Source organism: Quercus lobata, chromosome 7, assembly GCF_001633185.2.
Source record: "Quercus lobata isolate SW786 chromosome 7, ValleyOak3.0 Primary Assembly, whole genome shotgun sequence".
Lineage (NCBI taxonomy): Eukaryota > Viridiplantae > Streptophyta > Magnoliopsida > Fagales > Fagaceae > Quercus > Quercus lobata.
Genome location: NC_044910.1, coordinates 24,869,773 through 24,941,861, shown reverse-complemented (window position 1 = coordinate 24,941,861; position 72,089 = coordinate 24,869,773). Strand labels below are relative to the sequence as shown.

At 37.4% G+C, this 72,089-nt stretch overlaps 5 protein-coding genes and 1 pseudogene across 5 annotated transcripts; all 6 read left to right on the top strand.

The window, feature by feature from the left end:
- Positions 1-2,142: 2,142 nt before the first annotated feature.
- On the top strand, positions 2,143-3,122 carry LOC115952345 (dirigent protein 22-like). Its single transcript, XM_031069503.1, has one exon. The coding sequence runs from the start codon at positions 2,288-2,290 to the stop codon at positions 2,876-2,878; it is 591 nt and encodes a 196-aa protein (XP_030925363.1). The 5' UTR covers positions 2,143-2,287; the 3' UTR covers positions 2,879-3,122.
- Positions 3,123-18,949: 15,827 nt separating this feature from the next.
- Positions 18,950-19,839, top strand: LOC115953552 (dirigent protein 22-like). The gene has a single exon (XM_031071280.1). The coding sequence runs from the start codon at positions 18,970-18,972 to the stop codon at positions 19,567-19,569; it is 600 nt and encodes a 199-aa protein (XP_030927140.1). The 5' UTR covers positions 18,950-18,969; the 3' UTR covers positions 19,570-19,839.
- Positions 19,840-30,626: 10,787 nt separating this feature from the next.
- LOC115954219 (dirigent protein 22-like) lies at positions 30,627-31,214 on the top strand. The gene has a single exon (XM_031072131.1). The coding sequence runs from the start codon at positions 30,627-30,629 to the stop codon at positions 31,212-31,214; it is 588 nt and encodes a 195-aa protein (XP_030927991.1).
- A 4,727-nt stretch (positions 31,215-35,941) lies between these two features.
- Positions 35,942-36,702, top strand: LOC115954189 (dirigent protein 22-like). The gene has a single exon (XM_031072098.1). The coding sequence runs from the start codon at positions 36,004-36,006 to the stop codon at positions 36,589-36,591; it is 588 nt and encodes a 195-aa protein (XP_030927958.1). The 5' UTR covers positions 35,942-36,003; the 3' UTR covers positions 36,592-36,702.
- A 1,583-nt stretch (positions 36,703-38,285) lies between these two features.
- LOC115951788 lies at positions 38,286-38,861 on the top strand (annotated as a pseudogene).
- Positions 38,862-69,133: 30,272 nt separating this feature from the next.
- Positions 69,134-70,047, top strand: LOC115953425 (dirigent protein 22-like). Its single transcript, XM_031071064.1, has one exon. The coding sequence runs from the start codon at positions 69,327-69,329 to the stop codon at positions 69,912-69,914; it is 588 nt and encodes a 195-aa protein (XP_030926924.1). The 5' UTR covers positions 69,134-69,326; the 3' UTR covers positions 69,915-70,047.
- The last annotated feature ends 2,042 nt before the right edge of the window (positions 70,048-72,089 follow it).

Genomic DNA, 72,089 nt, shown 5'->3' with positions numbered 1-72,089 from the left:
AATTATGTGTGTAAATCTCCCTCCTCAATACTTGAATCTTGACTTTTGCCTCAACCTATCCTACAAAAATTTATATTTGTGAGTGATCATCATATCTACGGTGTATGATGATCTTCACTACAACTTTGACTACAAAGTACATTGTAATTTTTAATATCATGCATATCTATATGTCATGTGTGCGTTGGCATGGTGTCACTTAATAAATGGGGACTTTAATATATCAGAAGATCCCGAGAAAAAGAAAAGAAAAAAACGAAAAAACTCTTTAAAGTTTAAATCATAAACTTTTGGTAATTAACTAACTGTAAAATGTTGTGTCATTGACTAATTCTCTTTTTAATTGACCACGTATGGGTGTATTAAATAGACCGTTCTGAAGAATTTTCTGAGAGGACCACAAGTATGCCTTTTATGGTGATTTTAAATGATTCCAAACTTAGACAATGCGTAAAACATTCTTTCTCTACTTTTTATTCTTTCTTTCACACAGGCATTTTTGCCCGTGCTTAATGCTCAACCCATGATAATGATTTGTTTTTAACTTTAACTTTTTCCTTTAAGTTTCTTTTTCTGCCTAAAACATACCGTTCCTAAAATAAACCCTGTGCTACACAAGTAACAACAATAATAGAATATATATAGGGTAAAAGCACTTGCATCCGTGCTTATTTTTTTATTTATTATTTTTTTAGAGTTTAAATTTATGTCATTTACTTTAGATGATTGTGCTCTTTATCATCAGACAAAAAAATCAATTAGTTAGTGCTTGTATAGTAAAATAAGGAACCCAAAATTCATACACATAAGACCATGAAAAGTTGTGTAAAGATACATGTTTCATCATATTCTCTCTCTCTCTCTCTCTCTCTCTCTCTCTCTATATATATATATATATATATATATGAAGACAATAATTAAAAAAATAATGAGAAATGAGTATTTAAATAAGATAGACTGTATAATAGATAATCTGATGTGAGTGTCTTTGAAAAGTTGCTTTGTGAAATAGAAAATATAGGTTCTTATACTAAAATAGATATAAATTATTGCATAAGCTAATTTGAATGCTCTTAATTATAAAACTTAGTTTCAACTTACAATATTTTTGGTGCAATATGTTAGATTCTCCAATTGAATTTAAATAGTTGGTTTGATTGAATTTGATTGTTTTTAAAAAAGATAATACCATTTGTGTTTTATTGGTTAATGCAACCAAGTGCTTTAATTCAATTGGAAAACCTAATTTACTGCACTTAAGCTTTTGTATCTAAGGGAAACAACACCTCTTCCCTGAAGGTTTGAGAAATTCAACAAATTACTTATTCAGTTAATTTCCGTAGACCAAATTATAATTGTGGAGGTTTTTTCTCTGCACACTCGGCTCATTGTCCTCTTTTGGGAGCCAGGCCTGCAAGGATTTGTCCTCGTCCCCGAGTGTGGTCTTTGGAATTTTCACCTCTTTGAGGCTTGACACCCTTAGTCTCACATCAGTTAGAGAAGCGCTCCACGCATGCCTTATAAGCCTTCTCTCAAAATCTAGAATATTTTATTATTAGAGTATTAGCATCTGGTTTCTAAAAAATATTCAATTTTACCATTTCAAAAGTTACTTTATCTATTATATTATACCATTTTACAATATATTCAACATTTTAGCTTTTATTTTATCATACAACACATTAAAATAATATATCTACACAATAAAATAATATAATTCAATACTCAAATAAAACCCAAAACTAAATAAAATTTTATTTTTTAAAAATATCATCTTGCTACATAACCATCTTATTTATAAGATGGTACTTTAGCAAAGTTGTAAAATATTTTACAACTACCACACTGAGTAATGGTAAAATTTTGTAGGTTTATGGTATAAAATAGCATTTTGAGGGGTTTTACAACCTTTAGTACTAATGCTCTTAGAAGGATTAAAATACCAAATGTATAAGGGACTATCGCATGGAACCCACTCCTTATATGAGAAAAAGAAAATATTTCACCTGAAGCACCTGAGTTTTTTCCAGATCTATATCTCACTGACATGGATCCCACACATGGGACGCATGTGACTGATGAGACCCACGCATATTGCAGTAACATTGAGACACGGGTCTCATGAGTGGCGCAAGACATACGTCCGAAATGATATTTCTAATGCTTGGGGTGGACCGTAATTCCCCAAAACTCAAGGTGTCCGTACCACAATATAAAGGATGCTAGGCACAAACTAAGCTCATTTCTAAACCTTACAATCAAAGAAGCAAACCCCAAATTCCTCACCATGGCCAAGATCAAGACCAAGACCCTCCTCACCGTCCTCCTCATTCTCTTCACCATTTTTTCTATCTCAACCCTCACCACCGCCAAAAAAAACCATGGCTTCTCAAGAATCTTATCTCCGGCTAAACTCGGTCTAAAGCGTGAGAAACTGAGCCACCTCCACTTCTACTTCCACGACATAGTCAGTGGGAAAAACGCCACGGCGGTGAGAGTCGCCGAGGCTCCGATGACAAAGACATCATTCACAGGTTTCGGAGCCGTTGTGATGATCGACGACCCTTTGACTGTAAAGCCCCAGCTGAGCTCAAAACCCGTTGGTAGAGCTCAAGGAATCTATGCTTCTGCTTCGCAAACTGACTTGGGGTTGTTAATGGTGCTCAACTTTGCTTTCACTGAAGGCAAGTATAATGGCAGCACTCTTAGTGTGTTGGGGCGCAACACTGTGTTCTCCGATGTCAGGGAAATGCCTATCGTTGGTGGGAGTGGGCTTTTCCGATTCGCACGTGGGTATGCTCATGCTCATACTCACACGATTGACTTTAAAACTGGCGATGCTGTTGTGGAGTATAATGTTTATGTCTTTCATTATTGATGTGTGCTTTTTACTTTATTTTAATTTTTGTACGGCTAATACTTTAATTATTAGCTCTCTCTTTTATTTTTATTTTTATTTATTTTAAGAATTAGAAGGCTTTGGGAATTAACTAGTATTAACAAAAGGAAAGTTGAGGATTTTGTATCGTTGGTCTGAGAATGATTATTATGTTTATGTGCGGTTTAGTTTCACCATTTGATGTTTATTGAAGAGATTAATAAAGGGTAGAAAACTTGAAATCCCCTCTCCCATTTTGTTGTATAAAAAATTTTTTTTCCTATTAATTTCTTTATCTTGATTTATGTGATAGTTCCGTGATAATTATATCATTTGTGGTTTCTCAGTTCATGTGATTCGAACATTATATTCCCTTCTCCCGCTATCTCCTTATATCGGAAAACAAAAATTTTTACACCTCACAAATTATGAATAATAGCATAACATCCCACTAGTCATGACTTCCATGTGTTCTTTGGGCCCATGTTAAACGTTGTAATGTTTATTGGAGCTAAACTGTGTTAGGGAATGACTGTTTGTGGGTGTCAATCAATCCATTCGTTAAGCTCTCGGAGTCTCGGTTATGAGAACAAACAAATTCAATAAAAAATGTGGTGTAAAACTTTTATTTACAAAATATTAAAATTCATATAAAGAAAATCCCATTAAATTACATTTTTTTTTTGGGTATTATGAAGATAGAATAGAAGTCATTAAATTACCTAATATGATAAAATTTTTAAAACCCGAAGGCAAATTTGCTATTCAATGTATGTCATCTACGAGGCGGCCATAACCATGTTCCCCGTTAACAATGACTGTCAAAGACTTTTCCAGCACAATCTTAGTCAGATCCTCCTTTGCTTCTTTCCCATACTTACGGCATTCAAGTCAATGCGCACCTGAGAGTTGGTAGATAACCGTGCTTACATACAAACATGTTCAATTGCAGCAGTACTCTCTCTCTCTCTCTCTCTCTCTATGTATATATATCCATTTATTATTCACGTAGACAACATAATATTTTAAAGAATAAAAATGAGAGATTGAAAAAAAAAAAAAAAATGAAACGTAAATCTAACTTTGGATCTAAGGCTGTGTTTGTTTCGGTGGTAAAGGAAATCAGGAAAACGTTTTACACCCTTGATGGTGTTTGGGTGCGCATGAAAATTCGGTCAAACTGAAAATGAATTTCAGTTGACTGTAAAATAGAGAGCCTCACGCATCAAAACCAATTACACTTGTATTTTACCTTCAAATGATTTTTGGACTCACAGACACCCGAGAGAGAGAGAGAGAGAGAGAGAGAGAGAGAGAGAGAGAGAGAGAGAGAGAGAGAGAGAAGACATGGGTCCCGACCGAGCAAGAAGACCCATCCTTGCTGGACTCACACCCAGAGAAATAAGACCCATCCCTCAATTCGAGCAAGGAGAGGGTACTCCGCCGACCCATTCCTCATCGTCACCGACCCAGTGAACGACCCACCCTTGAGCCAATCAGACCGTTATGAGCAACCCACCCCTGAGCCGATTTGTCCACTGTGTGAGCAACCCATTCCTAGATTGGACCACCCAGTGAGTGACCCACTCCTAGATCGAGTTGCCACCTTTAGATCGACCCACCGTGTCCATGTCGCCACTACTGTCACCACCACCAAGTCACCCACGAATCGATCTCTCTCTCTCTGTCACTTAAGTCCCTCTCTCACGATTGGTCTTGGGATTTTGATTTTTTTGTTTTGATTTTTGTTTCTTTGATTGTTTATATATTTTGATTCTCTGTAACAATATTTGTTTGGGTCCTAAGAAAATGTGAGAAACTTGATAAAAATGGGTTTTCTAGAGCATTTTCAGGAACCCAACCAAACATTAGAAAATATTTTTCATAGCATTTTTTGGAATGCAACCAAACACTTGAAAATATTTTCCTTTCTTGAAAATATTTTCCCTTGCATTTATTTTACACTCAGAATTCGATTTACATCGAACCAAACGCAGCCTAAAGCACAACTATCAGACAAAGATATAAGGTTGGAAATAGATTGGCATAAATTAGAAGTACATGATGACATTTGAATCTTAAAACTTAAATTACTTTTTTGCCTACCCATAACAACCAATAACAACCTACCACTTAAAATTTGTTGTGAAAGTGTTGTGAAAATGTTGTTGTACGGCACCGAGGTCCCCAGACCTAATTGGGCCCTAGGTTCAGGCCCAATGGCACGACCCCATTACTTTAAATTTTGCTTGAAACTACCTTTACAAACTATGAGTTTTGAGCCTCGACCCCTAACCGATGCTCGGCATAAATTTCCTGAACAAATAAGGAAGTCTTGTCTAGACGTACCATAGGATGCTCGGCAGTTCAGGAAACATCACTACTGAGCATATTAACCTGAGTTGGAACCAAGTTCCAAAGCCATAATCGCTGCATTTCACTCTCACCTAAACATCCACTTACAACAGATAATATTGGACCTTCAACTGCACTAACAATAGCAGTAATCATGATCTCCCCACTAACTTAGAGCTATAAATAGGAGAAGTTGGGGAAGAAAGGGGGGTTCAGAAAAAAGAGAAGAAAACAGTTATTCAGGAAGGGAGAGAGGATATTACTTTGAGTTTCTGTGCCGAGAATGACCCAAAGTAGGAAATCCTAAAGCCTACCTTATAAATAAGTTGTGAGCCCAAGTGAGGTTAAGCTCAATAGTCTCATTTCCGGCGTGCACAGTTGTGAACATATTATTTCCCTCTGTGTTATTCTTTAAAGAACTATTGCATTGGTTCATTTGTCTATGTGACACATTATGAGCATTGAATGAGACACAAATAGATATATTATAGGGTAAGAATTAGGTGTAGTACTTAAGTACTGTTTCTTAAGTTCATTTTCTAAAATTCTGCCATGTGAATTTTTTCCATAGAATAGAAGTATATTTTTTAGTGAAGAAGCCACATGGCTAAATCTTAAGAAGGGGACCTAAGAAACAGCATCTAAGGTACTTTACTTAAGTTTTGTCCTAAATAGATAGTTTTTTTCATTTTCCATAAAAGTGATGTTAAAACTTTCCTAAAATGGATTATTTTAATACCCTAAGGGTATTCATTAGCATTTCCTATTATATATATGAACAATGAATGAGACAGTTTTGTAGGGTTCTCATCTAAGAATAGTTGAGTAATAAGTATTGTATTGAGATTGGAGTAGTGTCATTATTATGGTTCACCAAAATTAAGAAAGTTTAATTGGACATTTGGTGAATTGAAATCCAATTTGAATTCTAATTGGATTTTCTCTGAGTTTTGGCTTTATATATAGACAAGTATGTAAGCATATACAAAAATACAATTGAAAACAATTATAATTATATATCCACATACGAATTCAAATTATACTTTTTTTTTTTTTTTTGTTTTTGTTTGTTGAGATAATGGATAAATTTTTTATTATTATTCAGAAGTAAGTAATCCGTATACAAAGTAAGAAACCTAGGCACACATCCCAGGCTAGCTAGTAGCCATACAACGAAAGAAAAAGACTAGGCTGCCTCTCGACTAAACTAGAAAAAAAAAATGCCGAGAAAAACAAGCCTAGATCGTAGAACCTGCTGCCTCATATTCATATGTTTTCTTGAGTGGCCGAAAGCTTCTGATATGTCTCTAACAGCGCTAAAGCTCCATCCAAAATGATCTTTGGTTGTGTCTGAATTTTCTCAAAATAAGATTTGTTTCTTGCATTTCAAATTGCCCAAGATGTAGTGGCCCACTGTTCCAGCTCCTTATTTGATAGTTTCTCCACCATCTGGCCAAACAGCTGGAAAAAAAATCTTGCACCCCATTACTGTATTTCTGCACTCTTCCTCTAGTTAAGGATGTTGGGGGCCGTTTTTCGTTCATAGCCACGTGTTGTCCTTTGGAAGGGTGACCTTGCTAGACCCGAATTTGTCTAGGGAGTTGAGTTAGGAACTCTACGTTGGGCTGCATAGTCTAATGGCTTTTAGTGTAATTTTAGGCCTAAAAAATGGGTAAAGCCCAAAGTCTTAAGGATTATGATGATGGTTAAAATAAAGTAAATAATATATTTTGTAAAAACTTTGATTAATGGTTATAATAATAGTTGAAATAAAGTAATATTTATTTAGTGTAATTGAATTGCTTAAGTTATGAGTTAAAGTTCTTAATAATTTATATTGAGTGATGTCCATTATTAGGGAATAATTAATTGTCATATGTCCAACAATGGGATGAGTTCAAAATAGTTCACATTTAACATAATAAGATATGTCTAGCAAGGGTTTATGTTCAAATATTATAAGTCTAGCAAAGGTTTATGTTCAAATAATGTATATGTCTAGCAGAGGTTTATGTTCAAATAATATATGTCTAGCAGAGGTTTATGTTTAAATAATATATGTCCAGCAATGATAGATCAATTTATTAGTATATGTGTTTATAAGTGAAACACTAGTGAAATCATGTGTATTAAATAGTAATGTAATATTAAAGTAATTTGTTTTTAAAGGTGAAGTAATCATGTAATCATGTATTCAATAATGTAAATTTAAAGATACGAAAACATAATCACTTATCTTTGTATGGTTTGTAGCTCCAGCTGTATAACATTAGTGAACTGATAATATTCCAGCAGAATGACTCCAGCTGTAGAGAGGCAATATGCCATGATAAATCCTTCCATAATGACTACAAGATTGAAGGAGAAAAATGGGTGCAACTGGAGGGAGAGAGAGTATGTCCAGCAAAGTGCAGAGGCTGATTAAGTTTGTCCCCTTTATCATGCACTTAAATGAATTTCCCTTGATAATGCTATGTACAACAAACAAGAACTAGCTATGTACAACAAACATTAGCGTAAATATTATTCTTTATTGCCAAACATGGTCAGGGTTTGGTCAAGATAATCTCTCAAAATCTAGAAAATTATGTTATTATTATTATTAGGGTAAATTCCACTAACATACCTTGACATTTGGGCTAATACCAACCAAGACTAAGACTTTTCAAATGTAGCCAATTTGGTTCCTAAAGCCAACTTAGTTCCTAAATAGTTAGTTATTTTTTCTCAATTGTTTTAGTGACTAAATTAGCTTTAAAGGCCAAACTGGTTAGTTTTGAAAAGTCTTGGACCTAGTTGGCATTAGCCCAACTCTTAGGAGTGTGAATAGAATTTACCCTTATTATTATTATTATTAAAAGGATTAATGTGTTTATTTCTTTCAAGAGAAGGGACTATGAGTCTGTTTGTGAACAGTTTATTAACTGAAACTGAAAACTTTTTACTGAAAGTACTGTAGATAAAGTTAAAAGGTAATTGAAATAGTATAGTGAGACCCACGAATAGTACAAAAATAAGCTGAATAGTAATAAAAATAAGCTAAGTAGTAAAAAAAGTTGGCTTTTAAAGCCAATGCCAAACGCAACCTATATATCATTCCTCACATTTGGGGTGAGTTGTAATTCTCGAAACTCAAGGTATCCAAAATATGTGGTTGGTACAGGCTATACCCTTACCCCTAGCTTTTTTGCTCTCTTACCCTTGTGCATGTAGTGGCAGTGTGAGTCTTGCAGGTCTACCCTTGCAAGAGTATTGCGACCTCCATGGGTGAAGTCAGTGACAAAATACGATGGCTGACGAATTAGAGGTACTTTGGAAGAAGCTATCATTCACGGAAGAGGAAGACGAGAGGTTGGTACTGGGAAGTAACAACACAAAAGCAGCAAAAGAGCTTGGCAAAAATTGCCTAATTATGAAGGTCCTATCACGTAGAAGCATTGCGCTTAATGCTATTAGAAATAACTTAAGAATGGTCTAGAAACCAGACAAAGGACTACAGATCGTGGAAATCGAAGATGAAATGTTCATAGTGGAGTTCGGCGATGAAAGAGATAAAAAGAAAGTTCTGGATATGAGTCCATGGAGTTACGAAAAACAACTTATCCTTCTCCAAGATTTTGAAGGGGATTAAGCACCAAAGGAAATCTCCTTAAAATGGTCTCCTTTCTTGATACAGACCCACAACCTACCCCTTAAGAGTAGAATGAGAGAAACGGGATGGGCAATAAGAGGCACGCTTGTAGAAGTTTTGGAGGTAGATGTGGCTGACACCGTGGTACAAGGGGGAAAGTATATGAGGGTGAAGGTACATGTGGATGTCACAAAAAGGTTGGTTAGGGGGAAGAAAGTAGCCATTAAGGGAGACATGGGACGATGGGTGCATTTTAAATACGAACACCTTCCAAACTTTTGCTACAACTATGGCCTCTTGAGCCACGATCTGAGAGATTGCTTGAAACTATTTGGGAATGGTAAGTAACCAGACTCAAATGGGCTTTAGTTTGGAGCATGGCTTAGGGGGGAGTTTATGCAAAAGACAGGGAAAGAGTCAAGCCAAAACGAAACCAGGACCATGTCGGAGATGAGAGAAAATCCAGATAAGAGTTTGGGTGATTAGTAGGTGGTTTTTTTACGGTCACCGGCGAGTAGAGATAAACCTGGTGGAAAAATAGAGTCAATCACAGCCTACATAGAGAAAAGCACCAAGGAAGTAGAGACAAAGGAGACAAAGGTAGTGGTGCAAGATGTAGAGACCTTTCACACAAAAGGAATTGTCAACAATCTAGGTAAGCCCTCAGAAAAATCCTTCCCATCTTAGGAAAGGATAATTTGGAAGATATCGAGCCCTAAAAAGAAGGGAGGGAAACAATGTAGTGGGAGACAGCAACACAACAAGTTGACAAGCCAAAATTTGAATTTAAGGTGGGGTTCAGCCTGTGTGAAGGAATGGATAAGGAAAGCAAAGGAAAGGAAAGTACACCAATAGGCCCAATGGTAATGAATTTCTCACATAAGATGGGCTGGATGGTTGAGAGTTTGGGCCCAAAGAGTGAGCATTGGAAGAGGATGGCAAGGGCAGCCCACATAAAAAATGGAACGGAAAACTTATGCCCATTGATGATAAAGAGAGAAAGCCCGATCCCTATACAAGAGCTCAATTCAAATACCTTAGAATTGAAATGGAGTAAGAAGTTAGAACAAGTCTATATAGTCTAGTGAAAGAAGAACATCACGGATGTCTGTGTGGTAGTGTCTGCAGAGCAGCGCCGTTGAGCTCGATGAGTGTATTGGCATGGAACTGCCAGGGTCTCGGATCACCCTCAGCGGTTTGGATGCTCATCGAGGAGGTGAAAGTGAAGAAACCGATCCTTGTCTTCCTCACGGAGACGAAAGCCAGCATAAATAAAATGAAGGGTGTTTAGTGTAAGCTAAACCTAACTCAGGGGATTACGGTCCTTAGTGATGGATAGAGCGGAAGCTTAGCAATGGTATGGAAAGTGATAGGCCAAGAATGTATTGACCCCTTGTGATAAATTAACCAATTGATTTAGTCAAGTTAATTAATTAATTCACTTAACATGCAAAACGCATGGTAGCACAAACAAATCACCAATTAACTAAATGCAGCGGAAATTAAATTGACATGGTGATTTGTTTACGAATGGGGAAAACCTACATGGCAAAAACCCCACCGGGTGATTTTAAGGTCACTACTCTCGAAAATCCACTATTGTCAAAACAAGTGATTACAAGTAAAAGAATCCCAGTACCTTATACCAACCTACAGTTGAACCCTTACCCCCAATACCCAATTGGACTTGTTCTGTAGTGAAAATCTCTCATTTTCAATGCATGACTCCCAGTACGTGACTAACTAATAGATGCACGAATCTTAGTACGCGACTTAATCACCAACTTGAGAAAGATGTTGGCTGCAAAGTTCTTCAGTTCATCACACGATAAAGATCACGAACCTCCTTGGTCACAAAACCCTACGGTGTACAAACACAGTAGCTTCTTCAAGAGAAAGATGAACTAGGGTAAATTTTGTCTCTGGTCATAATTTACATGAACAAAACTTTACTTCACACTTACGCAACCTTTGATGGGCCTTAAAATAATCCTTATATATGTTTAGGGTTGTGATAAAAGAAAGCCCATACACATAGATTGGATGAAAATCATCTCTGAAAAACTGAATTTCATAAACTTCGATAGATAGCTTATCTATCGAGCTAGCTGTCGAGCATCGGGTTTCAACAGCTTTTGAACCTCGATAGATTCTAGCTGTCGAACTTTAAAATCCAGCACATCTTCACTTGTTTCTTGGATAGACTTGCATGGCTTTAACACTTGAACTAGAAACCTTTTTTTTTGAAGTATTAAACACATCCTAGATCTACCCAATTACTAGTAAATTGCGTTTTGTCAAAGAATTAGCTAGTTACATAAAATATTGGCATATGTTCCTAACATGATTCACATATGTCTTTATAGATAGAAGGTACGGATGTTAGATTGAAGAGTTATTCAAACTCCCACATTGATGTGGTGGTTTTCGGCAAAATGGGAACAACGCCGTGGAGAGCTACAGGTTTCTACGGTTAGTCGGATTCGGGTAAGAGACATATCTCTTGGAGCCTGATTGAATCTCTGAAAAACAGTGTGATATGCTGTGGGTGATTTGGGGATTTCAACGAAATAACCCACTTGGATGAGAAATTGGGGTGGCTTGAAAAAGATACAGACTAGATGCAATCTTTCAGAAAGTGTCTGGATAGTTGCAAGCTCACGGACTTAGGTTTTGTGGGGCCAAGATTCACGTGGTGTAATGAAAGATTGGGGGATCAGTGCACGTTGATAAGATTGGACAGAATGGTTGCCAATGAAGGGTGGAGGGAATTGTTTCCGGAAGCTAAAGTGCACCATGTCTCGATGTTTGCTTCGGACCACTGTCTCCTATCTTTGTACCTACCACAACGAGCACCCTCAAGACAGTTGAAACGAAGATTCTTCTTTGAGGCCATGTGGACTTGAGATGAGAGATGCAAGGAGGTAATTGAAAGGGCATGGGACCCAATCAGGGAAAGCCCTGAGTTCCAAATACAAGATAGACTTAAGAGCTGCCAATTTCATCTCCAAAAGTGGAATTGGGAGGTGTATGGGAATGTGAACAAGATTCTGAAGAATAAGCAAGTACGCCTTCAACAACTTGAGGCCATGAATCTGCTTCACAAGACCGTGGAATAGATCAAAGAGCTTAGGAAGGAAATCAACGAAGTTTTGTGTAGGGAGGAGTTAATGTGGAACCAGTGATCCAGGGCTCTATGGATGAAGTGTGGTGATCGAAACACTAAATTCTTTCATGCGATAGCAACACAAAGGCAGCGAACCAATAAGATTGAAGGACTTTGGGATAATGATGGTGTGTGGTGTGAGGACTAAAAGAAAGTGGAGGAAATCATTCTTGACTACTTCTCCTCAATTTATAGCTCTGAACATTCTGAATCTCACGAACCCAGTTTGGACGTAGTGAGTACAAGGATTCTCCAAAAATGAATGCACTACTTCTTGAAGACTTCAAAGCCAAAGAGGTCAGAACGGCGTTGTGGTAGATGCACCCTACAAAATCCCTGGGCCCAGATGGTATATGTCCTATTTTTTTCCAAAAATATTGGAGTATAGTAGGTCCTAATGTCATTAATTGTGTATTGCATTCACTGAACTTTGGTGTTATGCCTAATAGTATAAATGAGATGTACATTTGCCTAATTCCAAAAGTGAAGTGCTCATAGAAAATTACAAAATTCAGACCTATCAGCCTGTGCAACGTAATATACAAGATCATATCTAAAGTCCTCGCTAATAGACTAAAGAAGATTCTACCCGAAGTGATAAGTGAAGCCCAAAGTGCTTTTGTGCCAGGGAGACAAATCACAGACAACGTGCTCATCGCCTTTTAGACAATGCACTGTATCAACAAGAAAAGAAAAGGGAAGAAAGGAATGATGGCCATAAAACTCGACATGAGTAAGGCATACGATAAGGTGGAGTGGCCATACTTAGAAGCGATGATGAGGAGAATGGGATTCTAGGAAAGGTGGATTGCTCTTACTATGATGTGCATGAAGACTGTGTCATACTCGGTTCTCATTAATGGTATACCAAAAGGCTGCATTAATCCTACTAGGGAGCTTCATTAGGGAGACCCTATCTCCCCCTACCTTTTACTGCTGTGTGCCAAGGGTTTGTTAGCTATGATTAGAAGGGAGTCCAAATGTGTAGAGGGGCTCCTCAGATTTCTCATTTGCTATTCGCCGACGACAGCATCATTTTATGTAAAGCTTCCATGGAGGAAAGTAATTGAGCGATCAATGTTCTGACATATTATGAAATGGATTTAGGCTAGAAATTGAATAAGGAGAAAACCTCACTTTTCTTTAGAAAAAATACGAAGAGAGAAGTGCAAGAGGGGGTGAAAAACCTTTTTGGGGCGCAAATCATACAACAACATGAAAAATATTTGGGGCTGCCTTCGATGATAGAGAAAGGAAAAAAGAAAGCCTTCAATCGATTGAAGGACCAAGTGGGAAGAAGGATAGCCAGGTGGAAGGGCAAACTTTTATCAAGTGCAGGCAGAGAAATCCTCATCAAAGCGGTGGCCCAAGCCACCCCCACGTACACAATAAGCTGTTTCAAGCTCCTAGATTCCCTATGTCGAGAGCTAAACACCATGGTGAGTAGTTTTGGTGGGGGCAAAAAGGAAGTGAGAGGAAAATGACTTGGGTTCCATGGGAAAGAATGTGTATGAGGAAAGTGGATGGCAGGATGGGTTTCAAGGACTTAAAGGCATTCAATTTAGCTCTCTTTGCTAAACAGGGCTGGCGGCTGCTCCAAAACACCTCCTCCCTTCTCCACAAAGTATACAAGGCCAGGTATTTTAAGAATTCTAGCTTCATTGAGGCTCAATTGGGAAAAACCCTTCCTACACATGGTGAAGTATCTTGGCTGCAAGATGTATCATTGAGAAAGGCATGAGATGGATCATCGGGAATGGAAGGAAGGTCAATATTTGGAAGGACAAATGGCTTCCAACTCCTGTATCTTTCAAAGTGTGCAGCCTTAGAAGACAAGGTTTAGATGCTGAGATGGTGGCTAATCTGCTGGACTGTGAAAAGGGTACTTAGGATACTAATAAGGTGAAAAACACCTTTCTCCCCCATGAAGCTAATGCGGTGTTGGGCATTCCAATCAACCTAGGTCTACCTGAAGATTCCTTAATTTGGGCATGGACCAAGAATGGGAGATTCATGGTTAGAAGCGCTCATGGTGTAGTTCTTCAAGCTCTCAAAAAAGTCAAACAGGCTAGGGATAGTGGAGATTGCTCGGATAACTAAAAAATGTCCAACATTTGGAAGTCAATTTGGAAGCTTCAATGCCTAAGCAAAATTAAACACTTCTTGTGGAGGGCCTGCACGAACATTCTGCCTACGAATCATTGTTTGGTTAGAAGGAAAGTGGCGACAATGGATGGATGTGTATTTTGTGGCGAAAGGGAAATGTTAAGTCACACTCTATGGAATTGCAAGGCAGCTTCTGAGGTGTGGAAGGAATCGGGTATTAAGCCCCTTACTAGGATCTCACCATAGAGAGACTTCATCGATATTATGTGGTTGATGAGGGAGTTTTCCATGGATATTGATTGGGAATTTTTTGTAACTACAGCCTAGGGAATATGGAAAAACAGAAACCTCGTCAAGCATGAAGGTAGGTGCAAATTGGCCAAAACAATAGCCAGGGATGTAGCCAACTACGTGGAGGAGTTTTGTCAAAGTAATGTCCCTAATGACACCAATCCCAAACCAGAGGGGCAGAACAGAGCATTGTATCTGTCACGCCCCAAACCCAAAAGGGTCCAAAGCATGAGAAATACATCCCAAAGGTACTTGTAGATTTTTTCCTTTTTGGACAACCAAACTATAGGAGATCTTCATTTTCCTTTCATTTCCATATGATAAGAATATATAACCATAAATCTCCACATTACAAGTCAGAGCTCTATAACATATTTACAAACAATAACTAAAAATCAGGTGCTTCCACATAATACATGAATATATATTACAAAACTCTTGGATTACACAAAATCACAATCTTATCAAGGATAAGGAATCTTAATATCGAGTCTAGGCCTACCACGCCTAAGGCTAACAAACCTCAAGTGACCAACCTCCAATAGAATTAATTAAGGTCTCATTGAACATAGTAAGATCGAGTCACCAACCATTAGTAATGTAAGTCTCCCAATTCAGCATAAAACTCCAATCACTACCGATAAGGCAAGCTCCATTCCCATGATATAGCTAATTAATCTGTAAGACTGTGAAAGATTGGGATGAGCTAAAACCCAGTAAGTAGCATAATTAATGGGGGTGGGGGAAATGCAAGTTTCATCTTCAATAATAATAATATGAAATGACAAGAATGATTGAATAATGAAACACAAAGTTTCTCAAAGTAAATACCTTGAAACTGTCGTATACTATAATCTGTGAGCACCAACAAAATAATTTCCAAAGCCATAATATCTAACATAGGGTAAATTATCATAAATATACCACACTACCACATAGACCGGTCAGGGGATCCACCCATTCACAACTGGCATGATATTGTCCTCTCTGGTATGCAGACTCTTGGCCCCATGGACAACAACCTCACCCATACCCTCAAGGTTTTTCTCTCCCTCCATTGGCAGTAGAGAGAGCGCGTCAAATAGGACCTCTCTTGCATGTGGTCTCTTGGCCCTATGGGCAGCAGCCTCACCCACACACAATCAAGGAACCTCTTCCCCCTTTGGGCAGTAGGGAAGAACGCGTCATCCAAAGTGAAAGAGCACTAACCTGGATTTGATTTCATTGTCACAAAGATTACGGAAACCAAATCGTGTGATCACCGGGAAATCACATATGGCATGGTGTTAAAACCACATAAACTCACAGGTTACATTACCTTGAAACACATAGCTCATATCCAAGTAGTTTCAGAAAACCTTAAATAATCTAACTTCTACAAAGTTTGTAAGGTTTTCAACTTCATTCTTCTAAAAAAATTTCTATCAATTTCCTAAATAATACAAGACAAGATAAGCATCTTTAAATTTTTCGATATACCATAAAATCAATGATTTTCTTATCAAAAATTAAATAAAAGATGCTCATTTTTCCATATCAACAATTTATGCATTTCCCCAAATGCAATACCAAATATGATGCATTTTCATATATAAATATAGTAGGGTCACAACACAACACCTTTTAGAAAAACATAGTTCCACTATTAATTTTCCAAAATGTGTTTGACCCAAAAATAATGTTTATGCAACATGATTATTTTCCAAAAATTCCATTAAAAAGCTACTTACCTCGCAACCGCAAAAGCCTAATTCTCCAAACTCCAAAGGAGATTAGCTAGAACCTCAACAATATCAAGCAAATCTAACACAATAAGCATAAAGCTTAAAATTGTATCTAACTACAATTTAGGAATTGCCAAATATGCACTTAATTAGGCAAGCCTAGCATTTAACCTCATCAATAACATATTCCTCTTCTAAAGTTTCTCAACAAATTAATTCACAAGGCATAGACTCCAATTTATAAATTTAACCCATTCAATATCATCTCCAACTCCAAATAAACCCAATGGCAATGGAAAAATTAAATTTACCAACCATCATATGTTATAACTTAAAACTCCTAAATTTTCCACCATAAATAAATTTTAGGTAGAAATCATTAGCACAAACCATATACCCACTCATCAAATAATTCCACCAATACAAAACCCATACATAAAAACACATAAATATCACTTCCTATGCTCATAAATCATATGAGTATCATTATTAAAACTTAGATAAAAATAACCTCAAGCAAAAGTGCAAAACCCACAAAAAAATGAGAAATTTTTACTCAAAAAAAGGATGTGAAGGTGTTTATGGGTTCCCAAGAATTTTCCCGTGATCTTGCCAGAAAAATGATGGTGGAAATGGTGATGGTGGTGGTGTGGAAGTGCCGGTGGAGAGGATGAGAGTAGAGAGTGTTCTACTGAAAATGAAAAAGAAGAAAAAGAAAGAAAAGAGAAGCAGGGAGTGAGCTGGCCAAAGAAGATAAGGTAGAGTGATTATGAGGTGGGTAGTGGAGTTAGGTGGCGCTTGGCACATGGGAAACCAAAAAATCTAACCTTGACTTTTTTTTTTTAGACTGACGGGACATTAACCAAAATAGGATAACTGATGTGTGCAATGTGTAAGAAAATACCTTTCCCATTAGGGGCTCTAGAGGTGGAAGCAAGAGTGGCAGAATAAGGAATTATCTTCGCAAGGGACCTGCGCCTTGGGGAAGTGATTGTAGAAGGTGATGCTTCAATTGTAATGTCAGCCCTCGCAAAACATGACTGTTAGGACATATGTGATTCAATGTTAGGAACATATGTCAATATTGAATTGGCTAATCTTTTGATAAAATGTAATTTACTTGTAATTCGGTAGATCTAGGATGTATTTAATGCTTCAAGGAATAAAGTTTCAAGTTCAAGTGTTAAAACCATGCAAGTCTGTCTAAGAAACAAGTGAAGAAGTGCTGAATTTTAAAACTCGATAGCTAGTATCTATCGAGGTTTAAAAAGGCTCTTGAAGCTCGATGCTCGACAGCTTCTCGACAGATAGGGTATTTATTGAGATGTATGAAAATCAGTTTTTCAGAGCTGATTTCACTTCAATCCGTGAATACATGTTTGGGCTTTCTTTTCTCACAACCCTAAACATATATAAGGATTGTTTTAAGGGCCGTCAAAGGTTGCGCAAGTGTGAAGCAAAGTTGTGTTCATACAAATTGTGACAGGAAACAGAATTTGCCCTAGTTCATCTTTCTCTTGAAGAAGCTGTTGTGTTTGTATACTGTAGGGTTTTGTAACCAAAGAGTTTCGTAATATTCATCGTGTTGATGAACTGAAGAACTTTGCAGCCAAAATCTTTCTCAAGTTGGTGTGTAAGCCGTGTACTGGGATCTGTGCATCGAATTGGTTAGTCACGTACTAGGAGCCGTGCATTAAAATGAGAGATTGTCACTATAGAATAAGTCCAATTAGGTATTGGAGTAAGGGTTCAACTGTAGGTTGGTATAAGGTACTGAGATTCCTTTACTTGTAACTACTTGTTGTGGTAATAGTGAATTCTCGGGAGTGGTGACTTTAAAATCACCCAGTGGGGTTTTTGCCGTGTAGGTTTTTCCCATTTGTAAACAAATCACCGTGTCAATTTATTTTCCGCTGCACTTTAACTTAGTTGGTGATTTGTTTGTGCTACCACGCGTATTGTATGCTAATTGAATTAATTAATTAACTTGGCTAATTAATTTGTTAATTCATCACAAGGGGTCAATACATTCTTGGCATATCAATGACCATCCCTCAAGCTCAAACCAAAAAATTGTGGAAGGTGCTAGAACGAGGCTGAAGGCTTTTAAGATGTGGAAGACAAACCATGTGCGTAGGCATTGTAATATTGCAGCCCATTTACTTGCTAGGCATGCTTGTAATATTTTCGACTCTGTTATATGGGTTGAGGCTATTCCACCCATGATTGCTGACCAAATCTGTATGGATGTTTTATCCATGGGTTTATGTCCCATCTAATGAAATTGGTTGTGTTGATTATCAAAAAAAAAAAAAGAAAAAAAAGAAAAAAAAAGGAAAAAGAAAAAAGAAGAAGACACTCAAGGTATCTAATGCAGATTGGTTAAAAAAGAATAAAATATTTTAATATTTTATGTTGTTTTCTTTTTTTTAGTTGAATTAGGATTTTAATAGTTTTTCTTTTTCTAGTTAAATTGTTTTTCCTTGAGAGTAAAAATAAGTTTATTATTTTTTTTCCTAAAAGGAGTAGGACAAATTCTATTCCTATAAATACTCTTTATAAAGAGGTTGATTATTATTGTTATGTGTTGATTAATAAAAGCTTGTTAGAGAGATTTTTTCTATTATTTTGCCTACTAGTTTAGTGTTCTTGTGGAACTTAGGTTTGATGAAAGAGTTGTAGTAATTGTGTGTTACAAATTCTGCTTCTACGCGCCTACGCTGCATCAGTATCTGTCTAATTTAGAACACAATATAAAGGTAGCTGCTAGGCACAAACTAGTGCTCATTTCTAAACCTTTCAATTAAAGTAGCACTCCATGGCCAAGACCAAGACCAAGACCAAGACCAAGACCCTCACCTTCCTTCTCATTCTGTTCACCATTTTCTCTATCTCAACCCTCACCACCGCCAAAAAAAACCATGGCTTCTCAAGAATCTTATCTCCAGCTAAACTCGGGCTAAAGCGTGAGAAACTAAGCCACCTCCACTTCTACTTCCACGACATAGTCAGTGGGAAAAACGCCACGGCGGTGAGAGTCGCCGAGGCTCCGATGACAAAGACATCACTCACAGGTTTCGGGGCCGTTGTGATGATCGACGACCCTTTGACTGTAAAGCCCCAGCTGAGCTCAAAACCCGTTGGCAGAGCTCAAGGAATCTATGCTTCTGCTTCGCAAACTGACGTGGGGTTTTTAATGGCGCTCAACTTTGCTTTCACTGAAGGCAAGTATAATGGCAGTACTCTCAGTGTATTGGGTCGCAATACTGTGCTCTCCGATGTCAGGGAAATGCCTATCGTTGGTGGGAGTGGGCTTTTCCGATTCGCACGTGGGTATGCTCATGCTCATACTCACACGATTGACCTTAAAACTAGTGATGCTGTTGTGGAATATAATGTTTATGTCTTCCATTATTGATGTATGTGTTTTACTCTTGTTTTTTAATTTAATAGCTATAGTGCTTTGATTATTAGCCTTTTTGTTTTAAAATTTTCGTTTAGAATTAGAAGGCTTTGGGAATTAAAGCCGTTGGGTTAGTCGTTTAAGGATGACGTTGATTTGTGTGAGTTTATTTACTTTTTTTTTTTTCTTTTTCTTTTCATTCAATAAAATATTAACTAGTACTACGAAAGAAAAGTTGAGGATTTTGTATCATTATTTTGAGAATGATTATTATGTTTATGTGTGGTTTAGTTTTACCATTTGATATTTATTGAGGAGATTAATAAAGTGTTAAAAACTTGAAATCCCCTTTCCTATTTTGTTGTATAAAAAAATAAAATATAATTTCTCTTAGTAATTTCTTTATCTCAGTTCATGTGATAATAATTGTAAGGTTGAATTTATTCAACCATCTAATTGGCTTTATTCCGTATCAAATTTGCTTGTAATTCAGCATTTAGTAACCCTGTATTTAGGTGGGTTTGATGTAAGGGTAGTGAGTGAGATAGAGTGAAAGTTGCTTAAGAGTGTGCAAGAAAACAGAGATTCACGGCTGGGACTTGCGGCTACAAGCCGCCAGACGCAGCACACGTGCCAAGCATGCTGGAAGATGAACAGTCATGCTAGCTGGAGCACTACAGGACAAAACAGGACAACTGGCCATACGGTTATCTCGCGACTGGATCTCGCGACTTAGTCAAGCCGCTAGGTCAAACTGCGAGCCACCCCTGTTTTGTAAAACCTGACGTTTCACATTTCTCTCCCACTCCAATATAAATACCCCTTTTACCCACGATTGTGAGAGAGTTTCCAGAGAGATTTTTGAGAGAGAAACCCTAAAGAAAAACAAGATTGATTCACCCACAATCTATACCTTAGAGTCTCTTCAAATTCCTCAACTCTCTTCCTCTCCATTGTCAAATCCTTGAGAGGCGTTATACCAAACCTGGTTCTCACCATCATCATCACTGTGAGACAGTTGTTTGGATTTTTGGGAAGCAGTTAGGAAGGAACCAATTTTCATTGGTTGATGCTACGGTTTAGTAGCGGAATCCGGGAAGCTAGAAAAGAAAAAGGTTCGGCGCAACCTTGTTGGAGCAAGAAGCTTAGAGGGTTTAGGTGCACTGGGTAGATTAGGCTTGGAGGGTCTATTGCTGTCCATGTATCCCAACTGTATTTTCTAGTGGATTGTTTACCGCTTGGAGGGCGGCGGAGAGGTTTTACGCCAAGGGCTTCGGTTTCCTCTTCGATAACACATCGCGTGTTGTCTTTGTGTTTGCATCTTCCTTCCTTTCTATCTTTGCCTTTTTATTATCTGCTGTGGATTATTTTTTGTTTTGGCTTAGATAGTTTTTACCAATTCCATATTATAGCATATGTTAAGTTTCCGTACACTAGTTGTTTGACATATTGCTTGAATTGGTTTAGTTGTAATTTGGGGGTCTAAACGTTCAAAGGTGTTTATACACGTTTTTGAACTTTCTATAACATATGAATAAAATTTAAGTACAATACTTTATATACAGTTCTTTAGATTTTCTCTTAGGTTCTCTCTTTAAGTTTAAGGCATGTGTTCAATAAAGTTAACTCAACAAGCACCATTTGAACTTTAAAGTTGTTACTCAACCAACGTTGTGCAGTAATAACTCAAACAAGCTTTTACTACTACCACACCTAAAAAGAAGAGAAAGCGCAGTAAACTCATTCAAAAGAAGGAAAGATCAAGAAAGTAAATAGACCCATCAATATCATTCACGTGAGCCATGAGCCATGAGCTCAACCTCCAAAGTGGATTGAGATTAGATGCAATATCTAGGGTATTGTACTTGATGCAATTACTATGAATGATTGAGATTAATAGTTGCAAAAAGTAACTTTCAACCTCAATTATTGATTCAATAAAGTTAAGAAAAAAAATTAAAAGAAATAAAACGTAAAAGTTAAAAAGATGAAAAGTTAAAAAAAATAATGAATGATTTGGGTGAATTGCACCCAGTGCAATACCTAGGGTTCTCCGGATCCTAATCCCTTTAAGGTAACTCAACTTGCTAGAAACACCAGATGGCTTCAAATGCTTTCACCTTCATTTTCCCAAGAAACAAACAAGTTCCAAATTAAAATTTTGGCTAAAACTCAACAAATTTTGGACAAAATCCCTTCATAACCACACCTTGCATTCATTTTGGCCACCATGTGAGGAGGCAGATTGGTTTTCACCCACATAAAAACCCCATAATAGAAGCTTTAAGAGAGAACTAGCCTATAAGAGAGATGAAGAAGACAGCGGGGCATGCCCCTTATTTCTTTCGATCTGTTGCTGGGTAAGCCATAAAAAGAGGAGAGGATTTGGGAAAAAAAAAAAGAAAGAAAAAGGCCAAAGAAATATGAAAAAGAACATAAAAGAAACCTGATGTCTCTGGAGGAGGAGACTTTAGTAGAAGAAATCTGAATGAGGAGACTTAGTGGAGGAAGTCAACTAGGGAAAGATTTGATATTTGAAACTAAAATCATCAATTGCGGGCCAGTGAGGAAAAACAGAAAAACTAAAACAAGGAGAGGACGCCGTTATCTTTTAACGCCCGTTTGTTTAGTTAACTTTATTGGACACGTGGCTTAAATTTAAAGAGGGAACCTAAGAAATTGTATCTAAAGTACTGTATCTAAGTTTTGTCCTTATATTATTTGTGGTTTTTCATGCATGTGATTCGAACCTTACATTATCTTCTCTCACTATCTTCTTATATCAGAAAACAAAAATGTCTACATCTCACAAATTATGAATAATAGCATAACATCCCACAAGTCATGACCTCCCTTTGTTCTTTGGGCCCATGTTAAATGTTGTAATGTTTATTGGAGGCAAACTGTGTTAGGGAATGACTGTTTGTGGGTGTTAATCAATCCATTAGTTAAGTACTTGGTTATGAGAACAAACAAATTCAATAAAAAGCGTTGTGTAAAACTTTTATTTACAAAATATTAAAAATTTAAAATTCATATAAAGAAAATCTTATTAAATTACTTTTTTTTTTGGTATTATGAAGACAGAACTCATTAAATCACCTAATGATAAAACTTGGTGAATCTGCTGGCTCTTGATAGAGCAACATCTTGTAATAGACTGAATTTTGTTTTCGGTTAGTTTTTAATATATTTTCCCTTTAACCAAAAATAATATGATAAAACTTTTAAAACCCAAAGGCAAATTTGCTTTTACATTAATTGTATGTCACCTACGTGGCGGCCATAGCCATGTTCCCCATAAACCAGTGTCAAAGACTTTTCCAGCACAATCTTTGACAGCTCCTCTGCTTCTTTCCCATACGGCATTGAACTATTGAAGTCAATGCGCACCTGAGAGTTAGTCTTCATATGTATATTTGTGAAATCGCCTTCAAAAATAAGTTGCTCCTAACTCCAATAGCGACTCCAGAATTTTTTTAGGGGGTCAGTAGGAAAAAAAGGAAAAGGGTTATCCAAGTGGGTGGTTCTAAGAATTTTTTTAGGGCTAAGTAAGAAGATGAATCTTGAGTAGCAGTTAATCTTGTTGTTTACATAGTTTTCTTATTAAAAAATTGTCTAAAGTACTGATTAAGAAAAGTATAAAAGATAAATAGAGGCGGCTTGATGTATTTGGGGGCGTTAGGTGAAAACTGATTTGAGACTTTTTATATATTTAAATATAACTCTTTTTTTTTACCTTCGCATTTTAGAATTTTTAATGCAAATTTTTTCTTCTCCTCTCACTAGGAGTTTTCCTTCTCACCTAGGGTGAGCCATTTTTTCTTCACCACGTTCTCACGTGGTTTTCTTCTTCTACATCCCACTATTTTCTCAATTTTCTTAAACCAATAGGGTAGAAAACCTAGGATGGACACTGATGTTATTGATCGGTTGCAACATATTAATTTAAGGTCAGAGGAAGGTGAAGTCATCTCAGTATGGTCAGAACGTAGAGACAAAACCCTACAAGAATGCTCTCTTAGTTAAGGGGGAGTGCATATTGAAAGGGGGAGATCAGTGGGGTCAAAAGGAGGAAGCTAACCTATAGCCACACATCTTTTGGATAGTCTAACATATGTTTTTATAGTTTAAGGTTTTTTTTTTTTAAATTTTTTATACAGTGCTTTATTTAAAACTTTTAGTATTTTAGTTGAAAATTTAGTTTTTCTTTAGTACTTTGTGTTCCTTGGTTTTTATAACCATTTCTTGATGCTTATAGTTATCTATTGCATCTTGCTTTAGTTTCTTTAATGCATCATGCGGTTCATTGGACATGCAATTGATTTTTGCATTGCTCTTAATTGCATTGCATATTCGGATGATCATTTACTCGTTAAATGTTCATTGTGGTCATTTCTTAATGATTGTTTCTATATGATCAAGCTATGCTATATGTTCTCATATCTTGTGATTATCTTGATCACATTTTGCTTATTCTCTATACATGCCTTGTGTTTTACTTGTCTCGTACTTAATGAAGTTTATTTGTTATGTGCAAGTGTTTTAGGATACAGGTTTATATGGTTCAAGTACTTCACAGCTTTTAGATTTAGGTGTGAGTGAGTTTTACCTCTGTTCCCAAACTCACGTTTAAGTCTAGAGTCTATTAAGGATTTTGTCATGAAATAGCTAAAGGGGGAGATTGTAAAGTTGTGATTTCCAACTAGCCTTTGTTGGCTTTAATTTCGTGCCAAATTTGATTATAATTTCTTCAATCATTTCCTTGTATTTATGTGGATTTAATTGTAAGGGATGTTTGAGAGATTGGTGAAGAATCAAGTGTCAAAAGAAGATCAGTGCAGTTCTCGACTAGCTTGCGAGAAGCTCGCGAGAAGAGTAACCCGTAAAAGGCCACGTGTGAAGCACATGACTAGAAGCTGAAGAGTCATGCCAAGCTGTCAAATTCGTGAGTACTTCGCAAGAAAGGCCATCTTGCAAGGTACTCGCGAAACATTATATTTGGCAAAAAGATAAAGTGCTTTACCAAATTCTTTACCCACACTATAAATACCCTTATTACCCACGAAATGTAAGGAGTGCTTTTTAGAGAGAAAATCCTAGCAAAAACACTTGAGAGTTAGAGATTGTTATACTCACAATCATTTACAAATTTTCTCTTGGTTTTCCTTTACTCCTACCTCTCCATCTCTATATCTTTGAGAAGTTCTTAGCCTAAACACTTACCACACCCAATCTGAGTGTTGAGTCAAGTTTTGGTGCCCTTGGGAAGCATGGGAAGGAGCCATTTAGTGGCGGATGCAATTGGGCTGAATTGTGGGATCTAGAAAGTTAGTGAAGACAAGATTCCGAGAAATTCGTTGGTAGTAGGAGCTTAGAGGGCTCAAGTACATAGGGTAGACTAGGCTTGGAAGGTTTTTTGTTATTTGTGTACTTCAACTTTATTCATTAGTGGATCGATTTCGATTTGGAGGGTTGCGGAGAGGTTTTTCATCGAGTTCTTCGGTTTCCTCTTTGATAACACGTTTTGGTGTTATCTCGTATTTGCATCTCTCTTCCCTACTTTTTAAGCTTGTTATTTATTGTTCATTGTGGTTGGATATGGCTTAGAGTAGTGTTACCGGTTTATTACACATATTTACTTTTGTTCCGCACTTTTGTTTAGTTAGAATAAAAGCAATCTAGCCGTATCTTTAAAATTGAGGCCTAAATAAGCTCTAGTATTTTCACACTAATTTGAGCTTTCAACCATGTTTTTTACGTCATCTATAATTTCCTCAAGCTGCCAATTTGGGTACACATTTGGTTTCACAATTGCCTCCACACAAGCTTTTGCATCTCCTTTAATCACCACTAGTAAGAACTTCTTTTGCATCAAAATTACTCTGACAGTCTCTTGAGAGAATTTTTAGTTTTAACTTCTGCTACACCGGGATCTATTCTGTCAAAATCAGTTTAGTTATAGCTGGTACAGTTTCTCCATTACTTTTCCTTATTATCACAGCCATATATAGCAGCCATTTTTACCCTTAAGTAGCATCACAATTACATTTATACTGATCTGGTTGAGGCTTCGTCCAACTACTATCCAAGCCTGATTGTCTTTAACTTTTGGCACAAGCTCTTGGATTCTCAGTGCAACCAAATGAATCTCAAAAAATTTAACCATTCAATATAGGACTTCGTGTATGTTCACAAACTCATGTTGGCAACTTGACATACACATTTATTTCCCATTTTCCAAATAAAATATCGTTTTCAGTATAACTTAGTTATTATAAGGTTGTATATAAGAAAAACAGGGACCCTCTCTGATTTCGTATCTCTCTCTTTACCTTTTTCTGATATTTATATAGAAATTAGTTTTTTAATTTTTTTTAAAGATATGATAGGGAATTCAACCTATGAACAGATATTTGGCCCTTTATATCATTATCATCATTATCATCTTCTTCTTTTTGTGACGAACACATATTTGGCACTCTCTGCTCAATCTCTAATGGCAATCGCACGATCCTGAACTAAGACCACTTCTTTCATTAAATTAGTGGGTAGGTCACCTTTGACTTTAGAAATTTAATATGTTTTGGTTTTGCTCACATCTTATCTAATCCTGTATTAAATTATTAATTGCCCCCTTATTTTATGTAATTTGGTTTGCAATTCTGATTGGTGTCGATGAAATTTTGGCTTTCAATTACCAATTAATTTGTTTAGTGTCTCGTTGGTTGTCCATTGCTTATTAAATTGGTAAATTTACTCGGTTAGCAGCGTATGTTAGCAGTTCTTGAACTGCTACATTAATTTTGTCCACGTCTCAATGCTTCTCTATTTTAAGATTATGTTTGAAGGTATAGAGTTTTCAGGGCAAAATTTGCCAAATAGTATGTTTTTAGAAAAAATTTAGGAAAATAGTACACAAAATAAATTATTTAGTTAGTTAGACTGTTTTTGGAAGTCGAGTTTGGCAAACTCGAGTTTGGGTTGGAAGTCGAGTTTGTCAAACTTGACTTCCAAGCAAGACCAAGTAGGATGCATCAATATTGCTTGGAAGTCGAGTTTGTCAAACTCGACTTCCAGCCCAAACTCGAGTTTGCTAAACTCGACTTCCAAAAATAGTCTAATTATCTAATGAGAGCAATAAATTACACAACTTAGAAGATGCTTTATAACATATTTTGGAGGCCACTATGGCTTTAATTTGAGATTTTTCTATTGAGATTTTTGTTAATCATGTCTAAATTAACAGATTTAAAATTGAATAATTATATAAAATTTTTTGACAATACTATTTATATTTTCTTTCAAAGAAAATTATTAGGTACTTCCGGAGTACCATAAATACATACTCTCCCCTTTCATATATATGGTGGGTCCCACCATAAATTTAATTTGTGGGACCCACCATTCATGTTAGAGGAGGGAGTACGCATTTATGGTACTCCGGGAGTACACAATTGTACAACATCGAGGTGCTCGGATCCAATTGGGCCTTGGATTCAGGCCCAGTAGCACGGCCCACACCTCCAATCTCTTTCTACTCTACCCTCACTAACTACAAGCCCAAGTTTCATCACTTAACCATTGCTCAACAAAAAGTTCCCGAATAATAAAGAAAGACTAAAATCCGAACACACCACAACATGCTCAGCAGTTTCCAAGAAACATCACTACTGAGCACTATTACTTGAGTTGGAACCAAGTTCCAAGGCCACATTTGCCACATTCCACCCCCACCTAACCACCCACTTACGACTGATAATATTGGACCTCCAATTGCACTAACTATGGTTGTAATCATAATCTCCCCACTAATCCAGAGCTATAAATATAAGAAGATGGAATGGAAAAAGGGTTGTTGAGAGGTTCACAAAAAATAGAGAGTAGAGAGAAACAATGATTCAGGAAGAGAGAGAAAAAACTACATTGAGTTTCTGTACCGAGAACAACCCAAAGTAGGAAATCCTAAACCCACCTTATAAGTAAGTTATGAGCCCAAGTGAGGTCAAACCCAACATCCTCATTTCCGGCGCGCACAACAATAATTTCTCTTCTTTCAATCAGGTTCATTTAACATGGTCGACCATTCTAATAAAAAAAAAGGTTGACCATTGTTATGTTCTTCTCACAGACAATCACTATTTATTTCCCCTCGATAAGTAAGATTTAAAATATAGAATTTTTATTTCTAAGTGGGATGCAAAGTGAAAACAAGATTTAAATTGACCATCTATTTTTTGATTCGAAGATAAACTATACTTATCTTTAAAGTTTAGGGCCAAATTTATTAGGTATAGTTTCTTAAATGTCATTTGAATTAGGTGATCCACGAGACCTGACTTTTATGAGGCATTCAGTTGAACAGGTGGCATGCCTCGACAACTCAGCATGGGTTTGAAGATTTATTAGTTGGTTCTATTGCTTACAAAAACATGAATTTTAGGGAGTGGGTCATTCATATCATGTTTGAGTTTGACACCATGGAAGAGAGAGAGAGATTTTAATCCGAAGATTGTAGAATTGTCAAAGGCATGCCCAAGAAATATGAAGTAACATGTTTCTTTCATTTATGAAATTATACCTAATGAGACAAGGCTTGAAACCCGAATTTGTGACCCCCAAACTCTGACAAAATATTCCATGTGGAAATGCAATTTCCTTTGAGAAGGTCACCAAAAAAGGGTTTGATAAATTCCTTCATCAAATTTTGGCTTCTCCCCAAATCTTGTCTCCAAATACTTTACCCAAACACACATTTAACTTTTTTAATTAAATTCAACCATGTGTCTGCATTGCCTAATAAGTCACATGATTGAATTTGATTGTTGTAAAGCAATGTAGTCGATATTGTACCAATACTGGCCGTACCGACCAGTATGTATCATACCGTATACCGGTATTGAAATGGCAACATTTCGTACTGGTTTAAATACCAGCCGTATCGGCCATGTACTGGCTATACCGGCCAATTTCGGGCAATGTCGGCCGGTACAGAAAAAAAACTTTTTTTATTTTTTAGTTTTGTAATTTTTGAATTTTTGTAAGGGCATAATGGTAACTTATTTGCATTAACTTATTAGTATTATTTGTTTTCTTAGAATGCAATGAACAATTAAGCTTTCTATTTTTTATATTGTGTTTATTTTCTTCTTTTAATTGATGTTAAAGACTAAAACCATGAATAATTTGTTCTGAATTGAGGTAATATTTTATAATAAACTTTTATATTTATTATAATACACACACATTCGTACATATATATATATATATATATATATAAAAATAAATATATATATATATATATATTTATAAATATAAAAAATAACGGTAAACCCGAAACGGTACACCGGTATTGATCGGTACTGAAATATATTATTTCACTGGTCAAATTGGTACAACTTTCAGTATGAGATTGACTCCCTTGTTGTAAAGGCATTGGACAATTTAAACACATGATTGACTTTAATTGTTATTAAGGCATTGGCCAATTTAGCCAAGTGGTTGAATTTAAAAACATGATTAACTTTAATTGTCATTAAGTACAATATTGGGTTTAGACATATATGCTCTTCTCGAAAAGAAAACTTCATCATAGCATGTATTTCATATTACATATGCTTGATTAATTGAGAATAGAAACGAGTGAGTAGTGAAAGAGCACGTAGAATTGCATTCTCTCTTTGGGCAGAACTAGATGGTTTTTCTTAGTGGGGACAAAATAATATTTTACAATTAAAAAAAAAGATATTTGTATTGTTTCCAGTTCCTTAATATGCTTATACTTTATTCTAGTTATTAGATGGTGTTACATTAAAAGTTTAACTCTCTTCAATATTAGAATTTAAAATATTTATTTAACATTCTTTCCCCTTTGAGCTAAAGAAATTCATAATTTTTAGGAGACCAAAGACAAACAATTTTTTTTTTTTTTTATTTTTTTTATAAATTTCTTAAGAGATAAATACATTTTTTTTTTCTTTTCAAAATTTGGGACCATGCCCCCCTCCCACCAAGTAATGTAGCTCTGCTAGCTTCTGGTAAGCACCACCGTCGGGCAATGCTGATTCAGCTTGTTGGAGACTTGCAATTGGTCATGGACTCTCTGATAATAATGGGGGCAACAAACAACATCAAATATAGGTCTGTTCTTGGTTCTGGCTTCCGCTTACAATATGCATGTTTGTTTGAATGCTGATTTGATGATTAAGGAATATATAATAGGTCCTTTAATTTATTCTGAGTTTTTATTAATAGTGTTAAACCATTGATGGAGTTTGATGAGGCCACAATTAAACTGAACTTAGACAGATTTTTGTACCTTTATCATCATTTTTGCTAGGAAGTATGGACACCTCATTTAAGGTGCCGTATGTATGTCATACCTATGTTATACTGTGCCGTACTGGCCATTTCATGTTATAATTTTTTAAAAATTATTCATGTAATCATGTTATACCCATATCTATGTCTGTGATTTCTAGTCATCATCTCCCTCTTTTTTATGATGAACTGGTCCTTTTATCTTTTGAAAATCGAAGAACCATCTGCTCTCTAATAATCGGCTTTTGCACGATCCTGAGGGCCACTGACTCTTTCATTAAATTAGTGGGTTGGGGTCACCAATTTGACTTGGAATTTAATACTATACTATTCTATTAAGTTAATTGCGTTTTATTGACCCCCTCATCTTATGTGGTTTGGTTAGTGATTCCTTTCGATCAGTTCTGCGTTGGTTGGGCAAATTTACCACCAATTGAGATAGTACTAAATGCATTATTCTAGAATGAAACACGTTAGCCGTTGAATTAATGGGAATCCGTGCATTTCAATGATTGTGTATTACATATTTTATTGTTGCCAAAAAAAACTTATTTACTCGGTCAGTTGTGTGTGTTGGTATTTAGTTGTCGGAACTGCTATATTAATATTTTCACCCTTCACAAACAAAAAAAAAATAAAAATTTTCACCCTTCTCTATTCTATAAACAAATGATTCAAACCCATAATGATAAACTTTACAGAGATTGAACATTAGCTTCTTCTCCAAAACACTACGTACTTTTCTCCCAACCATGGCCAAAACCCTCTCAAAACCCACATCCATTTTATTCATGCTCTTCACCATTTTCTTCTTCTCAACCTATGTCATCGCAGATGAAGCACCCGTTTTCTCTAAAAATTTACCTCCTTCATCACTTGGACTTAAGCAACAGAAGCTAAGCCACCTCCACTTCTACTTCCATGACATTGTCAGTGGCCCCAAACCTACTGCTGTGCGAGTTGCACAAGCTGCCACAACAAACAAATCCCCAACGGGGTTCGGAGCTGTGGCGGTGATCGATGACCCGCTGACTCTCCTACCAGAAAATACCTCCAAAGTTGTTGGACAAGCACAAGGAATTTATACCTTGGCGTCGCAGAGTGAAGCAGCGTTGCTAATGGTGTTGAACTTTGCATTCACAGAGGGAGAGTATAATGGTAGCACTCTTAGTGTGTTAGGGAGAAACACTGTATTCTCGACCGTCAGGGAGATGCGGATCGTAGGTGGGAGTGGTGTTTTCCGGTTTGCTCGTGGGTATGCTCAGGCCAAGACTTACACGTTTGATACCAAATCTGGGGATGCTGTTGTGGAGTACAATGTCTATGTCTTACATTATTGATATGAGCCAGAACGTGTTTATTGAGCCATTCACATGTTACTTGGCTATTCATGTTTTTGTTTTTGTTTTCTTTCTTTTTTTTTTTGGTAGAAAGGTTTTCTTTCTTTTTTGAAAGTGAAAAATAAAATACCGCTGGCTGAATGTGTTATAAGATAATTGGGAACGTCTGATTTTGTGAGAGATGCTTTAACAATCCAACCAGAACATTACAAACCCAAAATTTGGAAGATGCTTTAATTTATAACATATATATTCCGGAGGCTACAATTTTTTTAATTTGAAATTTGTCTATTGAATTTTTTGTAACTCAAGTCTAAATTATCATATTTAAAACAGAATAATGATCTATAGAAAATTTTGAGATATCTACTTTTATTTTCTTTCAATCAGGTTCAACCTTTCTGATTCTAAATTTAGGTTCATTTAACATGGTTGACCATTGGCCCATTGCTCTGTTCCTCTGTTCCTCTCACAGACTATCAATATCTATTACAATAGTTTAAATTCCTACCCTTTCACTCGATAAGTAAGATCGAAATATACAATTTCTAACTTTAAATGAACTTAAATAATATGAATAATGAAAAAATTATTATTATTTTCTTTTTGTTAGGTTCTAAGACTTTAGGATCTAAATGTATTAGAACTTCAATGTGTAATGCTGGCAAATCATGATCAAAACATTTAGTCTAAATTTAGTTTGCTCAAAGTGTGGTTATGTGTAAAGTTGGAATTGAGTAATTGCAGGAAATTACTATTCAATTTCTATAAGGCTCGATCAATCGAAAATTAGACTCGATCAATTAAAGATCGTGCAGATTGTTTTTCTGCAGAATTTTCCAACTCAGCCCAAGCTCATATGACGTGTAGGGTTTTATGTTTTGCTTCAAGTATAAAAAGAGAAACCTTAGCCACATTTTAGAGGTTGTTGATATGCCGTGTGTGTGAATCTCTTGTGAGATTTAGAGGTGTTTACCTTCATACACACTTAGGGTTATCAAGATCAAGATTGATGTCAAGAGCTTGGTGATCTCTTCAGTTGCTGTTTCAAGAGCTTAAAGAAAACACAAGTAGGAGTAATTGTGGTTGCTGTGGATCAAGAAAAGAAGTAGTTTGTGGATTTGGAGCTGTCATGTGGTCGTGGTAGTAAGTTTTCTACACAAAATAGCAATAGGATGTTAGTGGTCTAAGTCGCTATTGTAAAACTTCAATTCTTTCATAGTGGATTTGTTTTACTTTGAGGATAGATAGGTTAAATCCTCCCTAGGTTTTTTACCTATTTGGTTTTCTTGGGTTTCATATCGTTGTGTTCTTTATATTTTTGCATTATTTACATGATATGATTTACTTGTGTTAACCTAGATTTGAATAATTTATCTAAGTAATCACTTGGCTAAATAACTAGGTTAAACAACTTGTGTTTTAAGGGGTCTAAAAACGTACACTTTTGATTATTTAAATTCCTCCACAATGCTCACAGTAGGTATGCTCGATGATCGCACTACTAATTTACTAATATGAGTATAGCTTAAAGTAGCACAAGAGATGCACGACGAGTACGTGTCCACTATATGAAAGTGAGAGATGTCAATAATTAGACCCATCTTGGCCCAATTAGGTTTCACAAATTGCCCCATTATGTTTACCATTTGTGAGCACAACCCAACCATCTACATTGATCCTTTAATTATTTTGTAACATTAAGGAAAATTAAAGTGATTACAGGAAAACCTCTTTACATGCCCTTGTGCACTGCTTTGTCTTTTGCTTTCTCCCTAACCTCTTTGTGAGAATGAGTGGAGAAAGAGCAGCTAGAATTACAACCCTAGAATTGCATTGTCTCTATCAATTCCATCTTCTCTAATGATGTCTAGGTTGTAGATTATGTATGCCTTGATCTAGTAACAAGCACCATGCATGTAGCCGACAGTTTTTGCTTAGGGATGACAAATTTTAATATATAGGGTAAACTAGTCACTAACCTGTGCGATACATGAGAATGCTATTGAAAAATAGATTTAATCTTTCTTCTAAAAAAGCACCATGCATGCCTCTTGATCTCACTCCTAAATTAGATCCTACTCCTGATATATCAAAGCAACTTACATTTCATGATCGGGTTCACTATCCTCTTAGAATTTAGAGTTTATGTAAATGAAAGTTGTGAGATTTATTATTCTGTTGACAGTCATTAATAAAATAATTAATCCCACAGTAGTCCAGTTCAATCTGTCTTATATACTTAAGACACATCAACATATCAACTAGAAGTTTTCATTTCTATGATTAAGACAAACCATCTTAGTTGATACGTTATAATCTTCACAGATGAAATGCCCAATTTCATCACCGACTACGAACTAAGGTTTTGAATTTACAAAGAACTTGAAATTTATATATTCCATGATTAAATTACATAAATCACATACTATGCATCTCAAAGACTATATGATAATGTCCAAATATTCATATTACCATTATTTTGGAGATGATAATGTCTAAATAATGTCCAAATATTCTGTGACTAAATCACATAAATCACAAGTTCTTTGTAAACTCGAAAACTTAGTTCGTAGTTAGTGATGAAATTGGACATTTCATCTGTGAAGATTATAATGTGTCAACTAAGATGATTTTTCTTAATCATGGAAGTGAAGCTTTCTAGTTGATATGTTGATGTGTCTTAAGTGTATAAGACATATTGAATTAGACCGCTGTGAGATTAATTATTTTATTAATGACTGTCAATAGAATAATAAATCTCACGACTTTCATTTACATAAACACTTAATCCTGAGAGGATAGTGAACCTGATCATAGCCGATCATGAAATGTAGGTTGTTTTGATATATCAAGAGTGAGATCCAAATCAACGGTCAAAACCTCAGTATGTTGGGCAGCCACACGTAGTGCTAAAGGAACACATATTCTCAAGATGGAATTCATAGTCACTTTGTAGAGATATAAAATATTCCATTGAAATAAGTTTAATGAGTTTGGTTATTCAAAGTATTAGGCCTAACCACTTTAGTAAAGAGTTACTAAAGTTTATATTTTATGTAATTTGATTTCATAAATATATATGAATAACTTAAAAGATTAAATCAGATACTCAATGATTAAGAGGTAATAATTTTCAAAATGACAGTTATATATTATGACTTTGTATTATTACGAATATTTTTATGAAGGGGTTAGTTGTTTAGATAATATGGTCTTGGGATTTAATTTTATTAATAAAGCCTAGAGTGCAATTATATTTAAATAGTGATATTAAATATAATTAATGGTAACTTTGAACTTGTTAAGAGTTGACAGATAAGCCTGGAGCCTATTGGAGCTAGAGCTTTGTTTGTCTCTTTGGTCCTATCTCAAGCCACACACTTAAGCCCAATTGGGCTGGCCCAAAAGGCTAGCTCAGTTAGATAATCTATTGTTTATTTAATAAGAGTTATTAAATAAAGTAACTGCTTTTGACAGTTAAAAACGTACGTACGATTAAAAGAGAAAAATACAGTTTTCTCTAAACACATTATCTCTTGAACAAGTGCGTACATAACTGATTGAGAGACCACACATCTTGGGCATATGTAGAATTGGGGTGAAGACTGAAGGTCTTCCCAAGTTTGATCTTCTTTTGTTTTGAATTTCACTGCATCAAGGTACACCTTTCTATTCTTTATTTCTAAAACTTAGAAATTCCATGTTATCTCACATGAATGAAATAGATCCTTGTATTGCTTCCGCTGTGAGTTTTGTATGAGATGCAAAACTGTGTTTTCCAACAATTGGTATTAGAGCAATCTTCAATATCATGCTTGTATAACATGCGACTGAGTTTTAGAATTAAAGAAACTATTTTCTTGGTGTTTCAAAATTCTTCAATAGTTTTTTCTGCATAATGTTTTTGTTCGATAAACTTCAAACCCATGTGCCGTGATTAATATATGAGACATATTAATTGTTGTTTAGGCCACGGTTATAATTTTTATTTATTTATTTTTGTCTTGTGCCATGTGTTTATTTTTTTTTGGGTGTTTGTATTTGTGTAGAACACCATCAACATCAACATATGTAGCAAACGGGTTTATTGAGAGTTTATAAACTAGATCTGAAAGGTATCGTTTTTCAAAGATTACAACTACGTGTAAGTTGTAACCATGTGATTCTCCCCTTTGGCATCAGTTTTAAAGTTTTCTAGTCATCATCTCCTTCTTCTTTTTTATGATGAATTGGTCCTTTTATCTTTTGAATATCGAAGAACCATCTGCTCTCTAATAGTCGGCATTTGCACGATCCTGAGGGCCACTGACTCTTTCATTAAATTAGTGGGTAGGGGTCACCAATTTGACTTGGAAATTTAATACTATACTATTAAGTTAATTGCGTTTTATTGACCCCCTCATTAATTTTATGTGGTTTGGTTAGTGATTCCTTTTGATCAGTTCTGCGTTGGTTGGGCAAATTCACCACCAACTGAGATAGTACAAAATGTTTTATTCTAGAATAAAACACGCTAGCCGTTGAATTAATGGGAATCCGTGCATATACATGCGTATTACACATTTTATTGTTGCCAAAAAACACTTATTTACTCGGTCAGTTGTGCATGTTAGGATTTAGTTGTTGGAACTGCTATATTAATATTTTCACGCTTCTCTATTATATAAGCAAATGATCCAAACCCATAATGATAAACAAATAATTCAAACCTATAATGATAAACTTCACAGAGATTGAACTTTCGCTTCTTCTCCAAAACACTACGTACTTTCTCCCAAGCCCAACCATGGCCAAAACCCTCTCGAAACCCACATCCATTTTATTCATGCTCTTCACCATTTTCTTCTTCTCAACCTATGTCACCGCAGATGAAGCACCTGTTTTCTCTAAAAATTTACCTCCTTCATCACTTGGACTTAATCAACAGAAGCTAAGCCACCTCCACTTCTACTTCCATGACATTGTCAGTGGCCCCAAACCTACTGCTGTGCGAGTTGCACAAGCTGCCACAACAAACAAATCCGCAACGGGGTTCGGAGCTGTGGCGGTGATCGATGACCCGCTGACTCTCCTCCCAGAAAATACCTCAAAAGTTGTTGGACAAGCACAAGGAATTTATACCTTGGCGTCGCAGAGTGAAGCAGCATTGCTAATGGTGTTGAACTTAGCTTTCACAGAGGGAGAGTATAATGGTAGCACTCTTAGTGTGTTAGGGAGAAACACTGTATTCTCGACCGTCAGGGAGATGCCGATCGTTGGTGGGAGTGGTGTTTTCCGGTTTGCTCGTGGGTATGCTCAGGCCAAGACTTACACGTTTGATAACAAATCTGGGGATGCTGTTGTGGAGTACAATGTCTATGTCTTACATTATTGATTTGAGCCTGAACATGTTTGTTGAGCCATTCACATGCTACTTGGCTATTCATAATTTTTTTTTTGTTTTTGTTTTTTTCTTTCTTTCTTTTTTTATGTGAAGAATAAAATACCGGTGGCTGAATGTATTATCAGATAATTGGGAACGTTTTATTTTGTGAAAGAGGCTTTAATAATCCAACCAGAACATTACAGAACCAAAATTTGGAAGATGCGTTAATTTATAACAAATATATTTGGGAGGCCACAATGGTTTTAATTTGAGGTTTGTCTATTGAATTTTTTCTTACTCACGTCTAAATTATCATATTTAAAGCAGAATAATGATCGATAGAAAATTTTGAGATTTCTATTTTTTATTTTCTGTCAATCAGATACAACCATTTTGATTCTAAATTTAGGTTCATTCAACATGTTTGACCATGGCCCATTGCTCTGTTCTTCTCACAGACTATCAATATCTATTACAATAGTTTAAATTCCTCCACTTTCACTCGATAAGTAAGATCGAAATATACCATTTCTAACTTTAAATGAACACAAATAAGATGAATAGTGAAAAAATTATTTTCTTTTGATTATTTAAATTCCTTCACGACGCTCATAGTAGGTATGCTCGATGGTTGCACTACTAAGTTACCAATATGAGTATAATTTAGAGAAGCACGAAAGATGGATGACGAGTACGTGTCCACTATATGAAAGTGGGAGAGATGAGTAATTAGACCCATCTTGGCCCAATTAGGTTTCACAAATTGCCCATTAGGTTTACCATTTGTGAGCATAGCCCGACCATCCACATTGATCCTTTAATTATTTTGTAACATTAAGAAAAATTAAAGTGATTACAGGAAAAACTCTTTACATGCCCCTGTGCGCTTCTTCCTCTTTTGCTTTCTCCCCAACCTTTTTGTGAGAGTGAGTGGAGAAAGAGCAGCTAGAACTGCATCGTCCCTCTCAATTTCCATCTTCTCTAATGTCTAGGCTGTAGATTATGTATGCTTTGATCTAGTAAGAATCCCCATGCATGTAGCCGACAATTTTTGCTTAGGGTGGACAAATTTTAATATATAGGGTAAATAAGATTGTATTTAAAAAAACAGGGACCCTCTTTGATTTCGTATCTCTCTCTTTGCCTTTTTCTGACGTTTATATAGAAATTGGTTCTTTTTAATTTTTTTTAAAGATACGATAGGGAATTCAAGGCAAGAACATATATTTGGCCCTTTATATCATCATCATCATTATTATATTCTTTTTGTGATGAACACATATTTGGACGAGGAACTATCTGCTTGATTTCTAATGGCAATCGCACAGTCTTGAGCTTAAGGCCACTTCTTTCATTAAATTAGTGGGTAGGTCACCTTTGACCTTAGAAATTTCATATGTTTTGGTTTTGCTCACATTTTATCTAATCCTGTATTGACTTATAAATCGCACGTTCCTGAGTTTATGTGGTCAGATTAGCGATTCTGATTGGTGTCGATGAATTTTTGGTTTTCAATTACCAATTAATTTGTTTAGTTTCTCGTTGGTAAATTTACTCTGTTAGTTGCGTATGTTAGCAGTTCTTGAACTGCTACATTAATTTTGTCAAAGCTCCTCTATTATAAGATTATGTTTGAAGGTACAAATTCTACAGACACAAACCCTTGTTTCCTCTCCAAAGTACTGCGAACTTTTCTCCCCTCCATGGCCAAAACCATCTCAAAGCCCAATTCCACTTTACTCATATATTTCACTATTTTCTTCTTCTCAACCTATGTCACTACAGAAACACCAGTTTTCTCTCGAAATCCATCACCTTCATCACTAGGACTTAGAAGCTAATCCACTTCCACTTCTACTTCCATGACATTCTTAGTGGCACCAAACCTAGTGCTGTACGAGTTGCCCAGGCTGCCACAACCGACACGTCCTCAACGTCGTTTGGAGCTGTGTTTGTGATTGATGACCCTTAGTTATCTTGCCCGAAAATACCTCGAAGTTGTAGGAAGAGCACAAGGAATTTATGCCTTAGCGGCGCAGAGTGAAGCAGCGTTGTTAATGGTGTTGAACTTGGTTTTCACGGAGGGAAAGTATAATGGTAGCACTCTTAGTATGTTAGGGAGAGACGCTATCTTGTTCACCGTGAGGGAGATGCCAATCGTTGGTGGGAGCGGTTTTTTACGGTTTGCACGTGGGTATGCTCAGGCCAGGACTTAAATGTTTGATACCAAAACTAAGGACGTTGTTGTGGAGTTTGATGCCTATGTCTTACATTATTGAGCCATACACATGTTACTTGGCCATTCACGGTTTTTTTTTTTTTTTTGTTTTTTGTTTTTTGTTTTTGGAAATAAAATACCAGTGGCTGAATGTATTGTCAGATAATTGGGGACTTTTAATTTTGTGACAGATATATAATACGCTAGGTTATCCATGAGTCTGTTTAGGGTCAAACTGCCCATCAACCTGATCAACTCAAGTCTAAAATCGCGGCATTTGTGGCCAACTATGGCCATACGGGTCTTTGACCACCAAAACTTCACGATTCTATAGATTGGTCGAAACCATCAAGTCATGGTGGAGACTTAATTTCCAGTGGAAATTTGATGGATCTCATTGTATTTTTTAAGATCTCTCCAGATCTGGTCGTGATCTTGTCTGTTCAAACTGAGATCTCACCGAATCTGATCGTAATCTCACTACATCTAGCAGAGAAACCAATGTATCAACGGAAAACAAAAAAAATCTAACATCAGTAGTCTATTAGATTGGTTTGAATTTGATTTTCTTGCGAAGACTCGCTGTCGATTGTCACATTCACCAAATAGGTCAATTTCTAGTTTGGGTCCCAAATCCTTCGGGTGGGTCAGGTTTGTCGAGTAAGTTGACAGCCCTAATAACACATTTTTGTCTAATTTTACATTATCCAATGAGAACAATACGTAACACAATCTAGAAGATGCTTTATAGCATATTTTGGAGGCCACTATGGTTTTAATTTAAGATGTTTCTATTGAGATTTTTGTTAATCATGTCTAAATTAATAGATTTAAAATTGAGTATTTATATAGAAAATTTTGACAATACTATTTATATTTTCTTTCAACCAGGCCACTATGTTCTTTCTCACAAATTATCAATATTGATTTCGTCTCATTAAGTAAGATTTAAAATATAGAATTTTTATTTCTAAATGGGACGTAAAGTGGAAACATGATTTAAATTGACCATCTATTTTTGATTCCATGATAAACTATACTTATCTTTAAAATTTAGGCCGAATTAATTAGGTGTAATTTTTAAATGTCATTCGAATTAGGTTCCATGAAACCAAACTTTTATGAGGCATTTGGTTGAACAGGTGGCATGCCTCGACAACTCAGCATGGGTTTGAAGATGTATTAGATGGTTTTATTGCTTACAAAAAACATGAATTTTGGGGAGTGGATTGATTAGATCATGTTTGAGTTTGACACCGTGAAATAAAATTCTAAGGCAATCAAGGTAAATAAAAAAGCAGAGACCAGAAAATGGTATAAAAATTAAAAATAGAGAGAGAGAGAGAGAGAGAGAGAGAGAGAGAGAGAGATTACTTAATTTGAAGATTGTAAAATCGTCGAAGGTTGAAGGAAGTCTAAAAGAAGAGCAAAAACTAAGAAGAGTCAGCATGCCCAAGAAATATGAAGTTGCATGTTTCTTTCATTTATGAAATTATACCTAATAAGACACGGTTTGGAACCTGAATTTGTGACCCTTAGATTCTAACAAAAAATTCCATGTGGAAATGCAATTTCGTTTGAGAAGGTCACAAAAAAAGGGTTCGATAAATTCCTTCATCAAATTTTGGCTTCTCCCCAAATCATGTCTCCAAATACTTTACCCAAACACACATTTTAGGTTTTAAAATTAAATTCAACCAAATACACATTTAGGTTTTTCAATTAAATTGAACCATGTGTATGCATTGTCCAATAAGTCACATGATTGAATTTGATTGTTGTAAAGGCATTGGACAATTTAAACACCTGATTGACTTTAATTGTCATTAAGGTACTGGCCAATTTAGCCAAATAGTTGAATTTAATTGGAGAATCTATATACAACACCTAATAAATAGTACCTAAAATTTACTTAAAATTTTAAGATGATAAAAATAAATGAGTTGTACCTAAATAGGTGTTGTATCATGGGAGGAATTTGCTTGGGGAGGTTCCGATAGTCCTTGATAAGAGGGGTATGGTATAAATTGTTACTGCAAGGCTCATTTACCCATTCAAAGAAAACTTTTGCATCAATTTCAATTTCTACAACTAGCAAATTTAGATTAATGCACATTATAAGTCCATCACTTACCCATCCCGCATACTGTTTGTAGATGAAATAAATTCCTTAAATTTCTCATAGTTGCGATATGAATTTGCTGACTGGAATCTAAAGTCACAATATTAGTTGTTAACTACATAGTGATAACTTACTGAGATATGTGTAGACAGTTTATAAAATGCAAGTAGAAATCCTTGATATATTGATCATAATAAGTGCATGAGTGTTGAAAGTTACAACAAATATAGTTGCAAAAAGAGTGAAATGGTCCTAAAGCTTTACCAGGTTAATTTTGTTTATGTGTTTGAAGGTCACCATTTGATGTGCTTGATAGCTTTCTTAAATGATTATATTGGTTGTTCATAAGTTTTGTGCCTATTAATACAGTGAGTGAATGAATCATTGCTTCCTACTGTTTGAGTCCCATTAATCACTCTTAGTTGCCTTATTATGGCTTATGTGCCTTTGGGTAATGTCCAAAGGTGAGGGTTTTATGGCTACTACTTTGGCATGCTATTTGTAATTGAAAGCTCAGATTTGTGCTAAAACACGAGTTTGTTTAGACCCCCAATTAAAAATTATGGCTAGATTGCTTTTACTCTAACTTAGACTAAGTGCGGAACAAGAGTAAATAAGTGTAATGAACTGATAAAGCTACCCTAAGTCATATTCATCCATCATCAACAATAAAATGAAAGCTTATAGAGTAGGGAAGAGAGATGCAAACACAAGATAACATTGAAATGTATTATTGAAGAGGAAACTAAAGAACTTGGCGAAAAACCTTTTAGCAACCCTCCAAGTCAAAAATGATCCACTAGAGAATATAGTTGGAGTGCACGAATAACCAAAGATCCTCCAAGCCTAGTCTATCCCATGTACTTGAGCCCTCCAAGCTCCTACTACCAACGGACGTCTCAGAGTCTTGTCTTCTCTAGCTTTCCGGCTCCCGTAATTTAGCTTGATTGCATCCGCCAATGAATGACTCCTTCCAATGCTTCCCAGCAGCACCAAAATCTCACTTAACACTAAGAATGGGTATGGTTAGTGTTTAAGCTAATAACCTCTCAAAGATCTAGAGATGGAGAGGTAGGATTTGAGGAAAACCACAAGGAAATGTACAGATGATTGTGGGTATAACAATTACTCTCAAGTGTATTTGCTAGGGTTTTCTCTTTGAAAAGCACTCCTTACAATTTATGGGTAATGAGGGTATATATAGTGTGGGTAAAGAATTGGTAAAGCAAACACAACTTTTTGCCAAACAGAAACTTTCGCGGGTCCTTCACGAGTTGGCCCTTCTCGCGAGATAGTCGCGAAATTGACAGCTTGGCACAACTTTTCATCTTCCAGTCATGTGCTCCACACGTGGCATTTCAGCAGGTTGCTTCTCGCGAGTTAGTTGTGAAATCCATTGATTCAACTTTTGAAGCTTGATTCTTTACCAATTTCTCACACTCATTCTTTACAAATAAACCTACATATATACAGGGAAAATGATTGAATAAATTACAATAAAATTTGGTACGAAATTAAAGCCAACACAATATAGTTGGAAATCACGAATTTACAATCTCCCTCTTTGGCTATTCCATGACAAAACCCCTAAATAGACTTTAGACTTAAACATGAGTTTAAGAGCATAGACAAAACTCACTCACACCTAAATCTAAAAGCTGTGAAGCACTTGCACCATATACACTTGTATCTTGAAACACTTGCACATAACAAATAAACTTCATTAAGCATGAGACAAGTAGAACACAAGGCATGTATAAAGAACAAGTAAAATGCAATCAAGATACCAACTAAGATATATAACATTAAATATAACTTGATCAAGCATAAACAGTTGTTGGAAAATGTCCACAATGAACATTTAACGAGTAAATGATCATCCGGACACGCAATGCAATTATGAGCAATGTTGAAATCAATTGCATGTCCAACATACCACATGATGCATTAAAGAAACTAAGGCAATAAGCAATAGATAACTATAAGCATCAAGAAACGGCTATAAAAACCAAGATACATAAAGTACTAAAGAAAACTATGTTTTAAACTAAAGTACTTGAAAGCTTTAAATAAAAGAACTGTAAATATCCAAAAGCTATAAAAGCATATACATAAAGATAAGACCACCAAAATGAGCCAATGGTGTTACTACTCCCCTTCGGGCTGTACTCCCCTTCAAACTAATCTACTCCCCCTTTTTGACCGGAATGGCCAAAAGTCCTAAAATGCATTAGACTCCAAATCTGACTCCATCATATCTTGAATATAAGAAGAGAGGGCAATGATTTGGCCTTGAAGATATGTGAACTGCCTCGTGGAGTTGTCGATGTGAGAAGCCAACATGGTATGCATCTCTTCAACTATTCCAAGTAGAAGATCAAGGCGATCGAGGCTCTTGCTGGTGCTTGGGAAGATGGCTATGGAATATCCTCCGGTACTGAAGTGAAGCGATCAATTTCTTCATCGGTGTTGCCTCATTCTTCTACATCTTCATCTCTTGGAATTTGAGACACATCGGTGCTTGATCCAGGAATGTGAGCTTTGCTTTGGATGATGGTCTGCTTACTAATAGTGTCTTCCCTTTGCATCACCAGAAGCCCACTTGGAATCTTCACCCTTGCCCTTAAAACAAGAGACATGACAAGGCTTGGAAATGGTAGAGTTAGCCTTGCAGTCCTCTTCTTGATGCTCTTGACGAAGAGGCGATAAATGTGATCACAGATGTCGATCTCCTTGTGAGTGAAGAGATAATAGGGGAACACGGTCCTTGGCGCTGACAAGGTCGTCAAGTTCATCATCGGATAGAGGTTGAAGATCATGATGTAGGCCAAAGCTCTCATTTCGATGGTGAACTCAATAGTGTGCAAGGCTTTCATCTTGAGTTGTCCTCCAAGAACTTCCACGAGAGGCTCAAGTTTCTCCTTTCACTCATCATATTGTAGAGATGTGTCTAGAGTCATTGGTCAAATCTCCAAAACCTCTTGAATTGATTCCCTTGAAACTAAGAACTCTCTTCCCCTTAACCAACAGTTAATGTGGTCACCTTCCACAATGGCATTAGAGAAGAATTCTCATATGATGTCTTCAAACACATCACCCATCTGATTTAGCAACTTGGTCCATGTTCTTTCTTTGAACACTTTCGGAATGAAGGTATCCTTTAAGGACTCCAAGTCTATAGACCTCTTTAGGACTATTGGGGCCTATTTGTAGTGATCAATGAAGGCCATGTTAATATCGTCATTTCTAAATGAGTTTGAGGAGATGCGGGGACACTTTGAAGGCTTCTTTGTTGCCCTTTTCTTAAGAGGAGACATCTACAAAACAAACTCCAACACAAACACAAACATGGAAACAAACTTGATTAGATACGAGTTAGTCCATAAAATGAAACAATATAGTCCTAAATAGCAAATAGACAAGCAAAAAATGTCACAAGATCATGTTTGAAGTGCTAAAGGTCTAACAAGACTTACATAGCATGAGTGAAATGCAAAACGTGTCAAGTGATAGAGTGTGTGCATCAAGTGTGCTTGTGGTGTGCATGTGAGATGCATGAGCAATGCATGACAAAGCACTCATGGGGAAAAGTGTGTAAAACACATAACCAAAGATCAAAACATGTTAAGTATCTAAAAACATGGTAATCCCCAAAAATTAGTACTCATCGGAGTCCAAAATAACGAAAAAAATACCATTTAGGCATTTTATCAAACACCTAGAGTGCACACTTTCAACTAACATATGAAAAAATGCATGAACATATGGAAATCTTGCCTAAATACATTAAAATGCCACTTGGGGTCAACAAAAACACAAAAAAACACAGTGGGACAAAGCCCAATCAACAAAATTAGAGAATTTTGACATGAAAATAAGTTTTCCCAGCCCCTTTCAAAAAATAACTCTATCTTAGAAATCTTAGAATTTAAGGCTTAATCTAAGGATTCAAGTGTGAAAAAGTGTTAAAACATACCTTAGATGAGTCTTAGAGATGAAAGCCCTTGAGATTTGGTTGAGTTTTGGAGAAAAAGTTGTTTTGGGTTGAGAGAGGTGCGAGAGAGGCAAAAAGAGAGTTTTTGAAAAAACTGACACTGTTTGGCTTTTAAAACTAAAAATCCACTCATTTCGTAGGTAGGGTACTCATGAAGTACTCATGAAGCACTCATGAAATGGCCTCATATGTGTAAGGTTGAATTTATTCAATCATGTATTGGCCTTATTCCGTACCAAATTTGCTTGTAATTTAGCAATTAGATACCCTGTATTTAGGTGGGAATCATATAAGGGTAGTGTGTGAGAGAGTGTGAGGAAATCTTAAGAAGTGTGCAATTCAAGGGAGCCTTGCGATTGGATCTTGTGACTGGCAAGTCGCCAGAATGGCACACGTGTGAAGCATGCAGGGGGAGTTGAAGGGTCACGCCAGCTGTAGCATTACAGGACAAAACTTCCAGTCTGGCCAAACAGTTAGCTCGTGACTCAGACTCGCGACTCTTTCCAATCGCGAGGTCGAGTTGCCAGAATGCCTTATTTGATGAGACTGACCTTTCACATTCCTCATACATCCTACTATAAATATCCTTATATCCACGAAATGTAGAGAGCTTCCAAAGATAATTTTGAGAGAGAAACCCTAGAGAAAAACAAGATTGATTCATACACAATCTTCATCTTTTGATTCTCCAAATTCCTCTACTTTTACCCTCTCCATTGACATATCCTTGAGAGGTACATTTAGACAAATCCTTATCTCACCATACCCATATTAGTGAAGAGGTATTTTGGTGCTTAGGAAGCAGTTCAGAAGGGACCAATTCATTTTGGGTGATGCAATGGGCTATTGCGGGATTTGGTAAGCTAGAGAAGACAAGGTTCGACATAACCCTGTTGGAGCAAGAAGTTTGGAGGGCTTAGGTGCACTGGGTAGATTAGGCTTGAAGGATTTTCTGCTATTCATGTATCCCAACTTCATTCTCTAGTGGATTATTACCACTTGGAGGACGGCAGAGAGGTTTTTCGTCGAGTATTTCGGTTTCCTCTTCGATAACACATTGCTGTGTTATCTTTGTGTTTGCATCTTTCTTCCCTTACTCTTTATCATTTAATTGCTGTCGTGGATTTGATTAAATATGGATTAGAGTGTTTTACCAATTTGGGTTTAGCTTATATTCATATTTTGCACATATATTGTTTGTTTATAAGCTTGTGTTGGTAATTTTAAATTGGGGGTCTAAACATTCATTGGTGTTTTACACACTATTTGAACTTTCAATTGGTATAAGAGCAGGTGCACTTGTTGTGGTTTAATTACCTAAGTGCGATCCTAGACCCCTTGGCTATGGATGAAGCTATGGAAAAGGATATGTTGAATTATGGTTTAAATGTTTGTGATAATGGCTTTATGAGTATGTTTGAAGATTGTCCTAACAATGTACTCTTGGAGTTATTAAAAACAAAGAGACATGCTAGAATGTTTGTTCACATGCTGAAACATTTTGAAAATGAGAATCATATCCTTCACAATAGTCTATGTGAGTCAAATTATTTGATTAAGAAGTATAAAAGAAGGAATAGAATATTGTGTGAAAATGTTGATAATCTTAAAAATAAAATTCAATCTAACAAAAGTGTGGAAAATGAAGACAATTTTCTATTTGAAGGTCAAGAGTGCTTGTCCCATGCTTGCTTGTTTGTGCACACTTCTTAGAAGGTATTTAATTTGTGTTTATGGTATCTTGATAGTGGTTGCTCTTGCCATATGAAAGGAGATAAATCACTGTTTAAGTCACTCAAAGAGAAGGTCAATGACTACATGACATTTGGCGATGAAAGTCATGCTTAAGTTCTTGGCAAAGGGACTGTTGAGATATCAGAATTACCTCTATTAAAGGATGTCTTATACATTAAAGGACTTAAGGCGAGTCTCTTAAGCATCACTCAAATATGTGAATGAGGCCTTCCTTGTTTAATTCTCAAAGAAGGGGTGTGTAATCATTGATGAAGAATGGATTCAAGTCCTGGAGGGAAATAGGACTACTGACAATTGCTACGGAGTAGTTCCTACATCAAAGATTTCCTGCAGAAGTGCTCGTGTTGATATGTTGGAACTTTGGCATCAAAGACTTGGGCATGCAAATTTCAAATAAGTGGCTAAAGTATCTAAACTTGAAGCTATTGAGGGGCTTCCAAAATTTGGAAAAGTAGAGAAGACCATTTGTGGTGCATGCCAAATGGGGAAGCAAAGAAAGGCAAGTCATCACAAGGTGAATGTGATTGCTACTTCATGTTGTTTAGAGCCTCTTCATGTTGATCTAATGGGGCCCACAAGAACTGAAAGCTTGGGAGGAAAAAGGTACATCATGGTCATTGTTGATGATTTCTTAAGATACACTTGGGTGGAGTTTCTTAGAGAAAAATCAGAAGCATGTAAGAAACTGGAAATTCTGTGCAAGAGACTTCAAAACATGAAAGGGGCTCCTATTGTCAAGATAAGGAGTGATTATGGGAAGGAGTTTGAGAATACAAGATTTGAGTCTTTTTGTGAGAAGAATGGGATCAAAAAGGAATTTTCAGCCCCCAAAACTCCTCAACAAAATGGGGTGGTTGAGAGGAAAAATCAGGCGATTCAAGAAATGGCACGAGTTATGCTACTTAACAAGAAAATGGCTCAAAAGTTTTGGGGAGAAGTCGTGAACACTTCATGTCACATTGGTAATAGAATATTCTTCCGAGCATGAACAAAGAAGACTGCATATGAAATTTGGAATGGAAAGAATCCAAAAGTGAAGTACTTCCGAGTATTCGGTAGCAAGTGTTACATTCTAAATGATTGGGAGAACCTTGGAAAATTTGATGCAAAAAGCGATGAAGGCATCTTCCTTGGATATTCTACTACTAGCTGGGCATACAGAGTTTTCAACAAGAGAACAAAAAGGGTAATGGAGTCCATCAATGTGGAAATTAATAATGCTATAACAATAGTAGAGATTGATGATGATGGAGAAGGACTAAGCTCTAAAGGACCCATTGTTGAGGTTGAAGCCCAAGATATTGAAGGAGAAGAACCTATGTTGGAAAAGGAATTGACTCTCGTGAACTCAAGAATGGAAACAAGGTCAATGTCTAGAACACCAAGTCCTCTTACTCCTCCGAAAGTTCATCCTCCTATCTCCCGAAATGATGAAGTGTCCACCTAAAAGAAGCCATTGTCAAGAGTTGTTAAAAACCATCCAAACAGTAACATCTTTGGGTCTCTAGATGAAGGTCTTCATCTTAGAAAGGGAAACATACTTCTAGCCAATCATGTAACATACCATTGCTACCTTGCCCAATTTGAGCGAAAAAGGGTAGAAGAAGCTCTTTAAGATGAAAATTGGGTTGAGTCAATGCATGAAGAACTTAATCAATTTGTAAGAATTGATGTATGAGAATTTGTTCCTAGGCCTAAAAATGTTCATGTCATTGGCACCAAATGGATCTTCCAGGACAAGACTGATGAAGATGGAGAGATTATATGGAATAAGTCTTGGTTGGTGGCTCAAGGATATACTCAAGTGGAAGGAGTAGATTTTGATGAATCCTTCGCTCTCGTAGCAAGGTTTGAGTCTATCCACATTCTTATGTCAATTTCATGGACCATGAAATTCAAACTCTATCAAATGGATGTGAAATGTGCATTTCTCAATGGATTTCTGAATGAAGAAGTGTTCGTCGAATAGCCCAAAGGTTTTCAAGATCCTCACTTTCCAGATCATGTGTTGAGATTAAATAAGGCTCTTTATGGCTTGAAACAAGCTCCTAGAGCTTGGTATGATTGGCTTATATATTACCTCTTGGACAGAGGATTTAAAAGAGGATATGCCGACTGGACTCTATTTATCAAGAATGATGAGAACTACCTCCTCGTGGCTCAAGTATATGTTGATGATAGTATTTGGAGTTACCATTGATGCTTGAGCTATAGAGTTCTCCGAGGAGATGAAGAAAGAATTTGAGATGAGTATGGTGGGGGAGCTTACATTTTTTTGGGCCTTCAAGTCAGACAAAAGAAGAAGGGCATATTCATTTCACAAGAAAAATATGTGAGAAATATTGTCAAGAAATTTGGACTAAATTCCAAAAAGCATGCCTCCACTCCCATGAGTTCATCTACAAAGCTTAATCTTGATTCTTTTGGGGTAGAAATGAGTCCAACTTTGTATAGGAGCATCATTGGGAGCTTACTCTATCTTACTACAAGTAGACTGGATATTTATTTTAGTGTGGGAGTTTGTGATCGATATCAAGCTGCTCCGAAGGAATCTCATCTGACAGTAGTGAAGCGAATCATAAGATATGTTAATGGCACTCCGGATTATGGCTTGTGGTACTCTAAGGATTCTAATGCTTGCCTTGCGGGTTATTCAGATGCAGATTGGGCTGGAAGTGTAGATGACCGAAACAGTACCTCAGGTGGCTGTTTCTATCTTGGGAACAATCTTGTCTCTTGGATAAGCAAGAAACAAAATTTCGTGTCTCTCTCTATGGCAAAAGCAGAGTACATAGTTGCTGGGAGTTGCTGCACACAACTACTCTGGATGAAGAAGCTACTTCATGACTACGGGATTTCCCAAGATACAATGTGTGTGTTCTATGATAACATCAGTGCTATAAATCTATCTAAGAATTCGGTTCAGCATTCAAAGTTGAAGCACAAAGAGATACGTTACCACTTCATTCGGGATTTGGTGGAAGATAAAGTTGTGTGTCTTGAATTCATACATATAGACAACCAAAAGGTAGATATTTTCACCAAACCTCTCGATGGTCCACGATTTGAATCACTTCGTAACACCATCGGTATTGGTACAACCTTGAATCTCATGTGTGATGTCTGCTTTAATTATATTTTTGGATTTGCTCTCACTGTTGTTTAGCACACATTACCTTATTGGCTATTTATATAGCATGTTTGTGTTTATTTGTTATTTACTTTGAATGTTTTTACATTTTTTTTTTATCAATCTTAACTTGTTTTTGTGTCAAAAATCCAAAAACACATAAAAAGTAGAAAATCCAAAAAGTTTGATCAGCATTTTTATGTTATGTCACATGCATATTTTGCCTTGTATCTTCGTACAAATGACTTTGTGCATTTACGAGCGTAGCTTGTTCTTTATGCACTCATATCATTGTGGGAAAAATCTTGACATCTATGTAACTGTTGTAAATAGATCTTCAAACTTGATATAAATGATTAGTCAATGGTTTTGTTGATCTTGAGACTTGCATAGACTTGTACCTATATATCTTCCCACTCTTTTATTTTTGCTTAAAGAGCTTAACCAATGTAAATCTCAAAATGAAAAGAGATAATGAGTTGCAAAAGCTATCGCACATACTAGTATTTGACTAGGAAAAAGGGAAAACGACTTATATGAAAATGTATGATGCCCAAAAAGCCAAAGGCTTGTTCAACAAATTGAAATATCAAAAATTTCAAGCATCAATCTCAAAATGAGATGTATTGATTTAAAATGATCAAATGTTATGATTTGTATAGAGCCAAATGAAAAGCTTCACAATTATGTTATCAAGTTTTATGGGAGGTTATATATGCATACTTCTATAATTGAGATTGGTCACATTTCCTCGTGCTAATTATGTATGTCTTGGTTGAATTGATCATTGAAGCTTCACATTAGACTAAGGACTATCTCATCTTTGATACCCACACACAACACACATGTCTATGTTCAATGAATTCCTTATTCATTTGTGTGATTGTACTTGGTTAAATGTGTTGCACATACTCAATTATATGCTGATCAAACACAAAAAGATTTTTGAGTGTTTTAATTGTTTTTGGAAAGTGTTATTTATTTATTTATTTTTTTTAATTTCAAAAATTGTGCAACTCTGTTTTGGCGACTCACTCTCGCGAGTTAATCCAGTCGCGAGCTTATTTAGAAGCTTTCGTGACTTTCTGGCAAGTCAGGCCCCCAGTCACGAAAAAGACTTAGAAATTTTTTCAAAAAACTGGGTTTTTAGGATTGTCGTGACTCAGTTTGGTGACTAGTTCGTGAGTGGAAGCTCTAGTCGCGAGTTTTACTCAGAATGTTTGGCAACTCTCGTCGCGACTTTCTCGTGGGTGGAACTTCCAGTCGCGAAAAACACTTAGACAAATTTTTTAAAATTTTGTCACACGAGTTTTTTGGCAACTTGCATTGGCGACTTGTTTGCAGCTCATTCCAGTTGCGAAAAACACGTGTTTTGCGCTTTGAGGGTTATTTTCAGGACAGTTTTCAAAAACTTTTCAGTTTTCCCTCGCATATTGTGACTGTTCATGCTCTCCCTCACAAACTCACCGTGTTCTCCAACAAATCCTCCATTTTTCTTTATCATCTCTTCATTAATCTTCAAGAAAAGGTATGGGTTCTCTATTTTTCTCAAAGTATTTCTTGATTCTTGCCTTGATTTCTTGGATTTTGTGTTTTTATCTGAGATTTGAAAATATGATTCTCGAATATGGATTGTGTATATTTTGTTGCGTTTGATGATTGGGGTTTGTTGGTTTTCAAAATATTTTGCCTATTATAAATGCTTTTCATATTTGTTTCTCCTTTTGAGTATTATACCTTGTTTGTGTTGTGTTATGCATATCATGCTCATGGTAAAATATCTCATAGACATTTCCTTTGTTACTGTAGACTTTATGGTATACAATGTCTCTAGGGATGACCTTGATTTGCTGATTGTGAATTTTTTGTTTGGATATATGATTTTCACTATGCCCTAGGTTGTACATGATATTATTTGTTAACACAACACACACTGTGGTATGTTTGTGGAATTAATTCCAAGACTCTATTGTGCTTTGATGATTTGTGCCCTCTCTTGTCTTGTTGCTATTGAACTATGCTTTAGTTTAATCTTTGGCCTCATCCTTAGTCCATTTTATTGCTACTAACTTGTTACTAATCTTTGGTGTTTACATATGTTGTGCCCTGTGTTGTGGTCTTTGCTACTATGTTTTTGCAGATCACTCCAAAGAAGAAGACTACGGCACATCGTGCTGACAAAAGGAAGAAAATGGACAATACTCAGTTTTGCTCTATCCAACACTTTGAAAGATACAATCAGTTCTACGCAAAAGCTCTAATCATCCTAGAGCATTTTGTGGACTTGACTGATTTGAAGGATTACTTTATCCCAAGTTGTTTTCAAGATACAGGTTGGGACAAGCTCCTTGGTGATCTCCTTGGGGTGTGTGAACCCTTGATTCGTGAGTTCTATGCCAATGCCACTCTACGAGAGGATGAAATCAATTGTTGGATTAGAGGCCATGAGTTCACCATTGACTTGGAAGATATTGATGATGTTCTTGGTTTTGAGGATCTAGAGCATGATTTCACTCACTACAAGGACAGAATGTTATCCATTGAAACGGTTCAATCCCATATCGGTGGTGTTCGAGAAGGTAGACGTCTCAACACTTCAGCTTTTCCATCAGATCTTCGATGTCTTACATACATTATGATGTTCAACCTGTACCCGATGAAGAAGATGACCACCATCAGTAATGCTAGAACCATTTTTCTCATGGAGTTTCGGGAGAATACTTACATTCATATTAGTGCTCATGTCTACTCCATAATTGTTGATGAAACAAGGACAACTTCAAGGGCAAAGTTGATTCTTCCTAGTGTTCTCATGAGGCTCTTTCGAGCAAAAGGTGTGGAAATTCCTCAAGACATCAGTCTCATGCCCACTTCTCTAGCTACAAATGCTCTAACACTTGCATGGATCAAAGTACGTCTTCCGGGTGATGAAGAGGAGGGTGATCAAACACAAGGAGAACCTATAGATACCGAGACAGAAGCAGAAGGACAACCTTCATGCTCCCGAAGTCATGGTAAAAGAAGTCGAGCGTCATCATCTTCTACTGTACCTCCAGATGCATTTTAGATCACCCTTGAGAGGATTGACGGCCTGTGAGACGTCCAAAATGAGCAATCTGATAGGTTGACTGCTATCCAAGACCAGATTAACTTGCTTTCAGCCAAGTTTGATAGCTTCACTGCACAGCCCTAGCCCTTTGGCCATTTTGGTCAAAAAGGGGGAGATATGGAGTAGGAGTAGCTCTTGAAGGGGAGCATCATTTTGAGGGGGAGAAATTTTAAGCACTATTAGTTTATATTGTTTATGGTGTTTATGTTTGGATTTAGTTTCAATTAAGTACTTTGGTTTGAACTCTATAACTCTTGTACTTGGTTTTCTACTTCTTGACTATGTTGTGTTGTGAATACTTGAATACTTAGCTATTTAAAATATTTTTCTTTGTACCTTTGCTTTGTAGCTTAGTACTTTCAGTTAATGTTATGCATTTTCTTTAGTACATCACTCTTGTGTCCTTGTTGGATTTTATATCCTTGATGCAACTACCTTGTGTTTTTATATCGGTTGAGTGTGGGACATGCAAATGATACTTTGCATTGAGTTTATTAACTTGCATGTCCAAATGTTCATTCCTTGTGTGAATGATCATTGTGATCACTATTTATAGTGATTGTTCTTGTTTGGTCAAGTTATGCTTTATTGCTTTTGTCTTTACTACTTGATTGCATTGTGCTTGTTTCATATGCATTTCAAGATTTCTGCTTACAATGATCGTCTTGTGTTATAGTTTTTAGGAAAAACTTGTTCGTGTGGTTCAAGAGCTTCACAGGTTCTAGAGTTAGGTGTGAGTGAGTTTTGGCAACTGTTCCCAACTCACATGTTAAGTCTAGAGTCTATTTTAGGGTTTTGTCACGGAATAGCCAAAGGAGGAGATTGTAAGGTTGAATTTATTCAATCATGTGTTAGTTTTATTCCATGCCAAATTTGCTTGTAATTTAGCAATTAGATACCCTGTATTTAGGTGGGAATCATGTAAGGGTAGTGTGTGAGAGAGTGTGAAGAAATCTCAAGAAATGTGCAATTCAAGGGAGTCTCGCGATTGGCTCGTGATTGGTAAGTCCCCAGAATGGCACACGTGTGAAGCATGTAGGGGGAGCTGAAGGGTCACACCAGCTATAGCACTATAGGAAAAAACTTCTAGTCTGGTCAGGCAGTTTAGCTCGTGACTCAGACTTACAATTCTTTCCAGTTGCAAGGTTGAATTTCCAGAATGCCCTGTTTGATGAAAACTGACCTTTTGCATTCCTCATACACCCTACTATGAATACCCTTATACCCACAAAATGTAGAAAGCTTCCAGAGAGAATTTTGAGAGAGAAACCTTAGAGAAAAACAAGATTGACTCATCCACAATCTTCATCTTTTGATTCTCCAAATTCTTCAACTCTCATCCTCTCCATTGACATATCCTTGAGAGGTACATTTAGCCAAATCCTTATCTCACCATACCCATATCAGTGAGGAGGTATTTTGGTGCTTGGGAAGCAATTTAGAAAGGACCAATTCATTTTGGTTGATGCAATGGGCTATTACAGGATCCAATAAACTAGAAAAGACAAGGTTTGGCGTAACCCTGTTGGAGCAAAAAGCTTGGAGGTCTTAGGTGCACTGGATAGATTAGGTTTGAAGGGTTTTTTGCTATTCATGTATCCCAACTTCATTCTCTAGTGGATTATTGACCGCTTGGAGGGTGGCGGAAAGGTTTTTCGCCGAGTACTTCGGTTTCCTCTTTGATAACACATCGCCATGTTATCTTTGTGTTTGCATCTTTCTTCCCTTACTCTTTATAATTTAATTGCTGCTATGGTTGTGATTAAATATGGATTAGAGTGTTTTACCAATTTGGATTTAGCCTATATTCATATTCTGCACATATATTGTCTGTTTATACGCTTGTGTTGGTAATTTTAAATTAGGGGTTTAAATGTTTATTGGTGTTTTACACACTATTTGAACTTTCAATATGCACAAGGGTAGTTTCGTGGGAAGCTTCTTCTCGTGAAAGAGTCGCGAGAGAGTCGCGAAACTTTCTGTGTAAATTTTAGGAAGAACTGAAAATGGCTTCCTCATTTTTGCAGATAGGCTTCGAGAAGACTTACTTGCGACTTACTTGCGAAAATGCCTCTGAAGGATTTTTTCAACAAAAACTGATTTGGCTTTTTGGAAAAACTCTTAACACAAAAATGTTATACAAAAACACTTTCAAAAACATATAAAATACTCAAAAATCTTTTTGGGTTTGGTCATTAAGCAATTGAGTATACACATATCACATTTGAACATGTACAATCACACAAATAAATAGGCATTCATTGAACAAATAACAAAAGATCCTCCAAGCCGAGTTCACCCTCTGTACTTGAGCCCTCCAAGCTTCTGCTTCCAACGGACTTCTCGGAGTCTTGTCTTTTCTAACTTTCCGGATCTTGCAATTCAGCCCAATTGCATCTGCCAATGAATGGCTCTTTTCAATTCTTCCTAACAGCACCAAAATCTCACTTAACACTCAGAATGGGTGTGGTAAATGTTTGGGCTAACAACCTTTTAAAGATCTAGAGATGGAAAGGTAGGAGTTGAGGAAAACCACAAGGAAATGTGTAGATGATTGTGGATATAACAATCTCTAACTCTCAAGTGTATTTGCTAGGGTTTTCTCACTAAAAAGTACTCCTTACAATTTGTGGGTAATGAGGGTATATATAGTGTGGGTAAAGAATTGGTAAGGCAAACATAAATTTTTGCCAAACAGAAACTTTTACGGGTCCTTCGCAAGTTGGCCCTTTTCGCAAGACAGTCGCGAAATTGACAGCTTGGCACAACTCTTCATCTTCCAGTCATGTGCTCCACACATGGCATTTTCGCGGGTTGCTTCTCACGAGGTAGTCGCTTAATCCACTGATTCAACTTTGAAAGCTTTCTTCTTCACCGATCTCTCACACTCATCCCTTACAAATAAACCCACGTACATATAGGGAAAATGATTTAAGAAATTATAATCAAATTTGGCATGGAATTAAAGCCAACACTATATAGTTGGAAATCACAACTTTACATTAATCTTGAATGATACAGTCTAAAGTAACATTGTTGGGAAAGGGACTAGGCGAGAACTAAGTAGCATGAGGGCAAAAGGAAAACTATTTAGTAACACATTTGTGATGTGTCTGTACTCATTATCATAAGGTTGTGTAACTTCTTGAATGTTGCAACATAACTATGGTTACATCAAGTTTGTGGATGTTAAGCATAGTTTTAAGTTATTAGACTTAGCAGAGAGTAGAGATGCTTAATTTGGTATTACCAAATGAGTTTGGTTATAATAATACACTTAAAAAGGATATTTCTATTTTGGTCCTTAAATGATTTTCAATAGTGCTCCCAAACATTTTTTTTTCTGCAAGGTACTTAAAGGGGCATAACAAATTACCAATATGAATAGAGTTTAGAGTAGCACAAGAGATGCATGGCAAGTATATGTACATTATATGAAAGTGGGAGATGTGAGTAATTGGACCCATCTCGGTCCAATTATATTTCCCAATAGTGATTGTTAGATATATTATGGCCCAAACCAATTGTAGGCACATACAATTATAGACCTAGCAAATTAACCTTTGGTTAGTCTATGGTTAACTTAGGGTTAGTCAAGTATACTCTAGTATATAAACTCTAAATTGAGTTTATTTTAAACTGAAGAGGTTAATGGAAAATGTAGTCGTTAGGGGTTTTTTACTGTGAATGTAAGCCATTAGGCTGAACCACGTACGCTTTTGTGTGCGCTCTCTTTCATGCTTCTGCTCATCATTCAATCACCATGCACAATCACATAACAACTTTAATAGTGAGCTGACTCGACTAGCCACACTAGTCCTTTAATGATTTTGTATCATTAAGAAGCTTTAAAGGGAATAAAGGGACAACACATTACATGCTTCCATGAACTTCTTCTCTCTTGCTTTTTCCCCATCCTAGAATAGCATTTTGTGTGTGCGTGTGTGCGTGCGTGCGCACGTATGCGCAAAACTAGGAGGTTTTCTAAGTAGGGGAAAAAAAAAATTAAATTTTACAATTAAAAAAAAAAAGATATTTGTAGTTTTTTCCATAATATCCTTATAACTTTATTCTAGTTTTTTTTTTTTTTTAAAGTTCAAATATCATCAATATTAGAATTTAAAATATTTATTTAACACCATTCTTCTTGGTTCAAGCTTCTGCTGGCAATGAAGTGGGGCGGGGCCTAAGAATGGACTCTTCACTTTTGTCTCACATGGTTTTGTCCTGTCCCTCGCTCCGCACGATGGGCGAATTTCCTTGCCCCATCTCTACCCCATAGGGCCCCGCAAAACTCTACTTCATGTCAATTTGCCCCACCTTACACCTATTACAATTTTTTTAAAAATTATTTCATTAATATAAATATACTTAAAATTACAAATAAATTTATCACATCAAATAAAATGATATTATCCAAAGTATTTAACAAGAAAATATCACCCAAAAAAAAAAAAAAAAGAGTCTTAATTAATATCCATGCATTAAAATATTTAGTACTAATACAAACCATGTATTTAATACTAATATTATAATACATAATAGCATAATCCAAACTCTTAATACAATAATAACAAAATCACATTACCTAGCTATATCAAAAATAATTTCCACTTTCTTCCACATATTGCAATGTAAGTAGGTCAAAAAAGTATATATTCATTCCTATCCCTCCACCTATGAGAGGCAAGGAAAAACCGTGTGGGAAGAAGCAAGGGTGGGGTGGGAAAAAGTTGCCATCCCACTTACAATAGGCATGTTTGTTTGAATGTCGATTTCATCCAGGAATATATAATAGGTCTTTTATATTTTGAGTTTCATTAGTACTGTGAAAACCATCAATTGAGTCTGATGAGGCCATGATTAAACTGAGCCCAGACAGATTTTTGGACCTTTATCATCATTATCATCATCTTCTATCTTTTGATGAGGAACCATCTGCTATTTAATCAGTCATTGCACGATCCTGAGTGCCACGGACTTTTGCATTAAATTAGTGGGTAGGGGGTCACCTTTGACTTGGAAATTTCATATCTTTTGCTCTGTCATGAGTGTTGATGATGCGTAAATCGTCAATCCTGTTGGTTCGTCCAGAAGGAGTTGAGTCCTCATCACTATCCCTACAAATGTAGGACAAAGTCTCTCCTAAGGTGGTCATCGGTGTGGTGCTTGCCACAACGTCTCTGATGCCAAAGTTAGTGTCTAGAAGCTTTTTGAGAGAAATAAGAAAGTTTTTTGGGTGTATCTATGTACCTTGTTTGTTTCTAATGAGTGTGCATATATAGCTTCGTAGTTCCTAGCCATTGGGGCCTTAAATGTGGCTTTAGTGCTCTTCCTGTAATGCCTTAGGGCTTATTAATGGGAGTTTTGATGAGCCTCCAACGGTCTGACAACTACTTGATAACTGTCCGAAGTATTGAATTCTCTTATTAATGACTCGCCTACCTTTGTCCATGCCGTGTCAAGGTGGACGAATGTATTTGATGCGGTCGCCCAAGAAAAGAGAGTTCGTCAGTCCCATTAGCTGCCCCTCAGGTTCTGTGGTCGTCGTGGCATGTCAAGACGACCATCAGAAGATGAAAGGTTTTTTGACCAGACATGGCTTTTGGGGTTTTGTTCCATATTCAATGTGTAGTGGCGGCGCCACACACATTGTGGCCATGTGGTGTGTTCTTACCAGTGGAGTTAATGCCCCATTTGTGTGACTCTTGGTTTTCCCATTGAATTTTAGTTTTTTGTGCCTAGTTTTTAAACTTCCTTTCTTTCCACTTTCCCCTTCACTTTTTCCAACTCTCAATCATTGCTTTGTGCTTCTTCTCCTCCAATATGTTCTTGCAATTTTCTTTGAACTTTTGCATTATGTGGTTGCTTCTTTTGAGGTATGTCTTTCTTTTCCCTTTTCCTTCGCTTTTTTATGTCATAGATAGATTATGCTTGGTTTCTGATTTCTTTTCTGTTTTGGGGCTTTTAGGATTATCTTCTCTCTTCCTCTGTTTTCTAGTTTTCCATGGTTAGTAGCTCTAAAGTTAAGGTAGCTTGCCCCTTAATTTCATTCCTTTTTGCGCGTTTAGGGCTTATTTAGGTGTTTCCCGTACCTTTTTCCCTTTAGTTGAAAACTTTGTCTTTGAGGGTAGTATTTAAGCATTGCGTTGGCTGATTTGCTCCCCTTGCTCTGTCAGTCAATTGATTGGTTTGAGGGTTTAGTGAGTGAGCAAGGAGCAATGTTTGAAGTGAGATCAAGTGAGCTTGAGACTGGGTTGTCATCTAGCGACGATGCTATGGAGGTGGAGGAAGACACTGCAGTCTCCGTCCCTTGGGAGGTTAGGGCTTTCCATGCCCTTAGGGAGGTGTGTAGTCTAGACAATGAGATGCTCTCCAGGTTCAGGGGTAGATTCCAATTTCCTGATAGGGTTAGGGTTTGTCTTCCTCACAGGGAGGAACGAGCTTGTCACTTTTCACCTGGGGAGGTATGCTTCTATGAGGTTGCCTTCCTGAGTGAGCTTAGATTCCCTGTCCACCCTTTTATTATAGAGCTTCTAGGCCATTTTAGGAAACTTATGCCCAATTCATGGAGGATAGTGGTCAGCTATATGGAGATATGGCTGGTTGCTACTGAAGGAGATATGATTAAGGTGGACGAGCTTGTTTATTTGTATTGTCTAAAGGAGTCCAAGGAACATGGGTACTACGAACTGGTGCCTTGGAAGAGGAAGACTAGGATCATCCAGGACCTGCCCTCATCATTTAGATACTGGAAGTCCCAATTCTATTTTGTGTTCAAGGATGAGTGGGAGACTCCCTTTGACGAGGTTTGGGGTGATCTCCCTAGGTTGCTCCGTCAATGAAGAACCTCGAGTTTAGATGCGTCATTATTTCGACCAGTCCTTTGTCCTTCATTCTTTTTGTGTTCATTTTGTTGTTACTAATTCTTTTGTTCGATGTCTCATGCAGTTAAGAGACGGCCCAAACTTAAGAGCAGGTACAAGCAACATGTTGAGGCTGCTATTGAGTATGCGAAGTAAATTGACGATTTTGACGATTTGGTCGATCCTTGCACTTTAGCTTTGTACTGCCTTGGCCCGGAGCCTTCCGCTTTTGTCCTACACACTATTGAGATTGAAGAGAAGAAAAGTAAGAACTTTATTTAATTTGTCATTGATTTTTTTTTTTTTTAAATTTAATAACAAGTGTTTCCTTTTTGCAGGAATGATGACTAAATTTAACCAAGACATGTATGCGAAAATGAGGTCCAAGAAGAACGAGCCTCTATCCAATCTCGAGAAGAGGACAGTGCGTGTCGTAGAGAAGGGAGTCTCTGTCACTCTAGCTACACCCGGTACTGAAACGACGAGGATAGCTTCTCCGACTACCTCGGTGGAAGAGATTACTCCCATACGGAAGAAGCCATGCATGGCCGACAAGGGGAAGGAGAAGGCTGATTCCCACTCGTCCAGCATTTGGGACGACATTGGACTCGCGGTGAGGGCACATAAGGTCGTCACTATCGAGGAATTGAAGGTCTTCTCTGGCACACCCTCCAATGAGGTTGTGAGTTATCATATCCACAAACTCGTCTAGGTAATGTACTTGTGCAATTTCATCCTTTTCTTTCTCTTCTTTTTGCATTGTCCTGAAAATTTTAATTTTCTTTTCAAGTGCTGGGGGTGAGTCTTCATATCACCTCGGAGTATCTTACTTAGGAGGCGAAGGTTGCATCTGTGATGTATAGGATGGAGGTTCTGGAGGCGGAGAACTCCAAACTGAAGAAGGACCTAATTGTTGCCATGGACGAGGCCAACACCATCAAGGAAGAGGCTAAGGCCCTGGGGGAGGACCTCAAAGCTAAGCAACAACTGACTCTAGAAAAGGATGAGCAACTCCTGGCCACGAAGGAGAAAATCAAGACCGTTGCTGCCAAGATCGTTGAGGCTTTCCAGCAGACTGAGGAGTACAACACTGTGCTCTTCAGTTGGTACTATAAAGGATTTGAGCTCCTGAGGCGATATTTCGTCAAGCACCCCACCAGAGTGGATCTAGAGAACCTGGATATGGAAAAGGTGGACAAAGAAATGGTAGCTAATGAAGCCTCCTAGTCCACAGCTCCTGAGGGTGATGCTCTTGAGAGTGCTCTTTTGCCTCGCGCTGGTGATGATGCAGCTACCAATGCTTGAACCTACTTATGTTCGTCTATTTTTTCTTTGTAATCTCCTTTTTTTTTTTTGGGTGCCCAGTGTGTTTTGGGCTTTTTTATTCTACTTCCAGAACAATGTTTTTATTCTAATTTAAGAACAATGTTTTTAGCCCAGTGTTTATGGGCTTTTAATTATAATGTTGAAACAATGATGGTTGCCCGTTGTTTTTGGGCCTTCAATTATAATAGTAATTTCATACTTGTTTATTTTCTTGCCTTACATGATACTCTATGATTGCATATAATCCCCGTCTGCTTCGTTCCTTCAGTTATCTTTTTTTTTTTTTTTTTTTTTTTTTAATTTTTTTAAAATTTTTAAATTTTTAAATTTTTAAATTTTTTTAATTATTTTATTTATTTATTTTTTTGCATAAGTAACTTGCATCCGTCTGTGTGAGTTGTTGTTACTTAGTCAAAAGTTTTGTTTTGACTCATACCCATTGATGGAACCTTGTCATCCTTGGATTTGTCAGTAACTTACATCCGTCTAGGTGGAATCTTGTTACTTAGCAAATTTTTATGGCTTACACTCATTGAAGGGATCTTGTCATTTTTGATTCGTCAGTAACTTACATCCGTCTAAGTGGAATCTTGTTACTTAGCAAATTTTTATGACTTACACCCATTGAGGGGATCTTGTTATTTTTGGATTTGTTAGTAACTTACATCCATCTAGGTAGAATCTTATTACTTAGCAATTTTTATTTATTTATTACACATGCATCACATTGGCTGAATAGTTCTTTTATTGCTTTATGTTAAACATTAATACATTCATCCACTATGTTAGGACATATGTGGTTCACATGTTAAGAACATATGTCATGATTTTATGTAATTGGCTAATCCTTTGACAAAACACACTTTACTTGTATTTGGGTAGATTTAGGATGTGTTTAAATACTTCAGGAAACCGTGTTTCAAGATCAAGTGTTGAAGCCTTCAAGTCTGTCCAAGAAAACAAGCTGATAGTGTAAATTCATTAAAGCTTGACAGCTACATCTATCGAGTTTAAGAAAGCTGTTCAAGTCCCGTGTGCTCGATAGCTGCTCGACACCTCCTATCTGTCGAGGTTTAAGAATTTCAGAATTCTGATATGATTTTCTTGGGATCCGTGTATATGTCTTTGGGCTTTTTTATCTTCTAACCCTAGACATATAAAATGATTGTTTTAAGGGCCATCAAACAGTTCACAAGTTGCACAAGTATTGAGCAAATTCTGTTCAAGCAAATTGTGACCAAAGACGAAGTTCTTACCCTAGTTCATCTCTTTCTCTTGAAGAAGTTACTGTGTATGTGCACCGTAGAGTTTTGTGACCAAGCATCTTCTTGATCTTCATCGTGTGGATGAACTGAAGAACTTTGCAGCCAACAACCTTCTTAGTTGGTGATTGAAGTCGCGTACTGGAATCCGCACAATTAGTTAGTCACGTACTTGGGAGCTGTGCATTAGAAAGGGGAACTGTCACTACAGAACAAGTCCAATTGGGTATTAGGGTAAGGGTTCAACTGTAGGTTGGTAAGGTACTTGAGATTCCTTTACTTATAACCGCTTGTTATGATAATAGTGGAGTTTCGGGAGTGGTGACTTGAAAATCACCCGGTGGGATTTTTGCCGTTAGGTTTTTCCCATTAGTAAACAAATCACCGTGTTATTTATTTTCCGCTAAATAATTAGTTTATTGGTGATTTGTTTGTGCTACCACGCGTTTGCATGATAAATTGATTAATTAATAACTTGGCTAATTAATTAATTAATTTCTATCACAAGGGGTCATTCAGTTTGTGGCCTATCACACTACATCTATTGATGGTATTGCTTCAAATGCTTAATATTCCATGGTCGTGGTAGTTTCCTCCTATCCAACGTCTCCAGGTGATAGCTACCTTGCCTGGAATAATGGGTGACTCTGTAGGGTCCTTCCAAGTTGGACCGAGCTTTTCCTGGGTTAGGTTCTTGGTGGCAGGCGTGACTTTGTGTAGGACGAGATCTCCAATATTAAGTCATCTGAGCTTTACCCTTCTGTTGTCGTACTCGGACATCTTTTGCTGGTACTTCCCCATCTTGTGGGATGCTCCGTCTTTGGATTCATCCAAACAATCCCGAATGACTCTTAGTTGATCATCATTGTTGCCTTTGTAGAAAGCTTCTCGTCTCAAGTTAGTGATTCCTACTTCGACTAGAATTACTGCTTCGGTGCCATAGGTGAGAATAAAGGGGGTCTCTTTTGTTGGGGTTCTTGCAATAGTCTTGTATGCCCATAGAACATTGGGCAGTTCTTCTGGCCACCCACCCTTTGCCTCGTCCAGTCGAGCTTTGATGACCTTGAGCAGGGTCTGATTCGTCACTTCCGTCTGGCTGTTAGCTTGGGGGTGACCAGGGGATGAGAATTGGTTCTTGATTCCTAGCCCTAAGCAGAACTCCTGACTATCAAACTGTCGCCCATTGTCTGATATGATCGTTCGTGGTATCCCAAATCGGCAGACTATGTTCTTCCACACAAAGTTCTGGACTTTCACCTACGTTATGGTTGATAGTGCTTCTGCTTCAACCCATTTTATGAAATAATCAATGGCAACTAGTAAAAATCTTACTTGTCTTTTACCTTGGAGCAATGGGCTGACGATAGCAAGTCTCCATTAAGCAAATGACCATGGGGAGGATATTGTTGTCAGTTTTTCAGATGGGATGCGCTGGACATTTTCAAACCTCTGACATTTATCGCACTTCTTGACGAACTCCTTTGCATCCTTCCGTAGGGTAAGCCAAAAGTAACGTTCGGATAACTTTGCTAATCAGGGATCTTAGGCCTGCATGATCTCCGCAAATTCCTTCGTGGATCTCCTTCAAAACATATTTGGCTTCCTCCTCGTTGACACACCTCAAGTAGGGCATGGAAAAGCCTCTCTTGTACAAGGTATCATTCAAGATCATGAACCTTGCTGCCCTCTTTTGACCTTCCTTACTTCTTCAACGTCCTATAGGAGCCTTCCATCTTGAAGGAAGGATAAGATTGGGGTCATCCAATTGCTTTCGCTCTGGATTGTGAAGGTGTGGCTTTTTTCGATGCTGGGGCATCTCTAGACTTCAATCTCTATATCTTCACTCGTTGGTCCTACTTTTGACGACGATTGTTTCGCCAACTCGTCTGCCCTCATATTCTGGCTTCTGGGATCTGTGTGAACTTTACCTGATCAAACTCTTGTGTCAAAAGTTTCGTCAACTTTAGGTATTTTTGCATCCTCTCCTCATTTACTTCGAATTCCCCCTTTATTTGGTCTATGATGAGCTTTGAATCACTATGGAGGAGCAAGCTTTTGATTCCTAGTGCTTTTCCGACCTTTAATCCCATCAGTACTCCTTTGTATTCAGCTTAATTGTTTGTGGCCGAGAATGCTAGCTGAACTCCGTATTTGAGCGTCTCTCATTCGGGGTAATGATAATGACCCTTACTATGCCCCTTTTTTGGATTGACGAGCCGTCAGTCTAAATCGTCCATCTTTCTGTCTTGTTTGTATCCCCCTTGTCGTCGAGGATTGTAAATTCAGTGATGAAATCTGCCAATGCCTATGCCTTAATAGCTGTCCTGGGGTGGTATTCTATGTTGAATTGGCTGAGCTCTATAGCCCACTAGATCATCCTTCCTACAACCTCGGGCTTGTTCATTGCCTTCTTTATAGGTTGGTCCGTCATTACCAAGATAGGATTCACTTGGAAATAAGGGCGCACCTTGCATGAAGCGACAAACAAAGTGAATGCAATCTTCTCTATCCGTAGATATTTGGTTTTTGCCCCCTGGAAGGCTTGGTTGACATAGTAGACTGGCAACTGTCTTCTGTACTCTTCTTGAATCAACGTAGCATTCACAGCTGTAGTTGACACTACCAAGTACAAATACAGGTTTTCTCCCTCCTTGGACGGACTCAGGAGGGGTGGATTGCTCAAGTATTGCTTGAGTTCCTGGAAGGCTTTCTCACACTCGTCTGTCCAAAGAAAGGCTTGCTTTAGTGTCTTGAAGAAGGGTAGGCATTTGTCCGTTACTTTTGAGACGAACCTGTTGAGCGCTACTATCATTCCTATGAGCTTTTGGACTTCCTTCACGGTCTTGGGTGACGCCATCTCCAGTATGGTTTGCACCTTCTCTGGGTTTGCTTCTATTCCCCTCTAGGACACCATGAACCCCAAGAACTTCCCTGACGCCACCCCAAAAGCGCACTTGTTGGGGTTTAACTTTAGGTGAGTAGACTCTTCTTTACTCTTGACGAGCATGTCGTCCACGTATACTTCCATATTCCTCCTGATTTGTTTACTGAACATCTTGTTTACTAACCTCTGGTAGGTTGCTTCTGCATTTTTTAGCCTGAAGGGCATCACCTTGTAGCAGTAGAGCCCTTGGCTTGTGATAAAGGCAGTTTTCTTCTGGTCTTTCTCTGTCAATTTTATCTGGTTATACCCTGAGAATGCGTCCCTAAAAGTCAAGAGCTTGTGCCCTGCAATGGAATCCACCATCTGATTTATCCTTGGCAGGGGGAAGTTGTCCTTTGGGCAGGCCTTGTTTAAGTCTGTGAAGTCCATGCACATCTTCCATTTCTCGTTTGCCTTCTTTATGAGAACAACGTTGGCCAACTAGTCTGGGTAGTAGACCTCATGGATAAAGCCTACTACTAGTAGCTTATTTACTTCATCCATGATTGCCTAGTTTCGTTCTGGAGCAAACACTTGACGTTTCTACTGGACGGGCTTTTTCTCAGGGTCCACATCTAACTTGTGTTGGATAATCTTCGGGGATATGCCTGGCATGTCCTCGTGGCTCCACACGAAAATGTCCAGGTTCTCCTTAAGGAACTGGACTAGCTTCTTCTTCGTGTTTGCACTCATGGTCATCCTTACCTTGATGGTCTTCATTGGCTCCCCGTCTAGTAGCTCCACAGTTTCCAAGGCTTCCAGCTTCTCCTCTTCTTTTTCCTCGATCATCCATGTATGGTTTTCCTTGGCTGCCAACACTGCTTGGTAGCACTCCCTAGCCAATACTTGATCTCCTTTTACTTCATTTACACCGTTTTCCATTGGAAATTTCATCTTCAGGCAATAGATGGACATAGCTGCCCTCTAGCGGTTTAGTGTGGGCCTTCCAATGATCACATTATATGAAGAGAGACAATCTTCCACCAAGAAATCCAATTGACGAGTCAGCTGTCGCGGATAAGATCTTACTATGACCGTTAACGTCACTATGCCCTTGGGATACACCCTGTCACACTGAAGCTGACGAGGGGAGACTTAAAAGGGCATAGCCTTCTTGGATCTAGCTTCAACTGTTGAAAAATGGAGAGGTAGATGTTGTCCACGGAGTTGCCATTATCCACGAAGATTCTCCTGGTATTGGATCCTTTTATCGTGAGCATTATGACCAAGGGGTCGTCATGAGGCTACTTCACTCCTCTAGCATTTTCTTCCAAGAAAAACAGGTCCCTGTCTGTTCGTCTTGCTTTAAGGGGGTATTCTGTGGATGCTGTTCACCTGCCTCTGATATGATTTCTTAAGGGATTTGAACGATCTGCTTGTGGATGGCCTGCCTATGATCGTCTTTATATCCCTGATCACACTTGGCGGACGTTGGGACGTGTTATCCTCGTCCCTTGGTGAGGCTTCGCGCTTGTCCTTGCTATCATCCGTAGACCTACTAGGTTCTCCCTTCTTCACAAACCTTTGCAATTTTCCTTTTCATATGAGTTCCTTTATTTGCTCCTTTAGATCTCTGCAATCCTCTATGTAATGGTCATGATCCTTGTGGAAACGACAATACTTCTTCTTGTCACGTATGTTGGGCAACAAATGTAATGGCCTTGGCCATTTGAGGTAGTGCTCATCTTTAATTTGCGCCAAAATTTTGTCAACTAGCATAATTAGAGGTGTGAATTTTACCATCAGTGGAGTTTTTTCATTTTTCTTTTTACCTCCATCGGTAGTCTGATGATCTGAATGCTCCCTTTTTCGTCCTCTCCGGTCGTCTTCCTTCCCTTTTTACTGGTCTTCTCTACGTCTTTTATTGTGGCTAAGGCGTCTTCGACGTTCATGTACTTCTGTGCCTTCAGGAGCATCTCTACCATCGTCTTAGGAGGGTTTTTCGCGAGTGAGACCACGAACTCCCTGGATTTCAATCTAGCTTTAAAAGTTGTTAGCTGCACTTTGTCATTAGCTTCGTCTACCTCCAAGGTTTCTTGAGTAAAACGTTTCACGTACGACCTCAGGGTCTCCTTCTCTCCTTGCTTAATGGTGAGAAAGTGGTCTGCTGTCCTCCTCGAGTGCTATCCTTCGATAAAGTGGCATAGAAAGGAATTGCCCAATTGCTCGAAGTTATCAATGGGCGATGTTGGTAACTTCATGAACCACTCCTTTGCAGCTCCTTTAAGAGTGGTTGGGAAAAAGTGGCACAGTATTTCGTCTGGGGGCTGTTGGAGGCCTAATGTCGTCTTGAAAGTGTTGAGGTGGTTCACGGGGTCCTTAAGTCCATCAAACGATTCAAGCTGAGGCAGATGAAATTTTAACGGCATTGGGCATTCCAGGACTGCCACTATAAAAGGTGAATCTATTGTTCTGACCATTCTATCCAAGCTTCGCAGCTCCTTTGAGAGTGGTTGGGAAAAAGTGGCACAGTATTTCGTCTGGGGGCTGTTGGAGGCCTAATGTCGTCTTGAAAGTGTTGAGGTGGTTCACGGGGTCCTTAAGTCCATCAAACGATTCAAGCTGAGGCAGATGAAATTTTAACGGCATTGGGCATTCCAGGACTGCCACTATAAAAGGTGAATCTATTGTTCTGACCATTCTATCCAAGCTTCACTTTGTTTTCACTTTAATGGCGTTCTTTAGCTCATCCATCTCCTTTCTCATTTCCTTAAGAAGGTTCGAGTTTGGTCCATTTGGAGTGGCTGGTCTTCGACAGTCACTCCTTCGGTTGCTATCTCCTTCGTCTTCCTGATTGGTCCTAGACTGGTTCTCCTCTTGTTGAAGTTGCAGCCTCATCTCCCGATTCTGTCTGGTGAGTTCTTTCACGCTAGCTATAAATGTCTAGATTTGCAGGGCTAATGTTGTGGAATCTTGGTTGGACTCCATCTGAATTTGGGAATTGATTGGAACTACGCTTTCGAATCTAAGTGCGAAAATGTCGTTCCCACAAATGGCGCCAAACTGATGATGTGTAAATCGTCAGTCTTGTTGGTTCATCCAGATGGAGCTTAGTCCTTGCCACTATCCCTGCAAATGTAGGACAAAGTCTCTCCTAAGGTGGTCACCGGTGTGGTGCCTACCACAACATCTCTGATACCAAAGTTAGTGTATAGAAGCTTTTTGAGAGAAACAAGAAAGTTCTGAATATCAGAGTATCTATGTAAGAGTATTTTTGGGTGTATCTATGTACCTTGTTTGTTTCTGATGAGTGTGCATGTATAGCTTCGTAGTTCCTAGCCGTTGGGGCCTTAATTGTGGCTTTAGTGCTCTTCCTGTAACGCCTTAGGGCTTATTAATGAGAGTTTTGATGAGCCTTCAATGGTCTGACAGCTAGTTGGTAACTGTCCAAAATATTAAATTCTCTTATTAATGACTCACCTGCCTTCGTTCATGTCGTGTCAAGGTGGATGAATGTATTTGATGAGGTTGTCCAAGGAAAGAGTTCGTCAGTACTATCAAGTGTCATCTAACTCTGTACTATTGAGTTATTAATTGCGTTTTATTGACCCCCTCATTTTATGTGGTTTTGGTTAGTGATTCCTTTTAACTTAAAAAGAGTTTTTAAGTTCTGCGTTGGTCGGTCAAATACACCACCAACTGAGATAGTAACAAGTAACCACTACCGAATGCGATATTAGACGATAAAACACGTCAGACGTTGAATTAATGGGAATCCAAGCATATCAAATTATCAATGATATTCTCTCACACACACACACACACACACACACACACACACACACACACACACACACACACACACATATATATATATATATATATTGGGTATTACATATTTTATTGTTGCCAAAATATACATATCTACTCCGTCAGTTGTGTATGTTATTAGTGCATTAATCTTTCACGCTTCTCTATTACATAAACAAACGATTTAAACCCATAATGATATGATTATGCGTAAAGGTTCCGGCACACAACTTTACACAGATTAAACTTTTGCTTCTTCTCCAAAACCCTATGCAAGTTACTCCCCACCATGGCCAAAACCCTCTCAAAACCCACATCCATTTTCTTCATGCTCTTCACCATTTTCTTCTTCTCAACCTATGTCATCGCAGATGAAGCACCCGTTTTCTCCAAAAATTTACCTCCTTCATCACTTGGACTTGAGCAAAAGAAGCTAAGCCACCTCCACTTCTACTTCCAAGAAATTGTTCGTGGCCCCAAACCTACTGCTGTACGAGTAGCACAAGCTAACACGACAAACACATCCCCAACGGGGTTTGGAGCTGTGGTGGTGATCGATGACCCGCTGACTCTCCTCCCAGAAAATACCTCCAAAGTTGTTGGACAAGCACAAGGAACTTATACCTTCGCGTCGCAAAGTGAATCAGCATTGTTGATGGTTATGAACTTTGCTTTCACAGAGGGAGAGTATAACGGTAGTACTCTTAGTTTGTTAGGGAGAAACACTGTATCCCCGTCCGTCAGGGAGATGCCGATCGTTGGTGGGAGTGGTGTTTTCCGGTTTGCTCGTGGGTATGCTCAGGCCAAGACTTACACGTTTGATAACAAAACTGGGGACACTGTTGTGGAGTATAATGTCTATGTCTTACATCATTGATTGGGAAAAATATATTACACACAATGTGTTCTACACACAGCAAAAATGTTGAAAATGTGACTTTAAGTCGTGATTTTAGAGTATTTGCACATATGTGCAATAAACACGGCCCTTATTGATTTGAGCGTGAATATATTTATTGAGCCTTTCACTTGTTATATGGCTACCCATGGTTTTCTTCCATTTTTTTATTTGGTGAAAAATAAAATACCATTGGCTGAATGTATTGTCAGATAATTGGGAACTTTTGATTTTGTTTAAGATATGTCATATGTATATGAAATGCCTATTTGTCTAATTTGACAATCCAATCTAAACATCACAGAACCAAAATTTGGAAGCTGATTTAATTTGTAACATATTACGGATGCCACAATGATTTTAATTTTAGATTTGTCTATTGAGTTTTGTGTTTAGTCACGTTTAAATTGTGAGATTGAAAACAATTAAATGATCTATAAAAAGTTGTTGATTCCCATTTTTGACAAAGGGCCCAATAGCAGAAGAAGCCTAACAATAGAGAAGATGAGAAGGGGAATGAGGGGCAAAACAATAAAGAAACAAGAAAACAAGCCCATCGGGCTGAAGCAGCAAGATCGATGGCTAGCAGGCCCATGAAAATAAAAAGAGGTAAAAAAAGAATAAATTGGTCGAAAAAGCCTAAGGAATGAAGTAGTAAACCCATGGAAATAATGAAAGGTAAAGAAGAAGTAAATGGGCCGGGGAAACCCAGGGAACGAATTAGTAAACTCAATGGGCTGGCTTAGGGGCCAATAAGCCCAGAAGGGTAATAAGAGGTAAGGATGTAGTAAATGGGCCAAAGCCCAAAGAATTTAGTAAGAAGCTCATAGGAGTAAAATGGGTAAAGAAGAAGTAAATGGGCCGAGGAAGCCCAAGGAATGAAGTGGTAAAATGGGCTAGCATGGCAGGAATGTTGGCCAACAAGCCCAAAAGAGGGAAAAATGTGGAAAGTGGGCCAAGGAGGCCCTGAGCAAAAGATTGATGGAGGAATGGGCTGACATGATAGGAACATCAGCCCACAAGCCCACAGGGTATTTAGATATAAAAAAGATAGGTAAAATTGTGGAAGGCACAATGAAGTGACATGGCAAGATCAGTGGCCAAAGGGCCCACGGTCATAGAGAAGGAAAACACGGGCTTAGTAGAAAGAAGAAGGCCCTTTTCCAAGCAATACCCAGTTTGAGAAGGGATGAAAAGAAGAAGATATGAGCCCAAAAGCCCACATGTCCTTCACGCCACAAAAGATAAAGATCAACTAGCACATACAGCAGAATCAAACAAAACGCAAAAGCAGTAGAAATGGTGTGAAGGCCAGAAAGAAAAAAAAATTCAGACGGAGTGAGAGAATGCACAAAGGGCCAAGGCACCACCTACTTGTACCTAGCCAATACATGGGAGGTGGGCCATGGGTCGAGGCATTTAGAGGGTGTGGTTTGGCGGTGGGGAGAAAAGGGGGTCTATTCTGGGGTTCCCACTTAAGCTTCATTGGGGGAAATGTCCTGCTGGGATGGCATTTCACCCAAAAGAGGTAAGTATAGGCTGAGACCACTTGATGCATGCCATAGAGGTAGGTGAAGAGCAAGTTTAATCCTTATCCATATGGGTGAAACAAGAACGGAGAGAGGTAAGAAACAAGATAAGTAATTTTGTTTGGAAATGGAGAGTGGTGCAAACAAGACACTTTGAGCAGAGGTAGTGACTGGATAGTTAGTAGGTTGGTGGCTAGTCCTGGAGGGATGCCCATAAGGAGCCAAAAACGATTAAGGGACAAAAGGGGTAAATCACACAATGGCAAACAGTATATGAGGACATAGCCATGAACAAAACAAAAGGAGGTAGAAAAGAGAATAGAGGGGAGATAGAAAGAAAAGAGAAAAATAGAAAACAAGAGCATACATGGAAAAATTAGAGAGAAAAGAAAGAAAGACTGAAAAGAAAACCAAAGAGGAAAAATGAATGGTTGAAACAAAGGCATACATCAATAGGCCATGTGAGAGATTGCGAAAAAGGGGGGGGGGGTGCTCTCAAAAAAGAGATTTGGGTGCTTTGGGCACCTCTCTTTTTGGGTAAGTGTATAGAGTCGCCACTTATTTTTTTACAAAAAAATAAGAAAAAATAAAGTAGAATTACATGTCCAAAATACATCAAATGTCA

Coding starts and splice junctions, on each gene's coding strand:
- LOC115952345 (XM_031069503.1), top strand. CDS start 2,288: ATGGCCAAGATCAAGACCAAGACCCTCCTCACCGTCCTCCTCATTCTC.
- LOC115953552 (XM_031071280.1), top strand. CDS start 18,970: ATGGCCAAGACCAAGACCAAGACCAAGACCAAGACCCTCACCTTCCTT.
- LOC115954219 (XM_031072131.1), top strand. CDS start 30,627: ATGGCCAAAACCCTCTCAAAACCCACATCCATTTTATTCATGCTCTTC.
- LOC115954189 (XM_031072098.1), top strand. CDS start 36,004: ATGGCCAAAACCCTCTCGAAACCCACATCCATTTTATTCATGCTCTTC.
- LOC115953425 (XM_031071064.1), top strand. CDS start 69,327: ATGGCCAAAACCCTCTCAAAACCCACATCCATTTTCTTCATGCTCTTC.